This window comes from Furipterus horrens, unplaced genomic scaffold (assembly GCF_987537825.1).
Source record: "Furipterus horrens unplaced genomic scaffold, mFurHor1.1.pri manual_scaffold_10, whole genome shotgun sequence".
NCBI classification, from domain to species: domain Eukaryota; kingdom Metazoa; phylum Chordata; class Mammalia; order Chiroptera; family Furipteridae; genus Furipterus; species Furipterus horrens.
Window position 1 is genome coordinate 57,340,469 of NW_028327180.1, and position 72,089 is coordinate 57,412,557.

At 41.3% G+C, this 72,089-nt stretch overlaps 1 protein-coding gene across 1 annotated transcript; it reads left to right on the forward strand.

Moving 5' to 3' along the window:
- Positions 1–3,045: 3,045 nt before the first annotated feature.
- Positions 3,046–32,477, forward strand: PRSS38 (serine protease 38). The gene is made up of 5 exons (XM_090290221.1): positions 3,046–3,291; positions 3,521–3,714; positions 4,342–4,613; positions 31,408–31,550; positions 32,010–32,477. Exons 1-5 carry the CDS (start codon positions 3,046–3,048, stop codon positions 32,259–32,261), a joined length of 1,107 nt encoding a protein of 368 aa, XP_090146347.1. The 3' UTR covers positions 32,262–32,477.
- The last annotated feature ends 39,612 nt before the right edge of the window (positions 32,478–72,089 follow it).

The following is a 72,089-nucleotide window of genomic DNA, read 5'->3' on the forward strand; positions in this document are numbered from 1 at the left end:
TGTTATAGGACGTCAAGGAGAAAAGCACACCTCGCCCAAGGACTCTGAATCCTCTCTTGGAGAAATGGCTAGTGATTTTTGGTTGTTCAGGATGGCTGTACCACATTACACAGAAGAATGACTTAGTTATTGCTTTTATTTGGAGATGGAAAGGGAAGACTGTCATGGTTAACTTGATACATCAACTTGACTGGGTCACGGTACCCATTGTTTGGGTGTTGTTGTGAAGGTCTTTTGTAGAAGTGATTAACAATTACTTGCAGTGACTTTAAGTCAAGGAAATTCCCCTTGATCTGTGGGCATCATCCAGTCAGCTTCAGACCTCAGGAGCACAGACTGAGGTTTCCTGAAGAAAGAAGGCCTCACTCAAGACTAACACAGACACATTGCCTGAGTTGCCAGCAAGCCGAACTGTCCTACAGATTTCAGACGCAAGACTATAACTTCAACTCTTGCCAGAATTTCCAGGCTACTGCCTGCCCAATATATTTTGAATTTGTCAGACTCTACTCCTCTTACCAAAATCTGTCATAGTTTCCTAGGGATGTTATGGCAAATTACCACACACATGGTGGCTTAAGACACTGGAAATTAATTCTCTCACAGTTCAGGAGGCCAGACGTCTGAAATCAAGCTGTCCACGGGATTAGATTCTCCTGAGGGCTCTGAGGGTGTCCTATATGTCTCTTTCCTAGTTTCTGGTGATTTCTGACAGTCCTTGGAATTCCTCTGCTTGTGGATGCATTGCTCCAATTTCTATCTCCACCTTCACCTTATGCTCTCTCTGTGTCTCTGTGTCTTCACAAGGCCATCTTCTCCCTGTATGCCTCTCTCTCCTCTTCTTATAAAGACAGCAGTTATATTGGATTAAGAGCCCACCCTATTCCAGTTTGCCTTCATCTTAAATCTAATTATATCTGCAATGACCCTTTTGCAAATAAGGTCACATTCTGAGGTACCAGGATTAGGACTTCAACACATCCGTTGGGGGGACACAATCCAACCCATACAAATGGTAAGACTCTCCAAGTTAATCTACAGATTCATTGCAATCCTCATCAAAATTCCAGTTGGACTTCCTTCAGAAATTAACAAGCTGATAAAAAAAAAGTCATATGCAAAAGGACTCAGAATAGCCAAAACAATCTTCGGGGGGTTGGGGGGGGGTTGGAAGACTTACATTTCATGATTACACAGTTACTACAAAATGATGGTAATTAACACAGTGTGGAAGTGGCATGAGGATAGAGACACATCAATAGAACAGAAATAAGAGCTCAGAAATGAACCCTTACATTTATGGCCAACGGTTTTTTGTCAAAGGTTACAAGACAATTAAAGAGGAAAATTTTAGTCTTTTCAACAAATTGTGCTGGGACAACCAGATATCCACAAACAAAAGAAAGAAATTGGATCCCTAATTCAAATCACACACAAAATTTAATTCAAAATTGATCATAGACCTAAATGTAAAAGCTAAAATTATAAAAACACTTAGAAGAAAACAGAAAGTAATGTTGTGAGAGGCTGTGTCCAGCTTCAGTGAATTATTTTTGATGACTCTTGCAACGCGTCTGCCCTTTTTATGATGGGTGATTTATGAGCACACCTGCCCATACCTTGCTGAGCGTTCAGCACTTTTTGACCAAAAACAGCATGACCCCTGTGCCCCACCCTCCCTATTCACCCAACCTTGTACCAATGACTTTTTTTTTTGTTTCCTGGGATGAAAAATGTCCTCAAAGGGAAACATTTTGCCAATGGAGAAGAGTTGAAACAAAAAAACAGCAGAAACACTAAAAAGAATAAAAACCAATGAGTTAAAAAACGTTTTGAGCAGTAGGAAAATATCTCAATAGGTGTATTGCATCAAATGGAGAGTCCTTTCAAGGTTACTGAAGTTTAAACATGTTAGAATAAATACACACATTTTTTATGAATAAATTTTGTTTTTTGGGGGGGTCCCCACCTTGTATATATGAAACACCCAGAGGCTGCCAAACTGTTTCTGTACAACTTGTGAGCTAAGAATGTTTTTTCCTTTTTTTTTTAAATGCTTGGGGAAAAATAAAATAATATTTTGTGAGGTGCAAAAATCAAATTAAATTCAAATTTTGGTGTCTGTAAATAGGGTCTTATTGGGACACAATCCTGTTCATTTTTGTGTACATACTGTCTGTCGGGGAAGGCCTTGGCTGTATGTGGCCAAGGTTTCAGATTTCAAAATGGAGTTGGGCCAACTTCCGATTGTAACTTCCGGATAGCTGATTCAGCAGCTGAGTTCCGGTAGCTGACACAGCAGCTATTGTATAACCGCTGATGTAACGACTTCCGGTGACTGATGTAACTCTGGGCTGGAAGCCACCTTTGTTTCTAACTGTATATAAACCCATGGCACTGTAGAGTAGGCCTGAGAGTGTACCGCTAGCACTCTTGGCCACGCCATGCGAATAAAGCATGCAAAAGCTCCCCAAGGCTCCACCAAAGTTTTTCTTTGCCACTGGACCAGAGCCCACCTCGCTGTTCAGGGGTCTTGGACCTGACACTGTCACAACAGCAGAGCTCTGAAGTTTTCACGAGGTTCAGTGCTATCGGGTACTTTCCCTGACCTTTTTTCTCTGATGGATCACATAACTTAAGTTGTTCAATGTCACATTAGCACATATGATCAAGACGAGCAAACGCGCTTCCACATTTCCATTACACTGCGATACATGACCAAACCCAGACTTGTTGGCTGGATGTTGGAAGACACTGTGTGAAGTTACCCCATTGCATCAGCCAAGAAACCAGCCAGCTCACCCAGAGCAAAACCAGTGACCACAACCGTCAATGGAGCGGGGTCGCCAGAGACCACGGACCACAGCTGACCCTGAGCAAGACCACTGGAGACCACTGACCATAGCTGTCTGTGGAGCTATGTCACTAGAAACCACTGACCTCAGCTCCAGGGACTCCAGTGGGTGACCTAATGCCTCCATACATAAGGGCAGGGAGATACGTGATGGCGGGGGATTCCAGCGGGCGTGATCAGGCGTAGTGGGCATGCCCCGGCGCCCTCAGGTCTACCACGCTGGAGCTCAGGCGGTGTCCGGTGTCACGTGCCTCCGGCAGCCATTGCAAGAGCAGCAGCTCCCATCCTCGCTCCCAGTCTTCTGTGCATGGCTGGCCCGTCCTTCCGCCCCAGTGCTGGTCCTAGACCTTCACGCACAGCCTCGAGACTCCTACTATTTCTGTTCCTTCTGCCCCCCACCCAGGATGCAGCCAGAGCTCTGCGCAGCCATGACGTCGGTAGGACACCCCACACACACCCGACCTCGATGGGGTGGCAGTGGTTTGGGGGCAGTCCAGCGCTTCCCTCCTCCACCCTTCAACGTCAGAGACCCTTTCCCTCTCCTTGTCCTCCCTCCTTGGCCCCCTACTGCCCCCTCCTATGCTACTGCCCCCTCCCCTGCGCTCCCTGCCACACTCTGGCCCAGTGTCTGCCTCCTCTTTGCGGTGTCTCGGCCTGCGCCCTCAGAGCTGCTACTCATACCATCCCTGTCTGCCAGTCTGTGGCCAGCCTCACGTGCAGGGGAAGGTGCTCGGGGGCGTGGACGCCACAGAGAAGAAGTGGCCATGGCAAGTCAGCGTGCACTACAGGGGATTCCACATCTGCAGCGGGTCCATCATCGACGAGTACTGGGTCCTGTCAGCAGCCCACTGCTTTGGCAGGTGGGTGAGTGGTGCCAGAGGCTGTTCCTGGGGTGGCCCAGGGGCTGGGAGGCTCACCCCTTGAGAGGCATCGAGCAAGACTTACTGGCACTGCAGAGTGAGTGGGGCTGCATACAGCTCCACCCTCTGTAGCTCCTCCTGGCACTGGACTGAGGCATCCTCAGGGCCATCTGCTTTTTGAGACAGATATGGAGCCAAGGCATAGGGTAAGAGGTGAAGAGGGCAGACACATCCTAGGGTAGCTGGGACGACACATCACGGGATGAGAGGGGAGGCAAGGAGACCCCTTGTTACAGGATGTGAGGCTAGGAGACTTGTCCTCCTGGTCAGGGAGGAGGAGAGGCAGCCCACCGTACACCTGACGAGCTCACCATCCTGCGCTGCTGGTGGCCTGCAGGTTCTGCTGGTTTCCCAGATCCTCTATGGGCCAGGTCAAGACTTCTATGGGGCCTACTCTGCAGACAACCAAGTCCCCACTGTCCTGCAGGGCATTGCTTTTCCGCATTCAGCTGAGAGCCTGGACACCAGCCTGCTCTGCTCCAGGCCTGCCTGTGTCTGAGCTGATGGTGGCGCCTCACCAAGTTCAAGGTGCTTGCCCCACGGTGCCATGGTTCTTTCTCCCCACAGGGACAGGAACACAGAGGCATATGATATGTACGTGGGCCTTCTGGACCTCACGGTTGCAGGCAGTCACACCCAGTGGTTTGAGGTGAACAAGGTGATCCTGCATCACACATTTGGAGTTTACCACCCTGTGGGAGGCGACGTGGCTCTGGTGCAGCTGAAAACTCGCATTGTGTTTTCTGATGCTGTGCTTCCCATCTGCGTAGCAACCCCAGACGTGAACCTTCAGAACCTTACCTGCTGGGCTACAGGATGGGGACTCATATCCCAGAAAGGTAAAATAACAAAGTGCAGCGTTAGTCCCTTTCTTGGAGCTTGTGGAAGGGATGATGGCTCCACGGCACTACATGAGAGAAAGTGTTCTGTCAGTGACAGGGTTACAGGAACCTGGGGACTGGAATTCCAACTTATTAATCACTATTTTTTCTGTCAGTGTGGAGCTTTGTTTTATCTCTGGCTGGCTTTGTTGTATACAGAGTAGTTATTTCTACTTTGAGTGTGGAGATAATATTTAGTGTATCAAAACCACAAATTTCACAATAAAGTTTCTTAAGATTGTAAATTTAATTAGAAGTAATCTTTTTAGCCTATTAAAAACCTATTAGTTATCCTGATTTTCTGCATAAAAGCCTGTTTTTCCAGGTCTGTACCTGGATACTTCAGAATTGTTATGGCTAAGTAAAGGTTCTTTTAAAAAAAAAAAAAAATATATATATATATATATATATATATAAATTTTTCTAATTGTATTTTTCCATTACCATTTATCGCCCTTATACCCTCCTCCCCCCAACAATCACCACACTGTTTGTTGTCCATGTTCTCCTTTTTGCTCCATCCCTCCACCCCGTAACTTCAACCTCAGAGATGTCAGCCTGCTATCTATGAATCTGTCTCTATTTTCCTTTTCATCAATGAACAAATAAGTGCTGGTGAGGATGTGGAGAAAGGGGAACCACTTTACACTATTGGTGGGAATCCAGATTGGTATAGCCACTGTGGAAAGCAGTATGGAAATACCTCAAAATATTAAAAATGGAACTATTTTACAACCCAGTGATTCCACTTAGAGGAATTTATCTGAAGAAACCCAAAACACTAATTCGAAAGAACATAGCACCCCTGTGTTCATTGCAGCATTATTTACAGTCACCAAGATATGGAAGCAGCCCATGTCCATCAGTAGATGAGTAGATGAAACAACAATGGGACATGTACACAATGGAATACTCGTCGTCGTCGGCGGCGGCAGCCGTCCGTCTCGAGAGACGATGGTGTAGCTTCCCAAGAGTCTATCTGCACCGCCGAGAATGGCTGTGCAGTCCGACTCGGGAGTGACATCGTATCTGTCTCCTCCCGTGTTGAATCGACATCTTGCGATGACGCTGAAGCTACAGAGCCTGGGCAGGGTAATATGGAGGGTCTGCTGTTGCCCATGCAGCAGACCCCCCCTCTCTTCGCAGCTGAAGGGTCCAAGGGAAAGACGGAGTCAATACAGCTTGGGTTCAGGTGCGCCGCAGGAGTTGCCGGTGTTGACTACAACGTCAAACCGCCTTAGGGACTCCGGCTCCGGATTTTCTGTCAGGGTTTACTCCCTTAGCCTTTCCCCTGAAGAGGTATGCCGCAAGGCAGCGGAGGTTTTTTGGAGTCAGAGTTTTCCTTCTCTGATGTACCCTGACTGGAAGATCGAACCAGCGACACTTAGCTCGCAGGCCGACGCTCAATCCACTGAGCTAAACCAGCCAGGGCCTGGTAAGTAGTAGAGAGCTGGGATTCAAGCTCAAATCCGACCAATTCCAAAGACTGCTCAGACTGTGTTCTTTTCAATGCTTTGCTCTGTAAAGTGGATAGTTATAAGGCATGTGTGCACACACACACATATTTCCTACAGGAAAGTAATAACCATTCACAAAGCAACAAATTCAACAAGGTTTGTGTGTAAGCAACGAAAGGAAAAAAAACCCACTGAGACAGATATTTCTTAACATATATAAAATAAGAAGTAGAGATGAGGCAAGATTTAGATAGGAAGAATACATTTTAATATCTAAGATGTATATTCTAAATTAATTTTTATGTTAAATGCAATTTTGATCAAAACCCCAACTGGATAAAATATTTTACAGAGAGAAATATAACAAGATAATTCCCATATGTGTCTAAAACAAACAAACCGGTGAGAATAGTAAAGAAAATTTTGCAAAGAACTACAGGCAAAAGGGGCAGTATATATTAAAACAACTATAAGTCTATAATTAAAAGACCCTGGAACTATGCAAGAAAGACCCTGGGACTATGCAAGAAAAACAAACAAACAAATTAATAGAAAAGAATAGATAAACTAGAAACAGATCTATCTAGTACAGTATTCCCTCACTTAATGTGGGTATTACGTTCTAGACACCCCCGCGATAGGTGAAAATCCACGAAGTAGGAACCTTACATTTATTTTAGTATTTATATATATTTTAAGGCTTTATAAACCCTTCCCACACACTTATAAACTGTTCCTAATCCTTTATTAACCTTTCCCTCTCCCTTATTAACCTTTTCCACACTTTTATAAACACTACTTACGTTCTTAAACATATTCTACACTCTTAAACCTACATAACTTTAACAACATACTTATACAGTACCGCAGAATCCTGCGATATAGCAAAATATTCGCGATAATTAAATATAATATTTTTAAAAATCCTGCGATACAGTGAGGCCACGATAAGTGAACCACGATATAGAGAGGAACTACTGTATACTTATTAGAAGTCAGTTTATGATAAAGGAAGCACCAGTAATCATCAGAGGTGGAAAAATTATTTCATAATTAGTTATTGTTGGAATAATTGGCTACCAATTGGGGGGAAACAGCAAGGTAAATTCTTATTTTACACTTTACACCAAATAAATTCCTTAGGATCAACTAGTTAGAACTCTATTTTTAAAACAGAAAAATAAGATTAAAACAAAATTTGTCATACTGCTGGAGAGAGAAAAAAATGTATTATACCACTGGAGGGGAAAGAAATTTTAAAACTTGAATTCAAATAAGAAATAAGACTATATAAAATTAGAAATTAAAGGGATATATAAAAAAGAAAAAAACATAAATAGCTTAATCCAGCAATTTCCAACCAGCGTGTGTCAAGAATTCTTAAAACATGCAATTTACCTGACTATTTAGTCAGCGGTGCTGACCCCTTTTCCCTTAGATTGTCAAATAAAAAAATAAAAAAATGATAACAGTTAATACAACAATAGCTGTCTGATATGAATGAATAAAAATTAAACCATTTTTTTTGTCAGGTTGGCAAAAAAATATGTTTTGTTGTGTGCTGTAGAATTTTAGTAATGAGTTTATGTGAGCCATGAGAGGAAAAAGGTTGAAAATCAGTGGCTTAACCACACAGAAATATAAACCACCTCTGCGGCTCTCTGTGGGGCACGTCTGCGCCTTTCCCCACACCCTTCCCCAGATGCATTCTCCTTGCCTCTTTCTTTCTCCTAAGCTCCCAGGGAAGGATGGATGGAAGGAAGGAGGAAAGGGAGGAAGGGAAGGAGGAAAGGAAGGAGGAAGGGAGGGAGGGATAAATATGTCAAAAATATAAAAGCAAAACACAAACCAGAGAAAATATTTTGTAACAAAAATTACAAAAGAAATACATATTAAGCAAAGTAGCTTTTAATTTTTCTCTTTAAATTAGAAGAAGTGGCCAAAGTCCAGCAAGATATAATAAAGTGAGCAAATACTTTCATATGTTGTATTGTTAATGGCATTGTAAATGAGCATAACCCTTTAAGAAAGCTTTACTTACACTCTATATATACATATTATTACAGCTATGTTTTTAAAAAATTAAAAAGGATTGGAAATATATTTACCAAAATGATAAAAAGAAGTGAAAAGGGTTATATTATTTCTATTTCCCAAATTTTATCTAATAGCATTATTTTATTTTACTAATTTAAGTAGAGAGTCTTACACATATTAAATTTTATGTGTTATCTCCTTGTATTAAAGAATCTAAAATTGGAGAAGCAATTTTCAAAATCATCTAAAAAGCAATCATTCTACTTAAAAACATAAACCTGTGATAAACAGGTCTTGCATTTTTCCATTTACCCTAGAAATTGAATGCTTTTGCAGTAGGCGTCATTTTTAAAAGCAGTGGAAGGAGCAGAACATCTCTGTAAAACGAAACTATGTGTCCATGGTGAGAAAGCACACCCCTCAGCAGACGAGTCAAATTAAGTGCCTCGTTTCCTGTCTATGTGCTCAGGACACAGATCTTCAAGGAGTCCCAATCCATCCCAAGCTACTACAACCTCCTTTCTTCAGGGTGGAGCTAAGACCAGGCAAAAATCCTTATCACATGTTTCTTACGTGTAGTTGCCCAAAAGAGCCTCAGAGCTTAGCTAGGGCAGACAGAGCATGTGCTTACAGCTATGGACTCCAGGAAACAAAAAGGGCTTAAGGAGCCTTCTCTTTGGGCCTTGCTCCATCACAGAGAAACCCAGCAGGAGGGTTCAGCTGTGCATGCCACCAAACACCAACATTAAAGCAACCATTGTCCCAAACCGCCATGAGATACCACCTTATGCCTAGTATTAAATGGAATACTACTTAGCTGTAAAAAGGAATAAAATTTTACCCTTTGTGACAGCATGGATGGACCTGGAAAGATTCTTTTAAATTGCATTTGATAATGAGCTCTGGCTGTTGATTTTTACACATTAACCTTCTTTCCAAACACCTTAAAGAACTCACTTTTTAAAATTTTTATTTATTTTCTATTATAGTTGTCCCACTTTTTCCCCCATTGCTCCTCCCCACCCTGCCCATCCCTTCTCCCACAGTCAATCCCCACCCTGTTGTCCATGTTCATGGGTCATTTATACTAGTTCCTTGACTAGACGCTTCCCTTCTTTCCCCCTTTTTCTCCCCTTCCCCCAGTCACTGTCAGTCTGTTCCTTTTTACGTGTCTCTGGTTCTATTTTTCTTGTTTGCTTGCGTTCTAATACAGATTCCTTCATTAGGGGATATCATATGGTATTTGTCTTTTGCTGCCTGGTTTATTTCACTAAGCATAATACTCTCCAGTTCCATCCATGTTGTTGCAAATGGTAGGAGTTCTTTCTTTCCGCTGCATAGAATTCCATTGTGTAAATGTACCACAGTTTTTTATCCACTCATCTATAGATGGGCACTTAGGCTGTTTCCAGCACTTGGCTATTGTAAACAGTGCTGCTATGAACATAGGGGTGCATAGGTTCTTTTGAACTAGGGTGTCAAATTAAAATCACAATGAGGTATCACCTCATGCCAGTCATAATGGCCAACATAAACAAAAAAACAAACAACAAATGCTGGTGAGGATGTGAAGAAAAGAGAACCCTAGTGCACTGTTGGTGGGAATGCAGACTGGTGCAGCCACTATGGAAAACAGTATGGAATTTCCTAGAACTCATTTTTAATAGCTTGTCAATTGATTATTTGTTCTAAATATTTTAAAATTATGACTTTCTTGAAATAAGATTGGTTCATCATTTCCTTTCCTATATTTTATCTCATATCTTTTTCTTATTGCAATGGTTGGAAATTTTAGTAGAAATTATGCTCGGTCTTATTTTATTTTATGTTTTTATTGTTTTTCTATTACAGTTGTCCCATTTTTCCCCCATTGCTCCTCCCCACCCAGCCCCCCCTTCTCCTACAGTCATTCTCCATCCCGTTGTCCATGTCCATGAGTCATTTATACATGTTCTTTCACTAGACTCTTCCCCTACTTATCCCCCTTCTCTCTGTCCCCTCTCCCCCCTGATAACTGTTATTCTGTTCCTTGTTCAACTTTGTTCATTTGTTTGTGTTGTTCATTAGTCTTCTGTATCAGGTGATATCATATGGTATTTTTCTTTCTTTGTCTGGCTTATTTCACTAAGCATAATTCTCTCTAGGTCCATCTATGCTGTCGCAAATGGCAGTTCCTTCCTTCTTTCTGCTGCATAGTATTCCATTGTGTAAATGTACCACAGGTTTTTAATCCACTCAGCTACGGATGGGCACTTAAGCTGTTTCCAGCACTTGGCTATTGTAAACAGCGCTGTTACGAACATAGGGGTGCATAGGTTCTTTTGAATTGGGGTTTCAGGATTTTTTGGGTATAATCCTAGCAGTGAAATCGCTGGTTCAAAAGGTAGTTCCATTTTTAGTTTTTTGAGGTAATTCCATACTGTTTTCCATAGTGGCTGCACCAGTCTGCATTCCCACCAACAGTGCAGTAGGGTTGCTGTTTCTCCACATCATCGCCAGCACTTGTTGTTTGTTGACTTGTTGATGATGGCCATTCTGACTGGTGTAAAGTGGTATCTCATTGTGGTTTTTGTTTGCATCTCTGATGGCTAGTGATGTTGAGCATTCTTTCATGTTTCTATGGACCCTCTGTGTATCCTCCTTGGAGAAGTGTTTGTTCAGGTCCTTTGCCCATTTTTTAATTAGACTGTGTCCTTGATGTTGAGATGTGTAAGTTCTTTATATATTTTGGAGATCAATCCCTTGTCTGAGGTATCATTGGCAAATACATTTCCCCATATGGTTGGTTTTATTTTTTTTTTTTTCATCTTGCTGATGTTTTCTTTTGCTGAGCAGAAACTTTAGTTTGATGTAGTCCCATTTGTTTATTCTTTCCTTTATTTCCCTTGCCTTAGGAAATGTATCAGGGAAAATATTGCTACATGGGATATCTGAAATTTTCCTGCCTATGTTTTCCTCTAGTACTTTTACAGTGTCACGGCTTACATTTAAGTCTTTGATCTATCTTGAATTTATTCTCATGTGTGGTGTAAGTTAGTGATCTAGTTTCATTTTTTTGCATACCCTGTTCAGTTCTCCCAACACCATTTGTTGAAGAGGCTCTTTTCACTCCATTTTATGTTCCTTCCCCCTTTGTCGAATATTAGTTGACCATATAACCTGATTTTATTTCTGGGCTCTCCAGTCTGTTCCATTGACCTATATATGTGTTCTTATGCCAGTACCAGACTGTCTTGATCACAGTGGCTTTGTAGTATAGTTTGATGTCAGGTATTGTGATTCATCCTGTTGTGTTCCTCTCTCCCAAGATTGCTGTGGTTATTCAGGGTCTTTTTTGGTTCCATACAAATTTTTGAAGTATTTGTTCTAGGTCTGTGAACTATGTCATTGATATTTTATAGGATTTGTGTTGAATCTGTAAATTGCTTTGCGTAGTGTGGACATTTTAATCATGTTGATTCTTCCCATCCATGAACATGGCATTTGCTTCCATTTCTTTGTATCTTCTTTATTTCTTTCTTCAGTGTTATGTAGTTTTCCAAGTACAGGTTTTTTATCTCTTCGGTTAAGTTTATTCCTAGGTACTTTATTTTTCTTGTTGCTATAGTAACTGGAATTTTTTAAGTTTCTATCTCTGATATTTTATTGTTGGTGTACAGAGATGCCTTTGTTTTCTGAATATTGACTTTGTACCCTGCTGTTTTGCCAAATTCACTTATTATGTCAAGTGATTTTTTTAGTGGAGTCTATAGGGTTTTCTATGTACACTATCATGTCATCTGCAAATAATGACAGTTTTACTTCCTCTTTTCCAATTTGGATGCCTTTTATTTCTCTTTCTTTTCTGATTGCTGTGGCTAGAACTTCCAACACTATAGGAGTGGAGAGAGTGGACATCCTTGTCTTGTTCCTGATCTCAGGGGGAATCCTTTCAGTTTTTGTCCATTGAGTATGATGTAGGCTCTGGCTTTCTCATATATAGCCCTAATTATGTTGAGGTATGCTCCCTCTATTTCCATTTTACTGAGTGTTTTCATCATAAATGGGTGTTATACTTTACCAAATGTTTTTTCTGCATCTATTAATATGATTATGTGATTTTTGTCTTTCATTTTGTTTATGTGGTGTATTACATTTATTGATTTGTGAATATGAAACCATCCTTGCATCCTTGGGATGAATCCCACTTGATTGTGGTGTATGATCTTTTTCATGTGTTGCTGGATCCTGTTTGCCAATATTTTGTTGAGGATTTTAGCATCTAGATTCATCAGCGATATTTGCCTGTAGTTTTCTTAGTTTGTTGTGTCTTGGCCTGGTTTTGGAATTAGGGTAATACTGGCTTCATAGAAAGAGTTTGGGAGTTTTACCTGTTCTTGGATTCTTTGGATTGTTTGAGAAAGGTAGGTTTTAGTTCTTCCCTAAATGTTTTGTAAAATTCGCCTGTGAAGCCATCTGATCCAGGGCTTTTGTGTGTCAGGAGTTTTTTTAATTACCGTTTCAATTTCACTCTTTGTTATTGGTTTGTTCCGGTTTTCTACTGCTTCTTGTTTCAGTTATGGAAGATTATGTTTCTAGAAATTTGTCCATTTCATCTAGGTTGTCAAGTTTCTTGCCATACAATTGTTTGTAGTAATTTCTTACAATCCTTTGTATTTCTGTGATATCAGTTGTGAGTTCTCCTCTTTCATTTTTGATTTTGTTTATTTGGGTCCTCTCTTTTTTTTTCTTGATGAGCCTGGCTAAAGGCTTATCGACTTTGTTTATCTTTTCAAAGAACCAGCTCCTACTTTGTTGATGTTTTGAATTGTTTGTTTAGTCTCTATGTCATTTAATTCTGCTCTGATCTTGATGATTTCCTTCCTTCTACTCGCCCTGGGCTTTGTTTGTTGTTGTTCTAGTTCTTGTAGCTGTAGGGCTAGACTTTTTATTTGAGATTCTTCTATCCTTTTCAGGTAGGCCTGTATTGCTATGAACTTTCTTCTCAGGACTGCTTTTGCTGTGTCCCATAGGTTTTGGGCTATTGTGTACTGCTGATTATCATTTGTTTCCAGAAACTCCTTGATTTCTTTTTTAATGTCGTGTTAACCCATTCATTATTTAATATCATGTTATTCATTCTCCATGAGTTTAAATGTCTTTGAATTTTTTCCTTGAGGTTGTTTTCTAGTTTCAAGGCATTGTGGCCTGAGAAGATGCTTAATATATTTCAATTTTCTTGAATTTGTTGAGGCTTGTTTTGTTTGTTAACATGTGGTATATCTTTGAAAATATTTCATGAGCATTCAAAAAGAATGTATATTTTGCTTCTATGGGGTGAAAAGTTCTATATGTATCAATTAAATTCATTTGATCTAGTGTTTTGTTCAATGCTTCAATATCTTTGGTGTTTCTTTGCTTCTAAAATTTGTCTATTGTTGATAATGGGGTGTTACAGTCCCTACTATGAGTATGTTGTTGTTGATATCCTTCTTGTAGTCTTCTAGTATTTTTCTTATATATTTGGGTGCTCCTATGTTGGGTGCATGTATGTTTACCAGGGTTATATCTTCTTGGTGGATTGTTCCCTTAAGTCAGAGAAGGAAAACTCTGACTCCAAAAAACCTCCGCTGCCTTGCGGCATACCTCTTCAGGGGAAAGGCTAAGGGAGTAAACCCCGACAGAAAATCCGGAGCCGGAGTCCCTAAGGCGGTTTGACGTTGTAGTCAACACCGGCAACTCCTGCGGCGCACCTGAAGCCAAGCTGTATTGACTCCGTCTTTCCCTTGGATCCTTCAGCTGCGAAGAGAGGGGGGGTCTGCTGCATGGGCAACAGCAGACCCTCCATATCACCCTGCCCAGGCTCTGTAGCTTCATGCAAGATGTCGATTCAACACGGGAGGAGACAGATACCGTGTCACTCCCGAGTCGGACTGCACAGCCATTCTCGGTGGTGCAGATAGACTCTTAAGAAGCTACACCATCGTCTCTCGAGACGGACGGCTGCCAACGGTTCCCTTAAGTATTACGAAATGCCCTTCTTTGTCTCTTTGTACAGCCTTTGCTGTGAAATCTACTTTGTCTGATATAAGTATTGCTACCCCAGCTTTTATTTCATGTCCATTTGCTTGGAATACCTTTTTCCACCCCTTCATTTTCGGTCTGTGTATATCTTTTGTTTTGAGGTGTGTCTCTTATAGACAGCATATATGTGGGTCATGTTTTTGTATCCATTTTGCTACCCTATGTCTTTTGATTGGAGCATTTAATCCATTTACATTTAAGGTTATTATTGACAGGTATTCATTCATTTCCCTTTGTCCCTGTGTTCCTCTCCCTCTCTCTTTTTTTTCTTTTTCTTAAAGCATTCCCTTTAGCATCTCTTGCAATGCTGGTTTGGTGGAGATGTATTCTTTCAGTCTTCCTTTGTCTGGGAAACTCCTTATTTCACCTTCCATTTTGAATGAGAGCCTTACTGGGTAGAGTATTCGTGGTTGTAGGTGTTTGTTTTTCATTGCTTGAAATATTTTTTGCGATTCCCTTCTGGCTTGCAGTGTTTCTGTTGAGAAATCAGTTGATAGCCTTTTTGGAGCTCCTTTGTATGTTATTTGCTGTTTTGCTCTTGTTGCTTTTAGGATTCTCTCTTTTTCTTTGAATGTTGCCATTTTAATTATGATGTGCCTTGGAGTAGGCCTTTTTGGGTTCATCTTCATTGGGAGCCTCTGTGCTTCCTGGACTTGCATGACTTTTTCTCTCATCAAGTTAGGAAAATTTTCTGTCATTACTTTTTCGATCAAGTTTTCTATCCCATGCTCTTCTTCTCCTTCTTTTATCCCTATGATATAAATATTTTTTCATTTCATGTTGTTCAGCAGTTCTGTTACACCCTCTTCATTCTTTATCAGTCTTTTTTCATTTTGTTGTATTGTCTGGGAATATTTTTCTACATTGTCCTCTAACTCATTCATTCAATTCTCTACTTCGTTTAGCATGCTTTTGATTGAGTCTGCTGTGTTCTTCAGTTCAGAAACTGTATTCTTCATTTCTTTTTGGTTCTTATTGATAGTTTCTATGTCCTTTTTTATGCTGGTGTAATTCTCAGTAAGTTCCTTGTAGCTTCCCTGGAGTTCTTTGTAATTCACTTGGAGTTCGTTGTAGTTTTCTCTGAGTTTGTCAGGTTCCCTGAACTTCCTTATAACCATTCTTTGAGTTCCATGTCTGAGAGTTTGCTTACCTCTGTTTCATCTAGCTCTCTTTCTGGGGATTCCTCTTTTCCTTTCATTGGGAGGTTGTTTCTGTGTCTCCCCATGTTGGATGCTTCTTGTTTGTTTGTTTGTTTTTAGAGAGAGGGGAAAGGAGAAAAACATCACTGTGTGGTTGCCTCTCACTTGCGCCTCCAGATGGGGACCTGACATGCAACCTAGTTATGTGCCCTGACTGGGAATCAAACCAGCAACACTTGGTTTGCATGTCGACGCTCAATCCTTTGAGTCACACCAGCCAGGGTTCTTGTTTGTTTTTGTTTCTTAGATTTTTCTGCTTCGATTTCCTGCCTTCATGGTATGAGATTCTGTATAGGAGACCTGGAGATTCAGTGGTGCAGTCTCTTTGATCTCCTGACCTTGATGCTCTTGGGATTCCCTTTATGCCATTTGTTTAAGCTGTCTGGTTGTATTTCAGTTACTCTTTGGAGGATCTTTCCCTCTGGCTAGTTGATTGAGAGTCACTCTGCCCACCTTGTGTCGAGTTCTTTTGTGGAGATGCTGTTAAAACATAAATACACAACCCAGGCAAGAAACCCACACCCTCAAAAATATACCCCATCCACAATCACACTATCAGCAGCAAATGAGACAGTATTAACATAAATGTAAAGATGGCAGACTATTATACTATAGAAAAAACAGATAAGAGTTGTTTTAAATGAAAGAAAGATTATTTTATTATTACTTTTAAATTAATTAATTTATTTTATTGTTTTTAAATATAGTTGTCCTATTTTTCCCCATTGCTCCCCGCCACCCAGTCCATCCCTTCTCCCACAGTCATTCTCCATCCCGTTGTCCATGTCCATGTGTCATTTATACATGTTCTTTCACTAGACCCTTCCCCTACTTATCCCCCTTCTCTCTGTCTCCCCTCACCCCTCATAGCTGTTATTCTGTTCCTTGTTCAACTTTGTTCATTTGTTTGTATTGTTCATTAATCTCCTGCATCAGGTGATATCATATGGTATTTTTCTTCCATTGCCTGGCTTATTTCACTAAGCATAATTCTCTCTAGGTCCATCCATGTTGTCACAAATGGCAGTTCCTTCCTTCTTTCTTTCTGCTGCATAGTATTCCATTGTGTAAATGTACCACAGGTTTTTAATCCAGTCATCTACAGATGGGCACTTAGGCTGTTTCCAGCACTTGGCTATTATAAACAGCGCTGCTACAAATGTAGGGGTGCATAAGTTCTTTTGAATTGGGGTTTCAAGATTTTTTGGGCATAATCCTAGCAGTGAAATCGCTGGTTCAAAAGGTAGTTCCATTTTTAGTTTTTTGAGGTAATTCCATACTGTTTTCCATAGTGGCTGCACCAGTCTGCATTCCCACCAACAGTGCAGTAGGGTTGCTGTTTCTCCACATCCTCGCCAGCACTTGTTGTTTGTTGACTTGTTGATGGCCATTCTGACAGGTGTGAGGTGGTATCTCATTGTGGTTTTTATTTGCATCTCTGATGGCTAGTGATGTTGAGCATTCTTTCATGTTTCTATGGACCCTCTGTGTATCCTCCTTGGAGAAGTGTTTGTTCAGGTCCTTTGCCCATTTTTTAATTAGACTGTGTCCTTGATGTTGAGATGTGTAAGTTCTTTATATATTTTGGAGATCAATCCCTTGTCTGAGGTATCATTGACAAATGTTTTCCCATATGGTTGGTTTTCTTTTCATCTTGCTGATATTTTCTTTTGCTGAGCAGATACTCTTTAGTTTGATGTAGTCCCATTTGTTTATTCATTCCTTTATTTCCCTTGTCTTAGGAGATGTATAAGTAAAAATATTGCTACGTGGGATATCTAAAATTTTCCTATGTTTTCCTCTAGGACTTTTATGGTGTTACGGCTTACATTTAAGTCTTAGATCCATCTTGAGTTTATTCTCGTGTGTGGTGTAAGTTGGTGATCTAGTTTCATTTTTTTGCACATCCCTGTGCAATTCTCCCAGCACCAGTTGTTGAAGAGGCTCTTCTCCATTTTATGCTCCTTCCCTCTTTGTCAAATATTAGTTGACCATATAGACCTGGGTTTATTTCTGGGCTCTCTATTCTGTTCCATTGATCTATATGTTTTTATACTAGTACCAGACTGTCTTGATCACAGTGGCTTTGTAGTATAGTTTGATGTCAGGTATTATGATTCCACCTGCTGTGTTCTTCTGTCTCAAGATTGTTTTGGCTCTTCAGGGTCTTCTTTTTTTTTTTGTTGTTCCATACAATGAAGTATTTGTTCTAGGTCGGTGAACTATGTCATTGGTATTTTAATAGGAATTGCATTGAATCTGTAAATTACTTTGGGTAGTATGGACATTTTAATGATGTTGATTCTTCCCATCCATGAGCATGGTATATGCTTCCATTTATTTGTATCTTCCTTAATTTCTTTCTTCAGTGTTATGTAGTTTTTTGAGAACAGGTCTTTTATCTCTCTGCTTAAGTTTATTCTTAGGTACTTTATTTTTCTTGTTGCTATTGTAAACAAGATTTTTTTTTAGTTTCTATCTCTGATATTTTATTGTTGGCACACAGAAATGCCTTCCGTTACTGTATATTGACTTTGTACTCCACTCTTTTGCCATATTCACTTATTATGTTGAGTTTTTTAATGGAGTCTATGGGGTTTTCAATGTACACTATCATGTCATCTATAAATAATGACAGTTTTACTTCTTCTTTTCCAATTTGGATGCCTTTTATTTCTTTTATCTGAATGCTGCGGCTAGAACTTCAACAGTATGTTGAATAGGAGTGGAGAGAGCAGACATCCTTGTCTTTTTCCTGATCTCAGGGGGAATTCTTTCAGTTTTTGTCCATTGAGTATGATGTTGGTTTCAGGTTTCTCATATATCGCCTTTATTATGTTGAGGTATGCTCCCTCTATTCCCAGTTTTCTGAGTGTTTTCATCATAAATGGGTGTTGTACTTTATCAAATGCTTTTTTTGCATCTATTGATATGATCATGTGATTTTTGTCTTTTATTAGAAAGATGATTTTTGAGAGGGAAAATGGTAGAATAATACTAGTAGCAAATAGGGTCAAGGCTATGTGAGACAGTAGGTAATATTTATATTGAATGTTGAAAAAGGAGGAAAGAATGCAGAATGACATGAGAAAGTGGAAGTGTATAGTATTAGGTTTATATAGCAGTTGTATGCTATATATTTTGTGCGAGAGGGAGGATAAACAAAACAGACAAACAAAATATTAAAGAAGAATGGGAGGGAGAGAAGGTAGGAAACAGATTAAAGAAAGCTTTTCCCCAGTACAACCTTTAGGCGCTGTCTTCTTTTTCTGGATCCACCCCTGGTCAAAATTCCATGGGTTTCAAATCTTTTCTGGCTGGTTGGCTGTGAGATTTAGGTGGATTCTGAGGCTGCTACTCTCTCACTCGTGGGCCTGCCATAGCTCTCTTCTGTGAGCCACACTTAGTTGAGTCCCCTTCCCGCTGGTCCTGCGGCACCCTTCAGCACTCCTCAGGCTTGTCTAGCAATGCTGTTCTGCTGGTGAGCCAGTGCGCATACCCATAGTCCCCGCCCAGCCTCAGGTCCTGTCTTCGTTCCTCCTCCAAAAAAGTCTCTGTTGCCTCCAAGCTGCAGCACCAGCCTGCATCCCTGCCTGGTAGAGCCTTGTTGTATACCTGCATGTCCCTACCGAGTCTGCAGTTCTGCCTCAGCTTTCCCGTATGGGCCTCTCTCCCTGGCTCAGTTCTGCTTTTTTGTTTGGTGAAGCCTCAGTGCAAGCGCCCGGGTTCAGGGTTGCCAGCCCAGGGTTGCCTGCAAAGTGAGTCCCCACCTAGACTCAGTTCATATAGTTTCTCACAATCTGGGCTGTTCACTGTCTTCCCACACCTCTGGCTCTTTCAACCAAACCTTCTCACTGACTCCCTCCGAGACTTTGCTGGTCAGGGCGCTTGTCATGGCAGGGGGAAGTTTCCAAGCAGATCCCGGCTAATGAGCTGGTCAACAGCTGCCCTTTCGGTGTGGGTGCGGGTGCGGTGTCACAGTGGCACTGGGCTGGGAAGCCCAGCAACTCTGCTTGGAAAGCTTGGGCCAAACTTTCTGCCCTCTTTCATGCTGTTCCCACACTCCCGTCCCTGTTCGCCCTCTCTGAAATCTGCACTCACTCACTCCACTCTGTGTTTGTACTCCAAGTCCTTCTGTGATGGGAGCAAGCAGACAACTCCACCATCATCTTCCTGCCCCTCTATTTTATTTTAATGGAAATGCTTCTAATGGTTTACTATTAGGTTTGTGGTTTGGTCCAGAGATTTTAGATTCGTATCTCATACCAGATTAAGAAAGTTCAAAATCTGGTTGACTTAATTTTAGAAAATGTTATTGAAGACAAGATGCTATAAATTAAAATTAGGAAGTTAAATGTAATTCCCATGGTAACCACAAAAAATAGCTACAGAATATACACAAAAGGATAATTTAAGGGATTTTAAACACTTCACTACAAAAAAATCAACTAAACACAAATAAAATAGAATGCTGGAAATGAGGGACAGAAAAGCTATAGGGCACGTAGAAAAAAAATTGTACTGCTGCTGTGGATAATAATATGGATGTTCATCAAAAGTTAAAAATGGAATGACCGTTTAATGCAGAAGTTCTGGGCATACCCTCAAAATATTTGAAAGCAGGGTCTTGAAGCAGTATTCCCACAACCATGTTCTTAGTAGCATTATTCACAATAGCAAATCAGGTGTCTACTGACCAGTGATGGATTACTAAAATATGGCATACACATACAATGGAATATTATTTTGCCTACAAAAGGAAGGAAATTCTGACATGGATGAACCTTGAGGACACTGTGGTAAGCACAAGCCAGTCACAGAAAGTCAAATACTGTATGAGTCTACTTATATAATATACTTAGAGTATATCATTCTAAGTTTAAAATTTTTTAAAATAACAATTTAATTTGCACCTCTCTGATGGCTAGTGCTGTTGAGCATCCTTTCATATGCCTATGGGCCCTCTGTATGTCCTCCTTGGAGAAGTGTCTGTTCAGGTCCTTTGCCCATTATTTTAATTGGATTGTTTGTCTTTCTGGCATTTAGTCATATGTGTCCTTTATATATATTGGAGATCAAACCCTTGTCCAAGGTGTATCATTGGAAAATATGCTCTCCCATATGGTTGTTTCCCTTTTCATTTTGCTGATGTTTTCTTTTGCTGTGCAGAAGCTTTTTTTTAAAGTATATTTTATTGATCATACTGTTACAGTTGTTCCAATTTCTTTTCCCTTTGCTCTCCTCTTCCCTGCAGCAATCCCACTCCCAATAGTTCGTGTCCATTGGTCATGAATATTAAGTTCTTTGGCTTCAACCTTTGGCATTTTATTCTTAACTTCCCCCATCTATTTTGTACCTAGCAATTATGCTTCTTAATCTCTCAATCATTTCTCCCCCTTCCCCTCCCAGCTTCTCCCCATACCTATGATTCTGTTCCTATTCTGCTGGTTTGTTCATTTTTTTTGTTTGTTTGCTTTTATTTTTTAGGTTCTGTTGTTGATAGTAGTGAGTTTGTTGTCATTTCAACGTTCATAGTTTTGATCTTTTTCTTAAATAAGTCCCTTGAACATTTTATATAATAATGGCTTGGTGATGATGAACTCTTTTTTAGCTTTACCTTGTCTGGGAAGCACTTTATCTGCCCTTCCATTCTAAAGGATAGCTTTCCTGGATAGTGTAATCTTAGTTGTAGGTCCTTGCTTTTCATCACTTTGAATACCTCTTGCCAGTCCCTTCTTGCCTGCAAAGTTTCTTTTGAGAAATCAGCTGATAGTCTTATAGGGATGACTTTGTAGGTACCTCTCTCTTTTCTCTTGCTGCTTTTAAGATTCTCTCTTTATCTTGAACCTTTGGCATTTTAATGATGATGTGTCTTGGTGTGGTTCTCTTTGGGTCTAGCTTGTTTGGGACTCTACATGCTTCCTGGACATGTATGTCTATTTTCTTCAACAAATTTCAGAAGTTTTCCTTCATTATTTTTTTAAGTATATTTTATTGATTATGTTGTTACAGTAGTTACAATTCTTTTCCTCTTAGCTCCCCTCTGCCCAGTACGCCACTTCCCTCCAGCAATCCCACCCTCCTTAGTTCATGTCCATGGGTCGTGCATATAAGTTCTTTGGCTTCACCCTTTCCTATATTATTCTTAACATTCCCTTGTCTATTTTGTATCAACCTATTATGCTTCTTAATCCCTGCACCATTTCCCCATTTCCTTCCCTCCTCCCTCCCAGCTGAAACCTTCCAAATGATCCTCACACCTATGATTCTGTTCCTATTCTGGTTTGCTTAGTTCAATTTTGTTTTTATTTTTTAGATTCAGTTGTTGATAGTTGTGTTTGTTGTCATTTTAATGTTCATAGTTTTGATCTTCTTTTTCTTAAGTGAGTCCCTTTGACATTTCATATAATAATGACTTGGGGATGATGAACTCTTGTAACTTCACCTTGCCTTGGAAGTACTTCATCTGCCCTTCCATTCCAAATGATAGCTTTGTTGGATAGAGTAATCTTGGTTATAGGTTGCTTTTCATCACATTGATTACTTCTTGCCAGTTCCTTCCTGCCTGCAAAGTATTCTCTGAGAAATCAGCTGATAGTCCTATAGGCTCCCCGCTGTAGACAACTCTCCACCTCTCTCTTGCTGCCCCCGGGACTCTGTCTTTATCTTTCACCTTTGGCATCTCAGTCATGATGTGTCCTGGTGTGGTCCTCTCTGGGTCCAGCTCTCCTGGGACCCTCCGTACTTCCCATACCTGTATGTCCATCTCCTTCGCAAAATTTGGGAAGTTTTCCTCATTGTTTTCCTCATTCTGCACTGGTTGATTGTTTTTTCCTTCCTTATATTCCAAATCATAGATTTGAACCCTGGTTTCCTTCCCTTAACCATTGGTTTTGTGTGGATTTTCCTTCATTTCACTTAGCATAGCCTTCACATCTCTTATGCATTTGCCATACTCAAGCATATCTGTCAAGCCTGTGAGCATCTTTATCACAAGTGTTTTGATTCTGCATCTGTTAGGTTGTCTATCTCCTCATCTGTTAGGTTGGCTATCTCCTTGTCTCTTAGTTCTCCCACTGGAACCTTGATCCATTTCCCCTTTCGGGCCATTCCTCTCTGTGTCCTCATTCTGACAGGCTCCTGTGTTTGTTTGCCTCCGCATCCCAGGAGCTGTCACTCCTGTCTGGATGAGTATTTCTTCTTTATATCTTTGTTTGCTGGACTTCCATGTAGTTTGATTTTCTGGAACTTCTGATTGTTTCTAGTTTTGAGGTAGCTGTATTCCTGCTTAGTTGTGGAGGGAGATGCAGCATGTCTGTGTACACCTCAATCTTTGCCGGAAGTCCTCCTCTTTGGTTTCTGATTGTTTATTTGGGTCCTCTCTCTTTTTTTCTTGATGAGCCTGGCTAAAGGCTTGTCAATTTTCTTTATCTTTTCAAAGAACCAGCTCCTACTTTTGTTGATCTTTTGAATTATTTGTTTAGTTTCTGTGTCGTTTAATTCTGCTCTGATCTTTATGATTTCCTTCCTTCTACTCGCTCTCAGCTTTGTTGTTGTTCTAGTTCTTTTAGCTGTAGGGTTAGATTTTTATCTGGGATTCTTCTATCTTTTATTAGGAATGCCTATATTGCTCTGAATTTTACTGTCAGGACTGCTTTTGCTGTGTCCCATAGGTTTTGGGCTGTTGTGTGCTGATTGCCATTTGTTTCCAGAAACTTCTTGATTTCTCCTTTGATGTCATTGTTAACCCATTCATTATTTAATATCATGTTATTCATTCTCTGTGAGTTTGAATGTTTTTGAGTTTTTTCCTTGAGGCTGATTTCTAGTTTCAAGGTATTGTGATCTGAAAAGATGGCTGATATAATTTCAATTTTCTTGAATTTGCTGAGGCTTGTTTTGTGTCCTACCATGTGGTCTGTCTTTGAAAATGTCCCATGTGCACTTGAAAAGAATGTATATTTTGCTTCTTTGGGGTGAAGAGTTCTGTATAAATCAACTAAGTCCATTTGATCTAGAGTGTTGTTCAATGCCTCAATATCCTTGGTGTTTCTTTGCTTTGAAGATCTGTCCATTGTTGACAATGGGGTGTTAAAGTCCCCTACTATGAGTGTGTTGCTGTTGATGTCCTTTTTGTAGTCTTCCAATATTTTCCTTATATATTTGGGTGCTCCTATGTTGGGTGCATGTATGTTTACCAGGGTTATATCTTCTTGCTGAATTGTTTCCTTAAGTATTATGAAATGTCTTTCTTTGTCTTTTTGTATGGTCTTTGCTGTGAAATCTTTTATGTCTGATATAAGTATTGCTACCCTAGCTTTTTTCTTTTTTTTAATGTCCATTTGCTTGGAATACTTTTTTCCATCCTTTCACTATATCTTTTGTTTTCAGGTGTGTCTCTTGTAGACAGCAGATATGTGGGTCATGTTTTTGTATCCATTCCGCTACCCTATGTCTTTTGTTTGGAGCATTTAATCCATTTACATTTAAGGTTGTTATTGACAGGTATTCATTCTTTTCCCTTTGTACCTGTGTTCCTCTCCCTCTCTTTTTTTCTTCTTTTTCTTAAAGCATTCCCTTTAGCATCTCTTGCAATGCTGGTTTGGTGGAGATGTATTCTTCAGTCTTCCTTTGTCTGGGAAACTCCTTATTTCACCTTCCATTTATGAAAGCCTTGCTGGGTAGAGTATTCATGGTTGTAGGCCTTTGTTTTACATTGCTTGAAATATTTTTTGTGATTCCCTTCTGGCTTGCAGTGTTTCTGTTGAGAAATCAGTTGATAGCCTTATTGGAGCTCCCTTTTATGTTATTTGCTGTTTTTCTCTTGCTGCCTTTAGGATTCTCTCTTTGTCTTTGAATGTTAACATTTTTATTATGATGTGTCTTGGAGTGGGCCTTTTTGGGTTCATCTTCATTGGGACCTTCTGTGCTTCCTGGTCTTGCATGGTTTTTTCTTTCATCAAGTTACAAAAGTTTTCTGTCATTACTTTTTCAATCAGGTTTTCTATCCCATGCTCCTCCTCTACTCCTTCTTTTATCTCTATGATATGGATATTGTTTCATTTCATGTCTCCTTCAGTTCTTGTAAACCTTCTTCATTCTTTTTTAGTCTTTTTTCATTTTGTTGCATTGTCTGAGAATTTTTTTCTATGTTGTCTTCTAATTTACTGATCTGATCCTCTGCTTCATTTAGCCTGCTTTTGATTGACTCTGCTATGTTCTTCAGTTCAGAAATTGTATTCTTCATTTCTTCATGGTTCTTATTGGTAGTTTCTATGTCCTTTTTTATGCTGCTATAGTTCTCAGTAAGTTCCTTGTAGCTTCCCTGGAGTTCTTTGTAGTTCTCCTGGAGTTCGTTGTAGTTTTCTTTGAGTTTGTTGAGTTCATTGAGCTTCCTCATTACTATTGTTTTGAATTCCATGTCTGATAGGTTGCTTTTATTTTTTTCATCTACCTCTCCTTCTGGGCATTCCTCCTTTCCTTTTTGGTGGGTTGTTTTTTCTGTTTGGTGGGGTGTTATTCCACTTCCCCATTTTGGGTGGTTGGTCTTATTTGTTTCTGAGTCTTAGATTGATCTGATTTTATTTTCTGCCTTTGTGTTGTGACCTTCTAGTATACAGTTGTTGAGCTGTTGCTTCCAGCTGATGCCACTTGGAGGGGAGTAGTCTGCTTAAGTGATTTCTCCCATAGCACTGGGGGTGATTCTGTACTGATTTCTCCCATAGCACTGGGGATGATTCTGTACTGGGATCTCATCCGCTGCTGTCCTAGCTCTTTCTCTGGAGCCAGCACCCAAAACTTCTTACAAAGGGCCTCTAGTTCACTTCACCCTCCTTTGGCCTCAGCCAGGGGCGAGTGCACTCCCTCGCACAGGCCAGAGGCTGGTTGACCAGTTGCATACTTGGGTGGGCAGGTCCAAGACTCTCCTGCACACCAGCATGGGCCCATCAGTAGATGGCCTGCTTGCACGCCTGCTCCAGGGGACTGGAATGCCTCTCCACGCTGGCAGGCAGTTTGTTGCGTGCCTGTTGGGGCAGGCCGGGGGTCACCTTTGGCATTTTTATTATGATGTTTCTTGGTGTGGGCCTCTTTTGATTTATTTTGTTTGGGACTCTCTGTGCTTCCTGGATTTGTATGTCTATTTCCTTCCTTAGGTTAGGGGAGTTTTCAGTCATTATTTATTCAAATAGTTTCTTAATCCCTTCTTCTCGCTCTCCTTCTTCTAGTAAGTGCCTTTATGATGCAATGTTGTTACACTTGATGTTGTCTGGGTTCCCTTAAGATATAATTTTATTAATTTTTTTGTTTGTTTTTGCTGCTGTGATTGGGTGTTTTCTACTACCTTGTATTTTAAATTACTCATTCAATCTCTTATTTTATCTAATCTGCTGTTTATTTTATCTAATATAGTCTTCACTTCTATTATTGTATTCTTCATTCTGACTGGTTCTTTCTTATCTTTCTATGCCCTTTCTACGTTTACTATTGCTTTATTGAACTTCTCTTACTGAGTTAATCTCTTCTTCCCCTATGTTCACTGAGCATCCTTATAACCAGTATTTTGAACTCTGTATCTGGTAGATTGCTTGCCTTCATTTTGTTTAGCCTTTTTCTGGAGTTTTCTCCCATTCTGTCATTTGGGACATTTTTTGTCACCTCATTTTGGCTGCCTCTCTGTGTTTGCTTCTGTATATTAGGTAGATCTGCTATGTCTCCCAATCTTGGCAAAGTGGTTGTAATGTAGTAGATATCCTTTGAGGCCAGGTGGTGCAGTTCCCCTAGTCACCTAAGCCAGGTTTTCTAAAAGTGTACCCTGAGTGGATCGTGTGTACTTTCCTCTTGTATTTGAGACTTGATTGCTATTGGCCTATCAGTCAGTGGGGTTGACCCTCAGGCTGAGTTGCTGTGAGGACTGGCCATGACCACAGTGGACTAGCTGCTAAGCTGGAGATGACCCCATGAAGCAGAATTTACTCCAGTGGGACTTGAGTGCCTGCTCAGACTACCCTTTGGGTGTGCTGTTTATGAAGCTAATCACATGGTGCTTTGATGTCCTGTGTTGTGGGTGTGTTGGTTCTGAGGCCTCTTTAGGAGGGGTTCTAGAGCAGTCCAAGGTCAGCCACTGCCTGTGCCCAGCCCATGGGCACCTGGTAGGTGCTGCAAACTGATTTGCAGTTTTTAGCAGTCTGTGAAGGCCTAAACACATGGGAGAGAGGCTACGCTGTGAACAGAGGCTGGCTACCATCAGTGCAAGGCCTAAGGCTGCTCAGTAAGGGGCACAGGGAACTTGGAAGCCAGGCATCACCAGCCGAGGCCCTGAGGACCTTTGAGAATTTTTGGAAATGTCTGCAGCCTGGGATGAAGGTGATTGCCTGTGAGGAACAGCTGCTGAGAGAGGCTTGGGTGGTGCATGAGGTGGTGCTGGGGTGCAGTCTCAGGGAGTCTGAGGAGCAGGGGATCACTGTTCTCCAGGTTAATGCAGACTTAGGTTTGGTGCCTGCTTGTACCAGCAAGCTGTGTAGGAGGAAGACTCTTCACAGAACCAGCAGCAGCTTCACTGCAGTCCTTACCCAGAAGCCACACAATTCAGTTCAGTTCTTTCTCTGTTGTCTTTTGAGCTGCTGTCCCTTTGCTGGAGCCCAAGGTGAGTTTTTGTGAGCTGGTGAATCTGTTTTCAGGCCCTTGGAGAGGATGCCTGGGTTTCCAGCAACCCTCCATCTCACCTGGACAGGATTTCCACTGATTTTCATGGCATGGTTTTGTAGGCACTCCTCTTTCTGGCACTTATACTCTGGACTGGAGAGCCCGGTGTGGGGCTGGGATGCTTGGTCCTGAGGGGTGACCTCTGTTGCTGAGATACCCCTTCCGATTCTCAACTGCCACATGTGGGTGTGGGGCCAGCACATTTTACATATCCACTCCTCCTGCCACTCTCAACATGGCTTCTTGTTGATATCCTCAGTTGTGGGATTTCTGTTCAGCTTTTCTTCAGGTGGTTCTCAAAGGTGTTTGTCCTATAATTTAGTTTGTAATTTTGACGTGGTCATGGTAGGAATTAAGCACAACATTTACCTACTCCATCATCTTGACCAAAAGTCATGTGGCTTCACTGGTATTCCATATTGTACCAGACTGTAGACAGATAAATTAGGCAATAAAAAGAAATAAAAGGTTTCCAAATTGGCATGAAAAAGTAGAACTCTCTCTTCACAGCTGAGAGGATCCTGTATACAGAAAATCACAATGAATCATCAAAAAACTACAGACAGTAATAAATTTAGCAGTTACAAGATACAAAAATAAGTTGTGTTTCTATATACTTTAATGAACAATTGAAAAAGTAAATTAAGAAAACAATACCATATCACCCAAAAGAAAAATTACCTATGAATAAGTTTATCCACAGAGGTGAACAACTTCATACCTGTAACTACAAAATGTTGCTGAAAGGAATTTTAAAAGACCTAAATAAATATAAAGACAGCTCACATTCCTGGACTGAACAACTTAATATTGTTATGACATCAATACTATGCAAAGTAATTGAAATTCCATTTCATAGAGATTGCTTTAAGTGATTTTTAAGTCATTCTCTATCAAAACTCCAAAATTCTGGAAAAATGGGAAAGGTGATCCTCAAAATTTTTATGCAGTTAAAAGCTGCCATGAATAGCCAAAACAGTCTTGAAAAAGAACACCAAAATTAGAGTTCTCACGCTTCCTGATGTCAAATTTTACTACAAAGCTATAATAATAAAAACAATGTGGTGCTGGCATGAGGACAGACATATAGACTGATGGAATAGAATGGAAGTCAAGAAATAAACCAATACATCTATGGCCAGTTGTTTTTTAACCAGGGTTCCAAGTTCATTCAATAGGAAAAGAATAGCTTGTTTAGCAAACGGTGGTAGGACAACTGTATTTTCACATGCACAAGAATGACACTAACCTCACACATTATACAAAATTTTAAGTGGATCAGAAACCTAAATATGAGTTAAAACCATAAAACTCTTAAAAGACACATAGGGATAAATCTTCAGATCTGGCAGTAGATTCTTATATATGCCTCATCTTAAATTTCATGTTTATGAAACCCTACAGCATGGATTCCTTTGTGTTTGCTTTCCTGCCCTCACCTACAATTTTTGAGATTCATCTATGTTGCTCATATGGTAGTTTATCTGGTTTTTCTGTCACCTAGTGTTCCATTTTATGAACATAGCCAAATTTCTTCTCTCCATATTCCTGCAGATGGATATCTGGGTTGTCTCCAGTGTTTAGGTCATGTGAGTAAATCAGCAACAAATATCATGGTACAAGTCTTTCGGTGAACACACGCTTGTTTCTCTTGGGCATATACTTGGAAGTAGAATATGGTGGCTATAGGGTGGGAGTAAATTTAACTTTATTAGAAAATTCAAGCAGCCTTCTAAACTGGCTGTGTATTTACATTCCCATTTTCAGTGCCTGAGTCTATTAGTTGCCCACATCATTGCCCCAATTGACAGTGTCAGCCTTTCTCACTATAGCTGTGCTGATCATTGTGTAGCAATAGCTTCTCAAGGTTTTGTGACTTGTAGGAGTTCTTTATTTATTCTAGATATATGTACTTTGGTAGATATGCAGATATTCTCTGCTAGACTATGGCTTGCTTTCTAAATTTCTTAATATATCTTTTAATTGGAAAAAGTTTTTAACTTTCATAGTTCAATTTATTACATTTTTTCCCTTTATATGTAGGGCCTTTGTATCATGTTTATGTTGACTTGTCTCTTGTAAGGTCATTAAGATAAGTCTATTCATTTATTTTAGAAGCATTATGAATTAAATTTTTACATTTATTTATAGAATCTACCACAATTAATTTTTTGCATATGATGTGAGAAAAAGATTAAGAACTACTTTTTTTTTCCGCATTGACTCCACTTACCCCAGTGACATTCATGTAGAAGCCCTCCTTTACCCACTGAATTGTACTAGCACCTTTGTCAAACACTGTATGGCCATGTGTGGGGGACACTCTGGGCTTCCCTTTCTGCCATGGGGGCCTCTGCAGGACGCAGCCGTATGCTGAGTTTGGTGGGACACATCCTCTACATGCCTCTCTTCCTCAGGGTCACAAAGCACTTGGGGGCCTTTGCATTTCCATGTGAATTTTAGAATCAGCTCCCCTGTTTCTACAGTAAACCCGCCAAGATTTCAAATGACGGTTTTCCATGGCTCTTGGCTCTAAGACATCCTCCTTTGCTACTTAATGAGCCTTGAAAAATGCCTCATTGAACAACTTTCCTAGCCTCTCCTGGGGGCCCAGAAACCTTCTGACATTTTGAACGTCTCCTACCTTAGTCCAAACAGGCAGCATTGTTACAAGTCTTCAAAGACTTCCTGAGCTGCCCGAGCCACGCCCCCATTCTTTTTGAGATCTGCACCTCTGAGTTCAGTCATGGCCTCTTTGGGCATGTCAGAGTGCTGTGGGACAGCCTTCTTAGGATTTCTAGAGTTCCTTTAGTCCAGCATGGAACATCTACTAGGTAAAATCTTAATTCGTCAAGCTTTCAACAAAGGTCCTGACAGCCCAGCCCTTAACTGAGACCAAAGCAGTTTCATTTCCAACCCAGAGGATGCAGCCCACAGGCCCAATAGTGCCCACTGCTTTCTGGGCTGCTGGAGATCTTGGGATGGCTTTTACATTTTCACATAGTTGATATAAAACCAAAAGAAGAATATTTCATGGAACATGAAAATGTATAAACCTCGAAGTTCATGTCCATAAATACATTTGCATTTGAACACGAGCATGCTCATTCACGTGAGTATTGTCTGTGGCTGTGCCCTGCTCCAGTGGCAGAGTTGAACACCTGTCACAGAGATGGTCTGGTTTGCAAAGCCTCATGGTCCTTCCCAGGAGGTTTGCTTGACCACTTCTTTATTTTATACCCTCACCTCTGCTTGAGAATTGGTGTGTTCTATTCTGAATTCATCTTTTTTGTAGTACCTTATACTCAGCCAGATGCAACCTCTAGACTTTCATAATTCTGCCTGGAAGTCATCTTCTCAAGTTTCTTAAGTTCATTAAGTACATTTTCTATCTTCCAAATTACCATTGGCAACAGTTTTGACACTTTAGAGCATGGATCACCATTTTCCCAACCTTTTTGATCCATTTTCTTTTCATTTTTCTATACTATGGGAACCTTTTTTTATCTATCAGATCCCAAAATCAATACCACATTCTTGTTATTTTTATGGACACCTCCAATTTCTAGGTACCAATTTCTGTGGCACTTACACATTGCCACAAAAACACTGTATGACAGTGACCCAGAAAAGCCTGCTGTGCATTGTGTTGAGCCTGCATTCAGCTCCTGTGGTTGCAAGCAACCTGCAGTAGGCAAGCTGAAGCCCTGGATTCTGGTCATTGTCCACTGTCCAGCATGACGATTTGCACATGGAACACCACAAGAATGTTTAAAACATGCAATAGCTGACTGTTTAGTCAGGGGTACTGACCTCTTTTCTCTTAGATTGTCAAGTTAAAAAAATGACAACAGCCAACACAATAGCCATCCAGTGTGAATGAACAACATTATACCTACGTTTTTGTCATGTTGGCAAAAATATATATTTTTTTGTTGTATTGCAGAGTTTTAGTAATTAGTTTATGGGTGCACTGAGAAGCAGTGATTTCCTCATTTTGACATCAAAGGCAGAGGCAATAAAAGAACAAACAAATTGGACTTGATGAAAAATTTAAAATGTATATGAAAAGATATTATTTAGTAGAATAAAAAGGCAACCCCCTAAAATGGGAGAAAATATTTACAAATAATATCTGACATTTCTAGTGTCATTTCATTGACCAGAGCCTAGTCCCAGTGCAGGGGAGAGAGCCACTGGAGAGCAGGAATGAGAAAAACCGCTGGTTGAGTGCCCTGGGCCTGGGGCGGGGCTGGGAGGTCCTCTCCCTGAACCGCTGCTTCTTTCTGATAGGTGACTCCTCAAACTACCTGCAGGAGGTGCAGGTGCCCCTGATCCCGTTGGTCCTGTGCCAGCTGCTCTACGGACACCCATCAATCATTCAGCCAGACATGATGTGTGCTGGGGACTTCACAAACATGAAGACTGTGTGTGAGGTGCATCCCACCGCAGGGACAGGTGCCAAGCCTGTGGCTTTCAAGTGTTCATCTGCTTAGAGCCATTGGGAGCACTTGTACTGAGTGGGTGGATGGTCCCTGAAGGCCTGGCCCCTGTGGGGCTCAGAGAACATTATCATGTGGCCACAGGCTGGGCAGGACCGTAAGTGGCCTAGGTGCACATGGGACACAGGCCCAGTTAGTAGCCAGTGCCCTTGGAACCCCAGCGCTGGCCGAAGCAGCCCAGGGCCGTGCACCCACCTAGGGGCCTTGCCTGCTACCTGTCACCCTGAGTCACCTGCTCTGTTTCCCACAGCAGGGCTTGGCATTGGCAAGGTGTGGGTGCAGAGTGAAGGGGCTCTGACCCTGGCCCTGCATGGTTAGGCTCTGGGCCACCCTCCTGCAGGAGGTGGCAGGCTCTAGTCACTGGGTTCACAAGAAACTCCTCTTTTCTTCCAGGGTGACTCTGGAGGCCCACTTGTCTGTGAACTCAACCACACCTGGGTGCAAATTGGAATAGTGAGCTGGGGCCGTGGTTGCCTGTTCCCTGTGTATCCTGCAGTTTATGCTCGCGTCTCCCATTTCTCAACATGGATCCACCATCAGATAGCACACACACCCCCTCCTCCTCAGCTGCTCCTCACCCTTTCCTGCATGCTGAGGGCCTCTGTCAGTGTCCTTGTGACCATGATGGCCTTCTTGCTGATGTGAGTACAAGGCCCCCACCCTGGCTTCCTCTGCTGCAGGCTGCTGTCCTGCCCAGTTCAGCTTCTCAGGTCTCTGGACACCTGAGTGAGGTGAGGGCTGCCAGCCAGACCAATTCCGGGTCAGGGAGGGGCTGAGCAAGGGCCACACCTGAGAGGCAGACCCAGTCACTACAGCAGGCTGGGTGTCCAGGAAGATTGCAAGGCACCTTGCCTGAGTGCTCTGAGGTTTGGTAAGATATTAAATATTTACAAAGTGAGCATCTTGGAAGTCCTGTGTCTGTGTTTCCACCCATAGTGCAGCCTCCCTCATGAGGACAGGGTGGCCTTGTTGGGATGCCAGGCAGCAGGGGACAGGAGAAGCACAAAGCAGGTGCAGAGTCTCTAAAGAAAGGATGGGCACACTGACACATGCTTGGGTCTAGAGTCCAGTCTCCAGGGAAAGACACCATTTTAAATACAATTACTGGTGTCATGGTGTGTTAAATACTAAAAATTCAAGTTTGAAAATTGGGAAATGTGAGCTGAGAGCAAGCATATAGAAGGAACTGAAAGATAAGAGCAGAAATCAGTGAGCCAAACACTGGGAAACACTCTGACATTTTAAAAATCTGGTTTTCAGAAAAATCAAAAAGGAAAAGAAATCACTAACCTAATCAAGATATACAATGAGACCAAAAATACACAAAACAAGAAATAAAATGATGGAAATAGCCATTAAACACAGAAATTTTAAGAACTCAGATATTGTACAACTCTATAAACAAATTTGAAATGAAAAGTATCACTTTGTAGGAAAAATATAATTTACTCAAACTAACCCCAGTAGAGCTAGAAGGTTTAACTAGACCAAATTCCATGGAAGAAGAGGAGAAGGTAAAGAAAGAGCTTCCCTGTCCGAGAAGCCCTTGGTGAGCGTGGTTTCCTTGGGAATCACACCAAACCTCCCATTGCAAGGTCAAGCATTGCTGCCTCGTTGTTCCAGTGCTGGTGGGGAGGAGTGCAGGCATCCAGATGTGCACTGGCAGCACATTGATATAAGGACATAAATCTGATCACACAGAAAGAGAAGGTGGAGACAGTTCAACTTATGAATTCAAAAACCCTAATTAGAGGTTAGCAAACAGAATCCAACTTTACTTTTTCAATAGTATGTTGTAATCCAGTGATGCAAGGATCGTTAAATATTAAGAAACCCGCAGGTACAATTCACCATGCCTTTGCTTTGCTAAAGAGAATATTAATGAAAAGCCTTTTAACAAATTCAAAATTAATTTCCAATTTAAAGAAAACACAGAGTCCCAAACAAGCTAGACCCAATGAGGACCACACCAAGACACATCATAATTAAAATGCTAAAGGTTAAAGATAAGGAGAGAATCTTAGAAACTGCAAGAGAAAAGAAGAGAGTTGACTATAGAGGAGTTCCCATAAGACTGTCAGCTGATTTCTCAAAAGAAACTTCAGAGGCAAGAAAGGACTGGCAAAAAATATTCAAAGTGATGAAAAGCAAGGATCTACTGCCAAGATTAGCCACCCTTTTCGCCAGCTAGCCACCCCTCCACTATGACAGCTGAGTCTGTTACTATGTTGTTTGTTAGTATATTTTGTTCATTAGATTCCACATATAAGTGAAATCATATGGTATTTGTCTTTCTCTGACTGGCTTATCTCACTTAGCATAATACTTTCCAGGTCCATCCATGCTGTCACAAAAGGTAAGGTAAAGGGATTAAGAAAACAAACAAACCAACAATTAAAACCTCACAGACAACAGTATAGTCATTACCAGAGAAAAATGGAGGTGGGAGAGGCAGGAGAAGGTAACTGAGGTATCAGTGGTGGTGGAAAGAGACATGGGGTGGTGAACACAATACAATACACAGATGTATTATATAATGGTATACCTTAACCTATATAATTTTATTAACCAATGTAACTCCAATGATTCAATAAAAAAGATACCCAGCAAAGCTATCATTTAAAATCAACAGGGAGAAAAAGCTGCTCAGACAGTAAAAAGCTAAAGGAGTTCATCACCAGCAAAACAGTATGACAAGAAATGTTTAAAAGAATAATAAAAAAGATAGAAAGATAAATAATAAAGTGGCAATAAATATCTATCAACTACTTTAAATGTGAATATATTAAGTGCTCCAATTTGAAGACATAATGTGACTGAATGGGTAACAAAACAAGACTTTATATGTGCTGTCTACAAGAGACTCACAAACTGAAAGTGAAGAGACAGAAAAAGATATTTCATAAAAATGGAGACAAACAAAAAACCTGGGGTGGCAATACTTATACCAGACAGAATAGACCTTAAAAGAAAGGCCTTAACGAGAGACAAAGAAGGACCCAGAAATTCCACTTCTGGGTATATATCAAAAAACAAACAAACAAACAAACCCACTAATTTGAAGATACATATACATTCACTTGTTCATTGCAGCATTTATTTACAATAGCCAAAACATGGAAGTAATCTATATATACATTATTGATGAATGGATAAAGATGTGGTGCATATATACAATGGAATATGACTGAGCCATAAAAAAATTAACTTTTGTCATCAGCTACAGCATGGATGGACCTAGAAAGTATTGTGTTGACTGAAATAAGTCAAGACAAAGACAAATGCCAGATAATTTCACTTATATGTGGAGTCAAAAAAACAATATAAGCAGAACAGAATCAGACTCAGAGATACAGAGAACATTTTGACAGTTGCCAGGTGGGAGAAAGGCTTTGGAAATGGATAAAAAAAGGTGAAGGGATTGAGAAGTACAAATTGATAGTTTTAAGATAGTAATGAGGATGTAAAGTAAGGCATACGGAATATGGTCAATAATATTGTAATAACTGTATGATGTCAGATGTATACTAGATTTACCAAGTTGATCACTTCATGAGTTATATAAATATTTTATCACTGGTGTATATACCTGAAACTAATAAAATATTGTACACCAACTGCAATTGAAAAATAAAAATATTTAAAATAAATAAAATAGTGGGTCCACATACATAAACAAAGATAATTGTAAGTCAGTGAAGGAAGAAACTGAAGAAGGTACGGACAAATGGAAGCATATACTGTGCTCATAGATAGAAAGAATTAACATTGAAATAATGCCTGGCTGCTGTGGCTCAGTGGATCGAGTGTTGGCCTGCGAACCAAGTGTCGCTGGTTCGATTCCCAGTCAGGGCACATGACTAGGTTGCACGTCAGATCCCCAGTTGGGGGCACGAGTGAGAGGCAACCACACAGTGATGTTTCTCTCCCCCTCTTTCTCCTTTTCCCTCTCTCTAAAAATAAATAAATAAATAAACAAACAAACAAACAAACAAATAAATAAATAATATTTTAAAAAGAAATAATGTCCAAAGCAATTTACAGATTCAATGCAATCCTTATCAAAATAGTAATGATGAGACTTCTGGTCAAGGTGGCACAGCTTGCCTCTTCACACAACCACATCAAAATTACAACTAAAATACAGAGAAACCATCACTCAGAACCATCAGAAATCAAGTTAAATGGAAGTTTCACAACTCTGAAATTAAAGAAACCACATCCACTCAGACTGATAGGAGGGCAAAGATGCAGAATGGCCTGGTCCCACATCCACCAGAGGTGGATAAAAATTCAGAAGGACTATCCCAGGAGTAAGGAGTCCCAGTCCCACACCAGGCTCCCAGCACAGGGTTCCAGTGCCAGGAAGATAAGTCTCCATAACTTCTGGCTGCAAAAAACAATGGGGATTGAGTTGGTGGAAGAAACTTCTGGAGTCCCAAGCAGTTCCCCTTAAAGATCCCACACAAAGACTTACTCAGATTCACTCTCTCTGAGCTCCAGCACTGGGGTAGCAGCTTGAAAGGCATTAGTGGCATGTGGGGAGGAACTGAAGTGTCTGGCATCAGGGTGAGAGCTGGGGGACAATTTTCATTCAGACAGACAGGCAGAGGCCATTGTTCCTTTCTGAGCTCTCCCCCCACAGCCACAGAACCCGCAGGCTGGTGCCATATCTGAAATTCCATCAGTTTGTGTAAGGACTATTTGCCCTACATTGGAGAACCCCTAAGACTCCAGCCACACAACTTACGGGCCCACCCAAACAGTTAACGTATGAATGGTTGGTCTTGGCTCATGCTTCATAACTTCCTAAATCCTATCAAATAAGCAACAGACACCCTCAGTGAACCCCTGGCTCCTATACCTCTTGTTAACTGACCTCAGACCCAACACTAGCAGCAGCCAGCCTAGATTCACAGTTTGGCTTCACCTGGGAATCTCCAAGCCCAGCGCAAGTAGCAGCATCTCAGACTGCTTTATAGCTCACGCAGGATGGCCCCAAACAGAAGACAGATTGTGGCTGACCTTGGCCTACACCACCGGGGAAATTCCAGAGCCTGCGCACCCAGTGGACAAACACAGATTATGTCAGAGAACCACCACCATGCCCCTGCACAGCTGATCCTCCATGGAGGGTGGAGATTGGTGGTCAGTGGTCACAGCCAGGCCTTACAGCTGACTGGCTTGGTTAAATTCATCCCATTGACCTGCCAGTGGTAATCAGGGCTCAACCAGAAGAGGAGAGTGTAGTCAGCCCACATGAAGGGCACACCTCGAGTACCCATCTTAGGTGATAGGGGAGGCTGTGCCACTGAATCCTATAGGACACCTACTACATTAGGCCACACTTCCAAGACATTGAGTCAAAGCAGCTCTACCTAATACATAGGAACAAACACAGGCAGGCTGACAAAATAAGGAGACAAAGAAACACGGCCCAAATGAAAGAACTGATCAAAACTCCGGAAAAAGAACTAAACAAAATGAAGACAAGCAATCTATTACATCAGAGTTCAAAACACTGCTTATAATGATACCTAAGGAACTTAGTGAGGACCTCAACAGCATAAAAATGACCCAGTCAGAAATGAAAGATACACTCATTGATATATATTAAAAAAAAAAAAAAAAACAATTTACAGGGAAACAACAGTAGAGTGGTGAAGCTGAGATCAAATCAATGATTTGGAACATAAGGAAGCAAATAACTAATAGAAGAACTGGGGAAAAAAAGAATTCAAAGAAATGAGGATAGTGTAAGCAGACTCTGGGACAACTTCAAGTATTTCAACATTTGCATTATAGGAGGTTCCAGAAGGAGAAGCAGAAGAGCAAGCAATTGGAAACCTATTTGAAAAAAAATAATGAAAGAAAATTTCCCTAATTAGGTGAAGGAAATAGACATGCAAGGACAGGAGACACAGAGAATCCCAAACAAAATGGATGCAATGGGGCCCACTCCAAAACACATCATAATTAAAATGCCAAAGGTTAAAGATAAAGAATCTTAAAGGCAGAAAGAGACAAGGAGTTAGGTACCAACATGGGCATCCGCATTAGACTTGTCAGCTGATTTATTAAATGAAACTGCAGGCTTGAAGGGATTGACAAGAAATATTCAAAGTCATGAAAAGCAGGGATCTACAGCCTAGATTGCTGTACCTAGCAAGATATCATTTAGAATAAAAGGGCAGATAAAATGCTTCCCAGACAAAAAAAAAAAAAAAAACTTAAAAAGTTCATCATCACCAAGCCCTTATTATATGAAATGATGTTAAAGGGACTTATTTAAGAAAAAGAGTAACATCAAAATTATGAACTATAAAATGGCAAATAATATATATCTATTAAAAATTGAATCTGAAAAACAAACTAAGCAAACAAGAACAGACAGAATCATGGAGAGATGGAATATTTTGATGGTTGCCAGATGGGAGAAGCATGTTGGGGAATGTGTGAAGAAGTGAGGGGATTAAGAAGTACAGATAGGTAGTTACAGAATAGCCATGGGGATGTAAAGTATGGTATAGGAAGTGGAGTAGCCAAAGAACTTACACTCATGACCTATGGACATGAACAATTGTGTGGCAATGGCCTGTGGGAGTAGAGGGCGCTGCCTGGAGAGAGGCAAAGGGGCAAAAATTGGTGCAAATGTAATAGCATAACCAATAAAAAATAATTTTAAAAATATTAATGACACTTTCACAGAAATAGAACAAATAATCCTAAAATTTATATGAACCACAGAATACCTCAAATAGCCACAGCAATCTTCAGAAAAAGAACAATGTTGGATGTAGCATGCTACCTGATACCAGACTATACTACAAAGCTATAGTAACCAAAACATCATGGTATTGGCATAAAAATAGATACATAGATCAATATAACAGACTAGAGAACCCAGTGATAAATCCATACCTATATCATCAATTAAGATTTAACAAAGGAAGCAAGAATATATAATGGGATAAACAAAGTCCATTCAATAAATTAAGTTGGGAAAACTGGACAGGTACATGCAAAAAATGGAACTAGAATAACTTATTACATCTTATATAAGAGTAAACTTAAAATGGATTAAAGACTTAAATGTAAGACTCAAAACCACAAAACCCTTAAACGAAAACATAAGCAGTAAACTCTTTAACATTACTCTCAATATTTTTTTAGGGGTAAATCTCCTTGGGAAAGAGAACAAAAGAAGAAATAAAGAAATGGGACAACACCAAACTGAAAAGTTTTTGCACAGTAGAGGAGACCATGAACAAAACAAAAAAACAACCTACTGAATGGGAAAAGATATTTGCAAATGATACATCTAATAAGGGGTTAATATCTAAAATATATAATTAACTCATACAACTTAATACAAAAAAAACCCAAACAATCCAGTTGAAAAATGGTCAGGGTACCTGAATAGATATTTACCCAAAGAGGACACACAGATGGCCAGTTGATCTAAAAAGTTGTTCAACATCACTAATAATCAGAGAATTGCAAATTAAAACCACAATGAGATATCATCTTAGACCTGTCAGAATGCCTATCATCAATAAATTGACAAGTGCTGGGGAGAATGTGGGTAAAAGGGAACCCTTATGCACTGTTGGTGAGAATGCAGATTGGTGCATCCTCTGTGGAAAGCAGTGTGGAGTTTCCTCAAAAAATTAAAAAGATAATTACTGTATGACCCAGCAATTTCACTTCAGAATATTTATTCAAAAAAATCTAGAACACCAATTCCAAAAATATATATTTACCACTCCAGCGTCATCGTAAGATGTCGATTCAACACGGGAGGAGACAGATACCGTGTCACTCCCGAGTCGGACTGCACAGCCATTCTCGGCGGTGCAGATAGACTCTTAAGAAGCTACACCATCGTCTCTCGAGGCTCTGTAGCTTCAGCTTCACTGGAGAGGACACTCCAGCGTCATTGCAAGATGTCGATTCAACACGGGAGGAGACAGATACCGTGTCACTCCCGAGTCGGACTGCACAGCCATTCTCGGTGGTGCAGATAGACTCTTAAGAAGCTACACCATCGTCTCTCGAGACGGACGGCTGCCGATACGATACGATATTTACCACTATCTTCATTGCAGCTTTATTTACAATAGGCAAGATATGGAAGCAATCTAAGTGTCCATTGATAGATTTACAAATAAAGAAGTGGTATGTAGAGAGAATGGAATATTTCTTGGCCATAAAAAAATGAAATCTCATCATTTGTTATAACATGGGTGGACCTAGAGGATATACTAAATAAAATAAGTCAGAGAAAGACAAATACCATATTATTTTTCTTATTTATGGAATCTGAAAAACAAAATAAATAAAACAGGAACAAACTCATAGATACAGACAACAAACTAATGATTGCCAGATGGGAAGGGGGTTACAGGGCTGAGTGCAAAAGACATAGGGATTAAGAAGTACAGATTGGTGGTTAGAAAACAGTTCAGGGATGTATAGTACAACATAGGGAATACAGTCAATATTGCAATAACTATGTTTGGTGTCAGATGGGTACTAAACTTACCAGGGGGATCAGTTCATAAGTTATATAAATGTCTAACGACTGTGCTGTATACTTGAAAGGAATATAATATTGTAGTAAACTGTAATTGAAAAAAAATTTTTTTTAATTTTAAGTAGAAAATAACAAGTGTGGACAAGGACTAGGGAAATTGGAATCTTTATGCACTCTTGGCAACCATGTAAAATGGTGCAGCTGCTGTGAAAACTGTATAGTGACTTTTCAAATAACTAAAAATAGAGCTACCACATGAACTAGCAATCTGTGGCTATATACCTAAAAGACTTTAAAGCAGGATCTCAAAAAGATATTGGCATGCCCACATTCATAGCAGTAATATTTACAATCACCAAGGGTCAATGGAATCAACCCAAGTGTTCATCAATGGATGAATTAATATACAAAATGTGGTCTGTCCGTACAATGGAATATTACTCAGCCTTAAAAAGGAAGGAAATTCTGAAACATACTGCAACATGGATGAACCTTTAGGACATTATTCTTAGGGAAATAAGCCAGACACATAAGGGCAAATACTGAATGATGTCACCCTAATGAGCCTAGAGCAGTCAAATTATAGAGACAGTAGAATTTATACACATATAAATGTATATATGTATATGTATGTATACATACATATGTATATGTATGTCGCTGGTTCGATCTTCCAGTCAGGGCACATCAGAGAAGGAAAACTCTGACTCCAAAAAACCTCCGCTGCCTTGCAGCATACCTCTTCAGGGGAAAGGCTAAGGGAGTAAACCCCGACAGAAAATCCGGAGCCGGAGTCCCTAAGGCGGTTTGACGTTGTAGTCAACACCGGCAACTCCTGCGGCGCACCTGAAGCCAAGCTGTATTGACTCCGTCTTTCCCTTGGACCCTTCAGCTGCGAAGAGAGGGGGGGTCTGCTGCATGGGCAACAGCAGACCCTCCATATCACCCTGCCCAGGCTCTGTAGCTTCAGCTTCACTGGAGAGGACACTCCAGCGTCATCGCAAGATGTCGATTCAACACGGGAGGAGACAGATACCGTGTCCCTCCCGAGTCGGACTGCACAGCTATTCTCAGCGGTGCAGATAGACTCTTAAGAAGCTACACCATCGTCTCTCGAGACGGACGGCAGCCGACGAGAATGGAGATTGCTAGACTGGGGAAAAAGAGAATTGGGAGTTATTGTTTAATTGGTATTGATTTTCAGTTTTTCTAAATGAAAAGAGTTCTAGAGATGGGCAGTGGTGATGATTGCACAATGATATAAATATATTTAATGCCACTAAAATGCACTAAAACTGGTTATGAATGTGTTTTATGTTATGTGTATTTTACTGCAATAAAAATAATTAAAAATGAGTAAAAAGGCAAGCCACAAATTAGGAGAAACTATTTGCAAGTTACATATCTGATAATAGATTAATATCCAGAATATATAATGAGTCCCTAAAACTATGAAACAAAAAATCAAATAACCAAATAAAAAATTGACAAGGGATTTGAATAAATAGTTCTTTAAAAGAATTGTCAATAAGCATATGCAAAGGTGTTCAACATCACTAATCATTAGGAAAATTCAAATCAAAACACAAGATATTATTATACACACATATTAGAATGGCTTTCTTTTTTTTACAAAAGAAACCAGACAAATGTTGGTAATGATGTAGAGAAATTGGACCCCATGTACATTGCTATTGAGAATGTAAATAGGTGCAGCTGCACCAAAACAGACTGGTGGTTCCTTAAAAATTAAATACAGATTTCCCACTTATCCAGTAATTCTACTTCTGGATATAGATGCAAAAGAATTGAAAGGAGGTATGATATGAAGCATATACTCTACACAAATGTTCATAGCAGCATATCGACAGTCACCAAAATGTGGAAACAACCCACACATCCATTAATGGATAAATGAATAACAAAATGAGTGTGTGAATATGGTGAAACATTATTCACTCTGAAAAAAGAAGTACATTCTGATACATGTTCCAACACAGATAAGCTTTGAAAGCACCATGCAGAGTGAAATAAGCCAGTCACCAAAAGATGAATACTGTATTATCCCCCTTCTATGAGGTTTCTAGAGGAGTCAAATTCATAGAGACTGAATGTGGAATACAGGTGCCAGGACCTGAGGGAGGAGGGAATAAGATTGAGCATTTAGTAGGGACAGAGTTTCAGCTTGGGAAGTAGAAAAAGTTATGGAATAGCAGTGATGGCTGCATAGGAATATGAATGTACTTAATGCCACAGAATGAAGTGTACACTTCAAAATGATTGGAATGGCAAATTTCATTATGTATATTTACCACAGTAATATATTTTAAACAAAACAAGTGAAAAACTTTAATCTTGGAAAATGCAACCAAGGCATCTTAAAGTTTGACCACTTAAACATTTTTTGAACATCTGTTGGAGAAGCTTCTCAATGTGTGTTCTGTTTGATTCTCCAAATATTACTGGAATTGCGCCTGATAAACTTTCATAGGAACAGTCACAGTGAAAGAGCATGAACTCACCAAGGTGGCCAAGGCCATCAGGGTGACCTGCATGGATCCCTGGTGGCCCTTTGGCAACTTCTTGGAGTGTCCTAACCTCATACCTGCCTGAGTCCTTCTGCCATTCTTTGTACCTTGTGCATTGGTCCTACTGACAATTGCCCTGATTTTCCCCATGACTTTGACCATCAGAGGCCTAGTGTCCTTTGAGATGTAATGAGAGATTTTGTCTCTTCGAAGTCTTTTTTTCCCCCAGTTTGCATTTTTTGCTTCTGTGTTGTTTGGCAAGGTTACTCCCTGGCTGTTATCAATATTATTTGAATTTTAGTGTGATCAACAAAACTGAAAAAAATGTACAAATGAACCTGACATCAAGGAATCCACTGGAACAATGCACCCATGTTTGAAGTTGCTGCTTCTGTCTGAAATGCTGCTCTTGTCTCACTGCCGGGGTTGTTTAACCTGTCCAGTTCTCCCAACACCATTTACTGAAGAGACTATTTTACTCCATTTTATGCTCCTGCCCACTTTGTCAAATATTAATTGCCCATAGAGACATGGTCATTTTCTGTGCTCTTTATTCTGTTCCATTGATCAATATGTTTGTTTTTATGCCAGTACCAGACTGTTTTGATTACAGTGACCTTGTAATATAGTTTGATATCAGGTATTGTAATCCCTCCTACTTTGTTCTTTCTCAAAATTGCTGAGGCTATTTGGGGTCATTTTTGTTTCCATATAAATTTTTGAGAGCTTATTTGGAAGTTCTAGCAAGGGGTTGCAGGTACTTGTATACCCTTGACTGAACACTGGTCCATATAAATTTTTGAAATGTCCTAAATCTGTGAAATATGTCATTGGTATTTTAATAGGGATTGCGTTGAATCTCTAGATTGCTTTGGGTACTATGGACATTTTAATAATGTTAATTCTTCCAATCCATGAACACAGTATATGCTTCCATTTATTTGTATCTTCCTTAATTTTTCTCTTCAGTGTTCTAGTTTTCCTAGTATGGGTCTCTTACCTCCTTGGTTAAGATTACTGCTGGTATATACCTTATTTTTCTTGTAGCTGTAGTAAATGGGATTTTTTTTTCTAGTTTCTCTTTCTGACATTTCATTGTTGGTGTACAAAAATGCCTTCAATTTCTGAGTATTGACTTTGTATCTTGCTATTTTGCCAAATTCATTTAATAGACCAAGTAGTTTAAATATATTTTACTGATTTTGCTGTACAGTTGTCCCAATTTCTTTTCCCTTTGCCCCTCTCTGGCCAGTAACCCCCTTCCCTACACCAGTCCCACCCCACTTAGTTCATGTCCATGGGCCGTGCATGTAAGTTCTTTGGCTTCACTCTTTCCTATACTATTCTTATCACCCCCCTGTCTATTTTGTACCTACCAATTATGCTTCTTAACCCCTGCACCATTTCCCCATTTCTCCCCCTTCCTCCTCCCTGCTGATAACCCTCCAGATGATCCCCATACATATGATTCTGTTCTTATTCTGGTTTGCTTAGTTGGATTTTGTTTTTAGTTTTCAGATTCAATTGTTGATAGTTGTGAATTTGTTTTTATTTTAATGTTCATAGTGTTGATCTTCTTTTTCTTAAATAAGTCCCTTTAACATTTCATATAATAATGGCTTGGTGATAATGAACTCATTTAGCTTTACTTGTCTAGGAAGCACTTTATCTGCCCTTTCATTCTAAATGATAGCTTTGCTGGATAGAGTAATCTTGGTTATAGGTCCCTGCTCTTCATCACTTTGAATACTTCTTGTCAATCCCTTCTGGCCTGCAAAGTTTCTTTTGAGAAATCAGCTGCTAGTCTTACAGGGGACCTTTTATGGGTGCCTCTCATCTTTCCTCTTGCTGCTTTTAAGATTCTTATTTTCTTTAACCTTTGGCATTTTAATGATGATGTATCTTGGTGTGGTCCAAAGTTTTTCTTCATTATTTTTTCACATAAGTTTTCAGTTTCTTGTTCTTCCTTTTCTCCTTCTGGCACCCCTATGATTCAAATGTAGGCAGTTTTAAATTGTCCCAAAGGTTCCTAAGCCTCTCTTCACTTTTTTTTCAATTCTTGTTTATTCATTCTGTACTGGTTGACTATTTATTTCTTCCGTATGTTCTGAATCATTGATTTGAACCCCAGTTTCCTTCCCTTTATCATTGGTTTTGTGTGGATTTTCCTTCATTTCACTGAGCATAGCCTTCATTTCTTTTCTTATGTATTTGCCATACTTAAGCATATCTGTCAAGTCTGTGAGCATTATTATAACCAGTGTTTTGAACTCTGTACCTGTCAGGTTAGCTGTCTCCTTGTCGCTTAGTTCTGCCTCTATGACCTTGATTTGTTCTTTCTTTGGGCCATACTTCTATGCCCCCTCAACTTGACCACCTCCTGTGTTTGCCGGTGTCTTTGATAGAGCTGTTGCACCTGTTATGTTGTAAGGAGCAGAGCCTTAGGTAATTGTAAGTGTGGGGTGACCCGTTTCACCATGTTGTGGTCTGTATGTGGGGGAAGGGTCTGAGAGGGAGCAATGCTGCTTGCTCAGCCCTCACCCCTTTTCTAGGCACTTCCCCCACTTCCTGTAGGGATTGGCACCCCTCTAGTTGTTGCCCTGGTGTGGTTCCCGGAGTGAGAGGGTTTGCAGACATTATAGGACCATGGGGTCCCTCTACAAATAGACTCTGTTGAGAGACCGGCAGATTCTTCCACCGCCCCACCCCCCACTGGTTTTCACAGTCAGAGCAATGAGGCTTTATTTTTCCCAGTGCTGGAGCCGTGAGCTGCATGTCTGATCTGGGGCTGGAATCAAGCTCCAGGTATCCCTCCTGACTTTTATAATGTGTGGCTGCTCTTTCCATTAGCTGCCACAGCTACTGCCTTGCTGTCACCGCCACCACACCACATCCTCTATGCCCTTCTCCACCCCTCCTACCTGTCTGAATGAGTAATGCTTTTTTATATCTTTGTTTGTTCGACTCCCATGCAGTTCAGTTTTCTGGTAGTTCTGGGTTTTTTTAGTTTTGAGGTAGTTGTATTTCTTCTTATGGTTGTGGAAGGTGGTGAAACATAACTACATTGGCCAGAAGTCCTCTCAAGTAGTTTTTTTTGTTGGAGCCTATAAGGTTTTCTATATAATTATCATGTCATCTGAAAATAATGAGTTTTACTTCCTCTTTTCCAATTTGAATGCCTTTTATTTATTTTTCTTATTTGATCACTGTAGCTAGAAATTCCAATACTATGTTGAATAAAAGTGGTAAAAGCAGACACCCTTGTCTTGTTCCTGATCTTAGGGGGAAAGCTTTTAGTTTTTTGCCCATTGAGTATGATGTTGGCTGTAGCTTTCTCATACATGGCCTTTATTATGTTAAAGTATTCTCCCTCTATTCCCACTTTCCTGAGTATTTTTATTATAAATAGATGCTGTACATTATCAAATGCTTTTCAGCATCTATTGATATGATCATGTGATTATTTTCTTTCATTTAGTTTATGTGGTGTATTATGTTTATTGATCTGCTAATATTGTACCATTCTTGCATCCCTGGGGTGAAGCCCACTTGATGATGATGTATGATGTTTTTAATGTATTTGCTAGATTCAGTTTGCCAATATTTTATTGAGGATTTTTGCATCTATGTTCATCAACGATATTGGCCTGTAGTTTTCTTTCTTTGTTGTGTCTTGACCTGGTTTTGGAATTGGTATAATACTGGCCTCATAAAAACTGTTTGGGAGTCTTCTCTTTTCTTGAATATTTTGGAATATTTTGAGAAGGATAGGAGTTAGCTCTTTCCTAACCATTTGGTAAAATTCACATGTGAAGCTATCCAGTCCAGGGATTTTGTGTTCCAGGAGATTTTTTATTATGCTTCAATTTCACTAGCTGTTATTGGTCTATTCAGGATTTCTGCTTCTTCTTGATTCAGTTTTGGGAGATTGTGTGTTTCTAGATATGTGTCCATTTTGCCCAGGTGGTCAAATTTCTTGACATATAGTTGTTCATAGTAATTTCTTACATTCCTTTGTATTTCTGTGATATTGGTTGTAATATCTCCTTTTACAATTCTGATTTTATTCATTTTGATCCTCTCTCCTTTTTCTTGATCGGTCTGGTTAATGGCTTGTCGATTTTGTTTATCTTTTCAAAATACCAGCTCTTGGAGTTATTGATCCTTTGAACTGTTCTTTTAGTCTCTATGGCATTTAACTCTGCTCCAATCCTGGTTATTTCCTTCCTTCTACTTGCTCTGGGTTTTGTTTGTTGTTGTTCCTCTAGTTGTTGTAGCTGTAGGGTTGTATTGCTCATTTGAAATGTTTCTGTCTTTTTTAGGTAGGCCTGTATTACTGTGCACTTCCCTCTCAGGACTGCCTTTGCTATATCCCATAGGTTTGGGGCTGTTGTGCATTCATTTTCATTTGTTTCCAGAAACTTTTTGATTTCTTCCTTGGTCTCATTGTTAACCCATTCATTATAACCCACTCAGTGACTACAGGAACAACAACAAAAAATGCCCTGAGAGAGTAGAAGGAAGGACATCACCAAGATCAGAGCAGAATTGAATGACAGAGAGACAAAACAACCAACTCAAAAGATTAGTAAAACCAGGAGCTGATTCTTTGAAGATAAACGAAATAACAAACCTTTAGCCAGGCTCATCAAGAAAAAAAGAGAGGACCCAAAAAACAAAAACAGAAATGAAAGAGGAGAAATCACAACAGATACCACAGAAATACAAAGGACGGTAAGAAATTACTATGAAGAACTGTATCACAAGAAATTTGACAATCTAGATAAAATGGAAAAATTATTGGAAACATATAATCTTCCAAAACTGGATCAAAAACAAAGCAGAAAGCCTGAACAGACCAATTGAAGCAGTAATCAAAAAAATCCATCATCAACAAATCAACAAGCAACAAGTGCTGGCAAGGATGTGGAGAAACGGGAACCCTACTGCACTGTTGGTGGGAATGCAGACTGGTGCAGCCACTATGGAGAACAGTATTGAATTACCTCAAAAGATTAAAAATGGAACTGCCTTTTGAACCAGCGACTCCACTACTAGGATTATACCCGAAGAATCTTGAAACACCAATTCAAAAGAACTTATGCACTCCTATGTTCATTGCAGCACTGTTTACAATAACTAAGTGCTGGAAACAACCTAAGTGCCCATCTGTAGATGAGTGGATCAAAAAACTGTGGTACATTTACACAATGGAATACTATGTAGCAGAAAGAAAGAAGGAATCCTACCATTTGCGACAACATGGATGGAACTAGAGAGAATTATGCTTAATGAAATAAGCCAGGCAAAGAAAGAAAAATACCATATGATATCACCTAATACAGGAAACTAAAGAACAACACAAACAAAGGAACTAAATAGAACAAAGAGCAGAATAGCAGTCAATAGGGGGGAGGGGAGAGAAGGGGGATAAGTAAGGGAAGGGTTTAATTAAAGAGCCTGTATAAAAGACTCATGGACATGGAAAACGGGGAGGGATATGATTGCGGGAGAGGGGGTGGGTTGGGTGGGGGAGAGAAATTAGGGGAAAAGGGGACAACTGTAATTGAAAAACCAAAAAAAAAAAAAAAATATCCCAGCACACTAAAGACCTGGACCGGATGGCTTCATAGGTGAATTTTACAAAACATTTAGGAAAAATCTAACTACAATCCTGCTCACACTATTCTAAAATTCAAAGAAGAGGGAAGTCTCCCAAACGCTTCCTATGAGGCCGGTATTACCCTAATACCAAAACTAGGCCAAGACACAACAGAGAAAGAAAACCACAGGCCAATATTGTTGATGAACATAGATGCTAAAATCCTCAACAAAATATTCGCAAACAGTATCCAGCAACACACAGAAAGATCATACTCCACAATCAAGTGGGATTCACCCCAGGGATGCAAAGATAGTTTAATATTCACATTTCGAAAAACATAATATACCACAAATACAAAACGAAAGACAAGAATCTCATGATCATATCAATACATACTGAAAAAGCATTTTATAAAGTACAACACCCATTTATGATGAAAACACTCAGCAAAATGGGAATAGAGGGAGCATACCTTATGTAATAAAGACCATATACGAGAAGCCTGAAGCCAACACCATAGTTACTTGGCAAAAACTGAAAGCATTCCCCCTGAGATCAGGAACAAGACAAGGATGTCCACTCTCTCCACTCCTATTCAACATAGGCTTGGAAGTTCTAGCCACAGAAATAAAATCCAAATTGGAAAAGAGGAAGTAAAACTGTCATTATTTACAGATGACATGATAGTGTACATAGAAAACCCTTTAGATTCCATGGAAACTCTACTTAACCTAACAAGTGAATCTGGCAAAATAGTAGGATACAAAGACAATATTCAGAAATCAGGACTTTCAGCCAAGATGGAGGTGTAGACAGACACACTGTATCTCCCTCCACAACTAAAAAGGAATACAGCTACCTTAAAACTAGAAACAACCAGAAATTTCAGAAAGTCAAACTGCATGGAAGTCCAGCAAACAAAGATATAAAGAAGAAATAGTCATCCAGACAGGTAGGAGGGACAGAGCCGGGGCGGAGAGGACGTGGTATGGAGGTGGCAGCAGTAGCAGCAGCAGTGGTGGCGGTGGCAGCAGGCCATCAGAAATCACAGTCACATGTTTTAAAAAGTCAGGAGGGACACCTGGGGAGCATTCCCAGCTCCTCACAGGACATCACAGCTCACAGTCCCAGCACTGGGGAAAATCAAGCCTCATTGCTTCTGACTAATGCAGACCAGTGGGCGTTGGGGTGGAGGCAGAAACTGCTGATCTCTCAGCAGAGTCTGCTTGTTTAAAGGGTCCCAATGGTACTAGAACGTCCGCAGATCCACCCACTCTGGGAATGATGGCCAAAGCAGCAGTTAGAGGGGCGCCAGTTCAGTGTGGAAGTGGGATAGGTGCCTGGAAAAGGGGCGAGTGCAGATGGCATTGTTCCCTCTGGGACCCTTCCACCACATACAGCGCCACAACGTGGTGAAACAGGTCGCCCTGTACTGACAAATCCCTAAGGCTCCGCCCCTTACAATATAACAGGAGCAACAGCTTTACCTGGGATGCGGAGGCAAACAAACACAGGAGTCTGTCAGAATGAAGAGACAGAGAATTATGGCCTAAAAGGGGGAATGGATCAAGGTTCCAGTGGGAGAACTAAGCGACAAGGAGATAGCCAACCTAACAAATGAGAAGATAGACAACCTAACAGACACAGAATTCAAAACACTGGTGATAAAGATGCTCACAGGCTTGACAGATATGCTTGAGTACAGCAAACGCATAAGAGAAGTGAAGGCTACACTAAGTAAAAGAAAGGAAAATCCACACAAAACCAATGGTGAAGGGAAGGAAATCGGGGTTCAGATCAATGATCTGGAACACAAAGAAGGAAAAAACAGTCAACCATTGCAGAATGGGGAAGCAAGAATTGAAAAAAATGAGGGGAACTTCCCAAATTTTGTGAAGGAAATGGACATACAGGTCTGGGAAGCATAGAGGGTCCAGGGTGAGCTGGACCCAGAGGGGAACACACCAGGACACATCATGATTGAGATGCCAAAGGTGAAAGATAAAGAGAGAGTCCTGGGGGCAGCAAGAGAAAGGTGGAGAGTTGCCTACAGGGGGGTGCCTATAGGACTATCAGCTGATTTCTCAGAGGACACTTTGCAGGCAGGAAGGGACTGGCAAGCAGTATTCAATGTGATGAAAAGCAACCTATAACCAATATTACTCAATCCAGCAAAGCTATAATTTGGAGTGGAAGGGCAGATGAAGTGCTTCCCAGACAAGGTGAAGCTAAAGGAGTTCATCATCACCAAGCCATTATTATATGAAATGTCAAAGTGGATCGTTTGGAGGGTTATCAGCTGGGAGGGGGAGAAATGGGGAAATGGTGCAGGGATTAAGAAGCATAACCGATTGGTACAAAATAGATAGGGGGATGTTAGAAATACTATAGGAAAGGGTGAAGCCAAAGAACTTATATGCACAACCCATAAACATGAACTAAGAGGGGGTGGCATTGCTGGAGGGAAGGGGGATACTGCATAGGGGAAAAATTTGGAACTACTATTGTAGTGGCCAGCAGACCCCCTAGCCACCCCCTAATCAGCTTTGCCTTTAACCTGGATTTTTCTCTGAGCTCTCTTGTACAGTTTCCTGCAGTAAGCTGAACCTGGGATTGCACAACGAACAAGCTCAGGACAGGGGAAACCAACTTTCTGGAGAGTGCTGACTGCATCTCCTCTCTGCTGCAGACTTGCTGACTTGCTCAGACCCCCGCCTCAGACCTTCCCCTTTTCCCTTTTTAATCCATGAGTATAAAAACCCAATCTAGACCCCAGACCGTTGACGGTACATGTTAGGAGACTTATTGATAAGGCTCCGCCCAACCCCCGGCTCTCAATAGACCTCTTGCTTACCCTATCCACTGTCTCCAAGTGGTCCATTATCGCTATCTGCTGTAACATTTTTGGAGGCCCCAGCAAGATATCCCACTCCAGGGTACAGTGCCATCTTTGGCGGACCCCCTGGGGACTCAGTGGACCCCGTGCGGTCCTCCGAGTGGCGACGATACTGTGGGCACACGCTCTAACTTTGTTGAGCATCCCTCGTGTCTTCGTGGGTTGTATGGGGCCATGGTTTCCTCTGGCGGCCCTGTATAGGGCACAGCAATAGTAGATGTCCGGTCTCGATGGACAGGTGAGTAAGGGCACAGGGATAGGTGTCTTTTGAGGACGCCTATCATCAGTGGGCATGGCGACCCTTGGCACCTGGATGTAGGGTCAAGTTTAGTTCCTCCGTAGTGGAACTCTGATTGGTCTGACATTGGCTATACCATTACTGAGCTCTTTGGAATCTGGATTTGCCTGATCACCTGTCAGATGACACGGGACATCATAGGGTATAGGTCCAGACCAGGGAGGGAACCAAGGAGGAAATGTGTTAACCTCTGTGTGTGTGTGAGTGAAAGTGAGACGCTGGTTGGCTTGCCTCTGGTGCTCCAGTCTGTGGCTCCACGGGCCTGTGCCTACAGAGTCCAAGTGGGCCCCAACCTACAAGTCCTCAGTCTGTCATACGGCATAACGAATGGATCTAACCTGAAATTTGCTCAGGCAGCCTTAGCTAAGACAGACTCAAGTCCTCGCAAGAGGAGAGGCTAGGCGGGCATCAGTGTGGCTTCCTCTGTGAAACACCCTTCCTTTGTCTGTCTGCACTGTGAGGAGGTTCTGCGCCATCCCTGTTAGAAACCATACCTTTGGTCAGAATGGGAGGCAGTCAGAGTAAGACAAAAGCTACAGTCTTGGACTGCATGTTAAAGGATTTCTCTAAGGGTTTCAATCATCGGGGAGAGGGTGATGCCCCAATAAACCCAGGCACCGTAAGAACCCTATGTGAATTGGACTGGCCAACTTTTAGGGTCGGATGGCCCTCAGAGGGAACTCTGGATATACCCACCATTAGCCGAGTCTGGCGGGTAATTTTTGGAAACACTGGGCACCCAGATCAGAGTGATTATATCCTTAGGTGGCTCGAACTTGCAGAGGTGCCTCCCTCTTGGCTCCAGCAGTGTGCCGGGTCCAAGACCCGTCGCATTCTCCTAACCCGCCAAACTCCCAGTAAGAATCAGTCTCCTCAACCGGCTCCCCTGCCCTCAGCCCCTGATGATGATGAGCATCTCCTTCAGCCTCCCCCTGACGCCACCAATGCGGGTGAGGAGGAGGAATGACCTTCCCAGCCTTCCCCTTCTGTCCCAGATTCAACTGAGGAGGTTCCCTCCCATCTCAGACCCAGGAAGTGCATTTGGGACCCAGCCGGGGGTCCAGGTGAAGCCCAACCAACAGTCCCCACCCTCCCATTGTGGGAGGTTGTTAACCCTGGCCCAGGTGTTCTGAGAGCCACCTTTGTGTATGTTCCCTTCACTACTAGTGACCTTTATAATTGGAGAGCTCAAAATCTCCCTTTCTCGGAGCAACCCCGTGCTCTCACTGGTCTCCTTGAATCTATCTGTTGGTCCCATGGCCGGACTTGGAATGACTGTCAGCAACTTTTTCTGACCCTTTTTTCAATGGAGGAAAGGGAGCTGATTCTGAAGGCTGCTAGGGAGGGTGTGAGAGCCCAAGCTGTAGGATCTGAACAGGAAAAGGAAGCAGCAGTTAGGGAAGTTCTGCCTGATCTGCCCCCTGATTGGGATCCAAATACTCAGGCTGGGATAGATGCCCTCCAGGCTCATCACCAGGCCCTTCTCCAGGGCATGATCAAGGCAGCCAAAAAGCCTACCAATATGAATAGGGTGTCGGAGGTCCTCCAGGGCCCAATGGAGAGTCCCACTGCATTCCTTGAACGCCTCAGAGAGGCATATTGCATGTATTTGCCTTTTGACCCTGAGGCCCCTGAGAATGCCTGCCTCATCAATATCACCCAGGCTGCTGCTGATATCCGCAGGAAATTACAGAAGTTAGAGGGATGGGGGGCATGAATATGGCCCAGCTCCTTGAAGTCACAACTAAAGTCTACCTCACTCTAGATGAGGCTGATAAAAAGAGAGATTGCAAAGGAGAAGAGACAGGCTCAGGTGCTTGCTGTGGCTTTCCGAGAAGCCTCAGACTCGCAGTCGCCCCATGCCCAGAAGAAGAACAAAGGCAAGGAAAAGGGACGTAGAGACAGCCTAGCTTCTGACCAGTGTGCATATTGTAAGGAAAAAGGACATTGGAAAAATGAGTGCCCAAAGTGAAAGAAAAAGCTGCAGCAGATATAGACTCAGACTGAAGGGGCCGGGGCTCCCTCTTTCTAGGCCCCCAGGAGCCCATGATAACTCTACATATTGGGGGCCACCCTATGACTTTCCTAGTTGATACAGGGGTAGAACTTTCGGTGGTTACCCCTCCAGTTGGACCTATCACTACAGCACATACCAAGGTACAAGGGGCCACTGGGAGCGTAGCTGAGTACTCTTACTGTGCCTCCCGCAAGGTGCAGTTAGGGGAAGCCACCACCACTCACTCATTCCTGCTGGTCCCTGATTGCCTCTTTCCCTTGCTCAGATGAGACCTCCTCCGAAAGCTCAGAGCTCACATTGCCTTCTCTCCAGAGGGCATCGAGTTGCAAGTATGCCCTTGGATGGTTTTAGCAGTCACCCTCCCCATCGAGGAAGAGTATTGTCTCCTCGAGTCACTCAAGTCCCTGCAACAATCTATTCCAGAAGACTTAGTACAAGCCTTTCCTAGGGTATGGGCAGAAAACAATCCGCCTGGTCTTGCTCCCCATATACCACCTGTTATGGTCCAGTTACAGAGCAGTGCCATGCCTGCTCATCTCCTGCAATATCCAATCTCCCAGGAAGCTCAGCTAAGGATTAAGCCCCATATAGACTGACTGCTCCGAGAAAGAATCCTCAGAGAGTGTCAGTTGTCTTGTAACACTCCCTTTTTCCCGGTTCAGAAGCCAGGGACTAATGATTACAGGCCAGTGCAGGACCTGAGGGGGGTGAATGCCGTGGTCGAGACTATCTACCAGACAGTGCCAAACCCCTACACCCTCTTAAGCCTGCTGCCACCTGACAGAACGTGGTATACTACTCTGAATTTAAAGGATGCCTTCTTCTGCATCCCTTTGCATCCCCAGTCTCAAGATATCTTTGCCTTCAAATGGGAAAATCCAGGGACAAATCGTAAGCAACAGCTTATGTGGACTCAGCTGCCCTAGGGGTTCAAGAACTCCCCTACACTGTTCGGGGAGACTCTGGGGCAAGACCTCAGACCCTTTTCAAAGGCTAATCCACATATAATCCTCCTCCAATACGTAGATGATTTATAACTGGCTGCACAGACTGAGAAAAACTGTAGAGGAGGAACAGCCAGTTTATTAGTCTTACTCCAAGAAAAGGGCTATCGGGTCGCTCAGCGCAAGGCCCAAATATGTCAGCAAAAAGTAAAGTTCCTTGGATTTATACTCTCTGAGGGTACCAGAAGACTGTCGGCAGAAAGGAAGGGGGTCATTATGCAGATCCCAACTTCTACAACAAAGAAGGAAGTCATGAATTTTTAGGAACGGCTGCCTTTTGCCGTCTATGGATCCCCAACTTTGCAGCTATTGCTAAGCCCCTACACGAGGCAACTTGAAATCCCAGCTCCCCGTTGGCATGGGGAGAAAAGGAGGAGACAGCTTTCCAGAAATTAAAGGAAGAATTGACCCAGGCCCAGGCCTTAGCTCCACCAGACATAACAAAGCCCTTTAATCTGTATGTCCATGAAAAGAAAGGAGTGGCAAGAGGGGTCCTCACCCAGACGTTAGGCCCTTGGAGGAGGCCGCTTGCATACCTTTCTAAAAGGCTGGATGCCATTTCCCAGGGATGGCCTGCATGTCTCCGGGCAATAGTGGTGACTGCTCTGTTTGTGAAGGAGGCTGACAAGCTCACCTTAGGGCAGGACCTTATGGTGAGCGTCCCACATGCAGTAGAAACTCTGCTTCGGGGAATGGGGGGCAAGTGGTTTACAGGCAGTTGCTTCACACGCTATCAAGCCACCCCTGCTTGAAGACCCTCGGCTGTGCCTGCAGGCTGTACAAGCCCTAAACCCGGCCTTTCTGCTCCCGGTCAGGGACTCCAGAACATGACTGTGAGGAAACAATAGACCAGGTATGTGCCTCTCGGCCTGGCCTACAAGATGTCCCACTGCAGGACCCCAATGAGGTCCTGTTTACTGATGGAAGCAGTTTTGTCAAGGATGATGTTCGCTATGCAGGAGCAGTGGTAGTCACCAAGGACAAAATAGTTCGAGCAGACCTTTTGCCCCAAGGATGGTCGGCCCAGTGTGCTGAATTAGTCGCCCTCACCTGGGCTCTAGAAGAGGCAGCAAACAAAAGTCACAATCTGTATAGATTCCCACTATGCCTTTGCAACGCTGCAAGTCCACGGAGCCATTTACAGAGAAAGAGGGTTACTGACCTCAGAGGGAAAAGCTATTAAAAATGCTGAAGAAATTCTAGTCCTCTTGCATGCTGTGTGGAAACCAGCACAGGTAGCAGTAGTCCACTGCAAGAGCCACCAGAAGGGAAACAGTGACACAGAGGTCTGAAACCAATGGCAGATCAGGCAGCCAAGGAGGCAGCCTTAAAGGGGAAATGACAGGTTCCTGTGGGCCCCATCTCCCCTGTACTAGTAATTGCCTCCGAGCCACCACACTACTCCCAAGCACAGAGGGTCTGGGCCCAAACTGAGGGGGCTCATGAGAAGGATGGTTGGCTAATCCTCCTGGATGGAAAGATTTTTGTTTCGAATCCTGTCAGCCTTCAGCTTGCTGTTGAACTGCACCAAAACCTCCCATTTTGGGAAAGGGGCCCTAGCTGCTTCTCTGGGGAAGGAATATTATATCCCAAACCTGTGGGCTATTCTGTGCCTCCGCTGCTAAGTGCTGTAAGTTATGCCTGAAAAACAACCCCAAGGCAGGCAAGTCCCAGCCGCTAGCAATCCGCCAGCAAGGCACATCCCCGTTTGAAGACATAGAAGTGGATTTTACAGAAGTCAGTCCAGCACCAGGAGGCTACAAGTATCTCTTGGTCTTGGTCTGCACTTACTCAGGTTGGACGGAAGCGGTCCCGACCCACACGGAGAAGGCCCAAGAAGTAGCAAAGACTCTTAAACTCGGTCATTCCTCGCTATGGCATGCCCCTTAGCATCGGCTCTGACAACGGCCCCGCTTTCCTAGCGGAGATTGTTCAGGCAGTGGCTCAGGTGCTCCACATTAAATGAAACCTCCACGCAGCCTGTCAACCTCAGAGTGCTGGCCAAGTGGAGCGCATGAATCGGACTCTCAAACAAACTCTTCATAAATTTCATCAAGAGACTGGGGCTCCATGGACAGAACTTTTTCCCCTCGCATTGTTCTGGGCCAGATGTACTCCTTATTCAGATGGGCTGACTTCATTTGAAATTATATACAGAAGACTACCCCCGCTCACACCTCGAATTGGGAACTTACAAGTTAAAGGGGAATTATCCTTAGTCAGACAATTGTGGGCACTCCGGGAAACCCTGGCAGCCATTCAGAAACAGGTCCTAGAATGCCACCCTATCTTCGTAGCCAGGGGATCAAGTGTTAGTCAAAGTGTGGAAAAGACAGCCCTTAGGGCCTATGTGGGAGGGATCATTTACTCTTATCCTTACTACCCCCACAGCTTTAAAGGTGTCAGTTGTGACTGCCTGGGTACATCATTCTCAAGTAAAAACTTATTCCCTTTCAGGCCCAGGATGCTCACCAGGGGGCCCTGACTCAGACCCTGCAGAGAAACCCAGCCTGGAGCAGCCTCACGACTTAAATCTCAATGACTCAGAAGTGCCCTCACAGAATTCCTAATTATAGCAAATATTGCTATTGCTCTTTTTGCTTTATTGCTAGATGCTGTAGCCCCCAATGACTGGAATCTCTGGGGGAAGAATAGCCATTGGCTTTCTATACATTTGTGTATATACACTCCTTGAATTAATTCATTGTCTTCTGTAAAGAGCCAGGTAGCTGTCATGGATCCCAAGCAGAAGTTTTCCAGCTTCCTCCTCTCCTTCATCCTTCCCACTGTCATTGAGGCCCCACCACTACTATTTAGTCTGTATCAAACTGATTCGGCCCAGCAGCTCAATTCGGCATGGTGGAATTCCACTGCAGCAAAGGTCCGTCTCTAGCTAGATATGGGAAAGTTCTTCCCTCCTTCTGCAACTAAATACCTAGATTATGCAGAAGGACTGTATCTTTGCTCCCTCAAGGCACCCAGTGAACATTGCTCGGGTGTTGCTCAGTATTACGGCGCCTATTGGGGCTGTGAAGATATTGGCTTTTATGCCAGAAATCAATTCTAGAAAAATAAAAGATTCCTCCAACTAACCCAGATATCTGAGGTCAGCTATTATCTGACTATTACAAATCCATCCGATCCTCGGTGGAGGGGCACTGGACATATCTGGGGTCTCCACATTTTCCGTGCTAGGTATGGTGCCGGTCCTGATCCAGGCACTTTCATTACCATTTGGGCTCAAGCCCCACTCATGCGGTATTGCCTCCCCCAGTTTCTCAGACTACAAAACAAATATGAGGCTCCAGAAGCAAGGTCCGGGACACGACTATGGGGAACAGCTCCAAGACCATTCCCCCTGTCACTAACCCAGACCTCCCACCAGAGAAGCCAGCCCCTATCCAAGAAGGAGTCCCTCGGACTTTTCGGGATAGTAGCAGCAACCCACAAAACCCTTAATGTGAGTTAATCAGCTGGTTGCTGGTTATGTTTCCACCCAAGACCAACCTTCTACATGGCAATAGGATCACCAGTTGTCCCAACCATCACCCAGTGTAAAGAAGTTGACACTATCCCACTCATCCTAATTGAGGACATCTTTGGAAATGGGACTTGTTTTGAGGGCCCAACCACAAATAATGCCCGAGGGACTTTTGCTGTTTCAGCTTGCTCTCAAACAATCTGATTCCCTAGTGGCTATCTCCAGGCCCCAAGTGGGACTAGGTTTGTCTGTCCTGCCAGCATCACTCCCTGCCTGTTCGAGAGAGACTTCATTGATGTACCCTGCATATTAGCCCAAATTGTTCCCCGAGATACAGTTTATAAGGGCAAGAAGGCAGCCTGCTTCTTCACCCCCTCAAGTTGTCACCAGTACGGAGGGCTGTACCTATCCCCCCCATCCTGGCTGGCTCTGCCTTAGCTGGATCCCTTGCTACAGGGACAGCAAGCCTTGTGACTAGCCAAATGGGACTTGCAGCCCTCTCCTCCACGGTTGATCAGGACCTATCAGCTTTACATGAAACTCTTGAGGAGCTAACAGATCAACTAGAGTCCCCTGCAGAAGTAGTCCTCCAGAGCAGGAGAGGGTTAGAGCTCCTTCTCATGAAGCAAGGGGGGTTATGTACAGCCTTAGGGGAAGATTGCTGTTTCTATGCTAACTGCACAGGTGTCATTAAAAGTACCTTACAGACTGTCAAGAATCGTATAGAACAAAGGGGGTATGACCATCAGAAGACATCTTCTTGGTATCAGAATATATTCAATTGGAGCCCCTGGTTAACTACCCTAGTAACAGGTCTCATAAGACCCCTGGTCCTTCTCATGCTTGCAGTCACCATTCTTCCCTGCACCCTGTGTGCCATTGTCAGGCGCTTGAGAGCTGCCATAACAGATACCCAGCTCCTTGTTCTGACCACAAGGGACGGGGGTGAGGGGGATTATGTTACTTTAGTCCCTTAGTCTGCCCAATAAGTTAGACTAGGGCCTAGAGGGGAGAATATGTAGTGGCCAGCAGACCCCCTAGCCACCCCCTAATCAGCTTTGCCTTTAACCTGGATTTTTCTCTGAGCTCTCTTGTACAGTTTCCTGCAGTAAGCTGAACCTGGGATTGCACAACGAACAAGCTCAGGACAGGGGAAACCAACTTTCTGGAGAGTGCTTACTGCATCTCCTGGCTGCTTCAGACTTACTGACTCGCTCAGACCCACGCCTCAGACCTTCTCCTTTTCCCTTTTTAATCCATGAGTATAAAAACCCAATCTAGACCCCAGACTGTTGTCGGTACATGTCAGGAGACTTATTGATAAGGCTCCGCCCGACCGCCGGCTCTCAATAGACCTCTTGCTTACCCTATCCACTGTCTCCAAGTGGTCCATTCTCGCTATCTGCCATAACACTATAACAACATAATCAATAAAATATACTTTAAAAAAAAGAAATCAAAGGCATTTCTGTACACCAACAAAATATCAGAGATAGAAACTAGAAAAAAATCTCATTTACTATAGGAACAAGAAAAATAAAGTACCTAGGAATAAACTTAACCAAGGATGTAAAATACCTGTACTTGGAAAACTATATAACACTGAAGAAAGAAATGCAGGAAGACACAAACAAATGGAAGCACATACCATGTTCATGGATGGGAGGAATCAACATCATTAAAATGTCCATACTACCCAAAGCAATTTATAGATTCAACACAATTCCTATTAAAATACCAATGACATATTTCACAGACCTAGAACAAATACTTCAAAAACATACATGGAACCAAAAAAGACCCCAAAGAGCCACAGCAATCTTGAGGAAGAAGAAGACAGTAAGAGGAATCAGAATACCTGATGTCAAACTATTCTACCAGTCCACTGTAATCAAAACAGTCTGTTACTGGCATGAGGACAGACATATAGATCAATGGAACAGAATAGAGAGCCTAGAAATAAACCCTGGTTTATATGGTCAATTAATATTTGACAAAGGGGGAAGGAACACAAAATAGAATGAAAAAAGACTCTTTAACAAATGGTGATGGGAAAACTGGACAGGGACATGCAAGAAAATGAAACTAAACCACCAAATTACACCCTACACCAGAAAAAACTCAAGATGGATCAAAGACTTAAATGTAAGCTGTGACACCATTAAAGTCCTAGAAGAAAACATAGGCAGAAAAATTTCAGACATCCCATGTAGCAATATTTTTGCCAATATATCTCCTAAGGCAAGGGAAACAAAGGAAGAATAAACAAATGGGACTACATCAAACTAAAGAGTTTCTGCTTAGCAAAAGAAAACAACAGCAAGATGAAAAGGAAACCAATCATATGGGAGAACACATTTGCCAATGATACTTCAGACAAGGGACTGATCTCCAGAATATATAAGGAACTTATACAACTCAGCAACAAGAAGGCAGACAACCCAATTGAAAAGTGGGCAAAGGACCTGAAAAAACACTTCTCCAAGGAGGATATACAGAGGGTCCATAGGCATATGAAAGAATGTTCAACATCACTAGCCATCAGAGAAATGCAAATAAAAACCACAATGAAATACCACCTCACACCAGTCAGAATGGCCATCATCAAAAAATGAACAAACAACAAGTGCTGGTGAGGATGCGGAGAAAAGGGGACCCTAGTGCACTGGTGGTGGGAATGCAGACTGGTGCAGCCATCATGGAAAAAAATATGAAATTTCCTCAAAAAACTAAAAATGGAACTGCCTTTTGAACCAGCAAGTCCATTGCTAGAATTATCCCTGCAGAATCCCAAAACAGCAATTTAAAATAACCTATGCTCCCCTACGTTCATAGCAGTGCTATCTACAATAGCCAAGTGCTGGAAACAGCCTAAGTGCCCATCTGCAGATGAGTGGATTATAAAACTGTGGTACGTTTATACAGTGGAATACTATGCAGCAGAAAGAAAGAAGGAATTCCTACAATTTGCGACAACATGGGTGGAACTAGAGAGAATTATGCTTAGCGAAATAAGCCAGGCAATGAAAGACAAATACCATATAATATCACCTAATACAGGAAACTAATGAACAAGACAAATGAGCAAAATTCAACCAGAGGTATGTAAACAAGGAGGAGACTAACAGTGACAAGGGCAGAGGGGGGAGGGAAAGAAGGAGGTAAGAAGGGGAAGGGTCTAGTCAAAGAATGTGTATAAATGACCCATGGACATGGACAATGAGGTGGGGATTGACTGTGAAAGAAGGGGTGAGCAGGGTGGGGGAAGCAATGGAGAAAAAAGTTGGATAACTGTACTAGAAAAAGAAATTTTAGTGGAAAAACATAATAAAAAATAAAAGCAAATAAGTAAATAAATAAATAAATGAGTCAGCACCGCCCCCCACCAAAAAAACAAAACTTCACATATAGGAAAGTGAAAAAAAGATAGTGTAAAGCATGGAAATGCAATTTTAGTAAATATTAGGAGGACAAGGATTTTCCTTCACACTATATTTTTCTCCCTACCTGATCCCTCCAGAATTTGGCATTCTGAAGAAGTAAGTAATGACATAAGGTTCTTTGCATAAATGTAATGAGACCAGTTCTTAATACAGGTTGTGTTAGCCCAGACTTTGACTGGAATGTCATGCCTAAAGGAGGCATGCCTGAGCTTTGGTTGTTACCAAAAAGCCCTGAGGAACTGGGATTGACTTTCAAAGGTAATAAAAGCCTGCAAGAAAAAAAGGCCTGGTACCTTGGTTGGTTGTGTGGTTCATGGCAATCTTTCCAGGGAAGAAACAAAGGTTGCTTTCCTGAAAGATGGCTAGAAGGAACCTCAAGGCACAATGGAAAACCTGAAGGACTTGGAAAAGGCAGGTGTTTGCAGGCAAGGCCAGATGGCAAGTGTGTGGCTCAGCTTCTGTGCCCTGAAGGGCAGACTGAAAGTCAGCCTAAAGGTTCCTTGTGTAAGTTCCAGCAAAGCAGACTTAAAGGTCATATGTGATCAATTGCTGCTCTTGTTTTATTTATGCAAATGAACAGGATAAATTAAAACTGGATGTAATGCAGTCCCTTTAATGACAGAGGGTAATCTTAAGGAGAAAAATCAACTCAAGGAAAATCACAATGCTCAGTAGTCAACTATAAACCAGTGCAGCTAACTATCTTTAAAGTTTATTTTCATTTAAAGTTCGTTTTCATTTGAAAGTTAAACTAAGTCTGTGACATCATCAAAGCTGCTTAATTTACAGGCAAGAAGAATGTCAAATGCTTTGCATGGATATCTTCCGAATAAGACATTCATAGATTTAGAGACAGGTTTGTGGGTTATGTTGTGTAAATAAACATGTGTGTTCTAATTTTATAGGGCATAAGCCTAATGATCTCACTACCCGAGTGATTATATATATAGGCCTCACTTAATCCTGTCTGCATTGCCACCTCCTGGGACCCAACAGTTTAGCTGAATTAAGTGGTTGGGTTGGTGAAGTATGGGGTAGTCTGTGGACTTCACTTTAAAAATGGTTTCTCTTTTCTATCCTAATGGCTTGGACAGAAAGGGCCCAAAGGTCTAAGAGGGAGGGAACCTAAAATATTCCCCTCAGCCCAAACTAAGTATAGTGCGCAAAAGGGCTTTGGACAGGTGTGACATGCCTTGCACACCTTCCTCCGAAGAAGACTTTTTTTTTCTTACTGTGGAACATTGAAAAATTAATCCCTGCCTTTTGTCACCTATTCATTATGGTTTTAATGATGACTTTAACCATTGTCAAATCTGTTGCCCCCAGAATACGACAAGGATGCCAGCTTGTTTAACTGAGCACGCCATTGTCCGGGGACAGCCAACTGACATGGACTCTGCAAGATCCTTCCATATGTGAGAAGGCCACCCTACCCTTCATACCCCCACTCTTATTAGGGATTTCTGGACCAAAGGGTAGGTAGGACGATGACCATGTCCAGCTTGAAGCAGCTAGAGGAGCATGAGACCTTCACCCATTGTACTTTATAAGATTATAAAGGGTCTTAAGTCTGAGAGGGAGGAATTGTTACAGAGCGGGGGTCCCTCCAGAAAAAAAAAAAAAACAGAAGAAAAGGAAAAGAAAAATATATAACCCTTCATGAATTTGCATGTCAGACTTTAGTATATGAGCTGCTGAAGTGCGCACTTCTTTATCTTTTCAAAGACCAGGTCTTGGTTTCAATGTGCAGGCATCACTTTTCCTGAAGGCCCCACATTTGGGTGCCAGATGAGGTGAGCTGCTTCCAACACCCTGGCTCGGTGGAAACTCCCTGTCCAGCAGAGGTTTTAGGATCACAGACACTGTCTTTTGTCTGGGAGGAGAGATGGCAAATCTCTCTAGAGGAGAAGAGCCCCGAAACATCCCCTTCTAGTCCCTTTTGTTGAGGAGGAGATTTGGGAGATACAAGGTCAAGACTTATGAATCATCAATAAGCTTTAGACACTTGGGTTACAGTTGACAGTTACTGATTACAGACATCAATGTAAAGAACACAGTGACTACTCTGCGTCAGGGTTTGTTAAACATCCTGGTGCCATACTGACATTGAGTGCAAGGCTGCGCACATTTTTTTGCTACACACTGTTTATAGTTAACTAAGAGATAAGAAAAGCAGAGCAAGCTTTAAAGCATACTATGCATTCTTTAAATCCAATTCCCATGGGAACCTTCTGAGTGGCCTTGGAGTCATGCTTGCCTTTGGCTTTCCTGGTGTTTCAGTTGAGTCTTACCAGGCTCTCAGGGGCCTGGCTTGTGGCTTGGGCTACAATTCTTATAGACTAGTTTTCTACTTATACAATCATGTCATTTGCAGAGATAATTTTACATCTCATTCTTGTTTGGATACCTTTGATTTCTTTTTCTTGTCCAATTGCCCTGGCTAGGACTTCTAGTACTATGTTGAATAGAAGTAGCAAATGCAGGCATCCTTGCCTGTTCCTGATCTTAGGAGAACAGTTTTCAGTCTTTCACCATTGAGTACTATGTTTGCTGTGAGTTTTTTATATATGGCCTTTTTTGAGGTAATTTCTTTCTATTCATAGCTTGTTGACTGTTTTTATCAGGAAAGGATATTAAATTTTGTCAAATGCTTTTTCTGTGTCAACTGAGATGATCATGTGGTTTTTGTCCCACATTCTGTTGTTATTATTATATTTATTGACTTTTGTACATGGAACTATCTGCAACCCAGGAATAAATCCCACTCGGTCCTTGAGCATAATCCTTGTGATGGACTACCAAATTCAGTTTCCTGGTATTTTGTTGATGATTTTTGCACCAATATTCACCAGGGATATTTGGTCTATAGCTTTTTAGAAAAGAAAACTTGTCTTGATATGGTTCAGGGTCATGCTGGCCTCAAAAATGAGTTTGGGAGTGTTCCCTCCTCTTCAATTTTTTGGAAGAATATGAGGAGGCTTGTTGGTGTTGATTCTTCTTTAAATGTTTGGTAGAATTTTCCTGGGGGTTTCTGCATTGGGAGGTTTTTGATCTCTGATTTAATCTCATTACTAGTAATTGGTTTGTTTCATCCCTTCACTTTTAATCCCTTTGTGAACTGTGTTTCTTGTAGACAGCCCAAAGTCAGGTCTTGCTTTCTTATCCAATGACAATCTTTATCTTTTCAGTGGTGTATTTAGACCATTCACATTTAAAGTGATTATTGATGTAGTTTCATTACTATCTACTGTATTATATTTGCTTTATATTCATTGCCCTATTCTTTGTATCTTGTTTATTTGTTTTAAATTTTTTCTCTATTCTTCTGCTTCTCTAGTTTTAAATGAGTATTTCATATGACTCATTTTTTCCTCTTACTGTAACAAGTACACTTATTTGTCCATTTGTTAAAAATAATTGCACTAGAGTTTGCAATATACATTTAGGTTAATCTAAGTCCACTTTTAAATAATACTATACCTCTTCACAGTAACCCCCTTTCTCCCCCTACCCCGATAACTGTTATTCTGTTCCTTGTTAAATTTTGTTCATTTGTTTGTGTTGTTCATTACTCTCCTGTATCAGGTGATATCATATGGTATTTTTCCTTCATGCCTGGCTTATTTCGCTAAGCATAATTCTCTCTAGTTCCAGTCATGTTGTCACAAATGGCAGAAGTTCCTTCTTCCTTTCTGCTGCATAGTACTCCATTGTGTAAAGTACCACAGTATTTTAATACACTCATCTACAGATGGGCACTTAGGTTGCTCACAGCACTTGGCTATTGTAAATAGTGCTGCTATGATCGTTTGGATGCATAAGTTCTTTTGAATTGGGGTTTCAGAATTCTTTGGGTATAATACTAGCAGTAGACTTGCTGGTTCAAAAGGCAGTTCCATTTTTAATTTTTTTGAGGAAATTTCATATTGTTTTCCATGGTGGCTGCACCAGTCTGCATTCCCACCAACAGTGCAGTAGGGTTCCCATTTCTCCACATCCTCGCCAGCACTTGTTGTTTGTTGACTTGTTGATGATGGCCATTCTGACTGGTGTAAAGTGGTATCTCATTGTGGTTTTTATTTGCATCTCTGATGGCTAGTGATGTTGAGCATTCTTTCATATGCCTATGGACCCTCTGTATATCCTCCTCGGAGAAGTATTTGTTCAGGTCCTTTGCCCATTTTTTAATTGGACTGTCTGTCTTCTTGGTGTTGAGATATGTAAGTTCTTTATATATTTTGGAGATCAATCCCTTGTCTGAGGCAAATATGGTTTCCCATATGGTTGGTTCCCTTTTCATCTTGCAGATGTTTTCTTCTACTGAGCAGAAACTCTTTAGTTTGATTTAGTCCCATTTGTTTATTCTTTCCTTTATTTCCCTTGCCTTAGGAGCTATATTGATGAAAATATTGCTACATGGGATATCTGAAGTTTTCCTGCCTATGTTTTCCTCTAGACTTTTACAGTGTCATAACTTACATTTAAGTCTTTGATCCATCTTGAGTTTATTCTGGTGTGTGGTGTAGGTTGGTAGTCTAGATTTATTTTTTTGCATGTCCCTGTCCAGTTCTCCCATCACCATTTGTTGAAGAGGCTCTTTTCACTCCATTTATGTTTCTTCCCCCTTTGTCGAATATTAGTTGACCATATAGACCTGGGTTTATTTTTTGGTCTCTCTATTCTGTTCCATTGATCTATATGTCTGTTCTCATGCCAGTACCAGACTGTCTCGGTCACAGTGGCTTTGTAGTATAGTTTGATGTCAAGTATTGTGAATCCTTCTACTGTGTCCTTCTGTCTCAAGATTGCTGTGGCTACTCGAGGACTTTTTGATTCCATGTAAAATTTTGAAGTATTCGTTCTAGATCTGTGAAATATGTCACTGGTATTTTAATAGGGATTGTGTTGAATTTGTAAATTGCTTTGGGTAGTATGGACATTTTAATGATGTTAATTCTTCCTATCCATGAACATGGTATATACTTCCATTTGTTTGTATCTTCCTTAATTTCTTTCTACAGTGTTATGTACTTTCCCAAATACAGCTCTTTAACCTCTTTGGTTAAGTTTATTCCTATGTACTTACTTTATTTTTCTTGTTGCTTTAGTAAATGTTTTTTTTCCCTAGTTTCTATCTCTGATATTTTGTTGTTGGTGTACAGAAATGCCTTCTATTTCTGAATTTTGGCTTTGTACCCTATTTTTCCAATGTCACTTATTAGGTTAAGTAGTTTTTTCATAGAGTCTACAGGGTTTTCTATGTACACTATCATGTCATCTGAAAATAATGACAGTTTTACTTCCACATTTCCAGTTTGGATTTTTTTTCTTGTCTGATTGCTGTGGCTAGGACTTCCAACACTATGTTGAATAAGAGTGGAGAGAGTAGACATCTTTGTCTTGTTTCTGATCTCAGGGGTAATGCTTTCAGTTTTTGCCCATTGAGTATGATGTTGGCTTTGGGTTTCTCATATATAGCCTTTATTTGAGGTATGATCTCTCTATTCCCATTTTGCTGAGTGTTTTCATCATAAATGGGTGTTGTACTTTATCAAATGTTTTTTCTGCATCTATTGATATGATCATGTGATTTTTGTCTTTCATTTTGTTTATGTGATGTATTATGTTTATTGATTTGAGAATATTAAACCATCCTTGCATCCCAGGGATGAAATCCACTTGATTGTGGTGTATGATTTTTCTAATGTGTTGCTGGATACGGTTTGCCAATATTTTGTTGAGGATTTTAGCATCTATGTTCATCATCGATATTGGCCTGCAGTTTTCTTACTTTGTTGTGCCTTGACCTGGTTTTAGAATTAGGGTAATACTGGCTTCATAGAAAGAGTTTGGGATTTTTCCCTCTTCTTGGGTTTTTTGGAATAGTTTGAGAAGTGTAGGCATTAGTTCTTCTCTAAATGTTTTGTAAAATTCACCTGTGAAGCCATTCGATCCAGGGCTTTTGTGTGCCAGGAGTTTTTTCATTACTGCTTCAATTTCTCTAGTTGTTATAGGTCTGTTCAGGTTTTCTGCTTGTTCTTGATTCAGTTTTGGAAAATTATATGTTTCTAGAAATTTGTCCATTTCATCTAGATTGTCAAGCTTCTTCCCATACAGTTCTTTGTAGTAATTTCTTACAATTTTTTGTATTTCTGTGATATCGGTTGTGATTTCTCCTCTTCAGCTTCTGATTTTGTTTACTTGGGTCCTCTCTCTTTTTTTCTTGGTGAGCCTGGCTAAAGGCTTATCAATTTTGTTTATCGTTTCAAAGAACCAGCTCCTACTTTTGTTGATCTTTTGAATTCTTTGTTCAGTCTCTATGTCATTTAATTCTGCTCTGATCTTGGTAATGTCCTTTCTTCTACTTCCTCTGGGCTTTGTTTGTTGTTGTTTTAGTTCTTGTAGCTATAGGGTTAGATTTTTTTATTTGAGATTCTTCTATCCTTTTCAGGTCGGCCTGTATTGCTATGAAATATCCTCTCATGACTGCTTTTGCTGTGTCCCATGGTTTTGAGCTGTTTTGTGTTCATTATCCTTTGTTTCCAGAAACGTCTTGATTTCTTTCTTGATGTCATTGTTAACTCATTCATTAGTTAACATCATGTCATTCATTCTCCATGAGCTTGAATGTCTTTGAGTTTTTTCCTTAAGGTTGTTTTCTAGTTTTAAGGTATTGTGATCTGAGAAGATGCTTGATATAATTTCAGTTTTCTTGAATTTGTTCAGGCTTATTTTGTTTCCTACCATGTGGTCTATCTTTAAAATGTTCCGTGTATACCTGAAAAGAATGTATATTTTGCTTTTTGGGGGTGAAAAGTTCTATATATAACAACTAAGTGCATTTGATCTAGAGTGTTGTTCAATGCCTCAATATTTTTGTTCTTTCTTTGCTTTGAAGACAATGTTTCTTTCCATTGTTGACAATGAGGTGTTAAAGTCCCCTACTATGAGTGTGTTGCTGTTGATATCCTTCTTGTAGTCTTCCAATATTTTTCTTATATATTTGGGTGCTCCTATGTTGGGTGCATATATGTTTACAAGGGTTATATCTTCTTGATGGATTGTTCCCTTAAGTATTATGAAATGTCCTTTCTTTTCTCTTTGTATGACCTTTTCTGTGAAATCTGTTATGTCTGATATAAATATTGCTACCCTAGCTTTTTTTCATGTCCATTTGCTTGGAATACTTTTTTCCATCCCTTTACTTTCAGTCTGTGTAAATCTTTTGTTTTGAGATGTGTCTCTTGTAGACAGCGTATATGTGGGTCATGTTTTCATGTCCATTCCACTACCCTATATCTTTTGATTGGAGCATTTAATCCATTTACATTTAAGGTTATTATTGACAGGTATTTATTAATTTTTTTTGTACCTGTGTTTCTCTTCCTCTCCCTTTGTTAAAGCATGCCCTTTAGCATCTCTTGCAATGCTGGTTTGGTGGAAATGTATTCTCTTAATCTCCCTTTGTCTGGGAAACTCCTTATTTCACCTTTTATTTTGAAAGAGAGCCTTGCTGGGTGGAGTATTCTTGGTTTAGGCCTTTGTTTTTTATTGCTTAAAGGATTTTTGCCATTCACTTCTGGTTTGTAGTGCTTCTGTTGAGAAATCAGTGGCAGTCTTATCAAAGCTTCCTTATATGTTATTTGCTGTTTTTCTCTTGCTGCCTTTAGGATTTTCTCTTTGTCTTTGAATGTTGCCATTTTAATTATGATGTGCCTTGGGGTGGGCCTTTTGGAATTCATCTTTGTTGGGACCCTATGTGCTTCCTGGACTTGCATGACTTTTCCTCTCATCAAATTAGGAATATTTTCTGTCATTACATTTTTAATTCAGGTTTTCTGTCCCATGCTCCTCTTCTTCTCCTTCTTGTATCCCTATGATTGGATATTGTTTCACTTCATGTTGTCCTGCAGTTCTCTTAGATTCTATTCATTCTTTTTCAATCTTTTGTCATTTTGTTACAATGTTTGGGAAATTTTTTAAAGTATATTTTATTGATTATGTTGTTCCATTTTTTTCCCTTTGCTCCCCTCCACCCAGTCTCCCCTTCCCTTCAGCAATCTTACCCTGCTTAGTACATGTCCATGTGTTGTGCATATGAGTTCTTTGGCTTCACCCTTTCCTATATTATTCTTAACTTCCAACTATTTTGTAGCTACCAAGTACGCTTCTTTTTTTTTTTTTTTGTATGTTTTATTGGTTATGGTGTTACATTTGTCCCAATTTCTTTTCCCTTTGCTCCCCTCCACCCAGCAATCGCCCTCCCTCCAGCAGTCTCCCACCCTTTGCCCATGTCCATGGGTTGTGCATAAAGTTCTCCTCAACATCCCTCTGTCTATTGCTCACCCTCCTACCTTGCTTCTTAATTCCTGCACCATTTCCCTCCCTTTCCCCCTTCCCTCTCCCAGCTACCCTCCCCCCACACGGTCCCCATACCTATGATTCTGTTCCCATCTAGTTGTCTGCTTAGTTTACCTTTGTCCATTCCCTAGCTTCTGTTGTTGATAGTTGTGATACTGTTTTCATTTTAGTGTTCATATTTTTTATATCCTTTTTCTTAAATAGACCCCATTAATATTTTATATAATAATGGCTTGGTGATGATGAACTCCTTCACCTTTACTTTGTCTGGGAAGCACTTACTCTGTCCTTCCATTCTGAATGATATCTTTGCTGGATAGAGTAATCTTGGTTGTAGGGCCTTACTTTTCATCACTTTGAATATTTCCTGCCAGTCCCTCCTTGCCTGCAAAGTTTCTTTTGAGAAATCGGCTGACAGTCTTATAGGTACTCCTTTGTAAGTAATTCTCCTCTTCTCTCTTGCTGCTCTTAAGATTCTCTCTTTATCCTTAACCTTTGGCATTTTTATTATGATGTGTCTTGGTGTGGTCCTCCATGGATCTAGTTTGTTTTGGGACTCTCTGTGCTTCCTGGACCTGTATGTCCATTTTGTTTGGGAATTTTTTTCTACATTGTCCTCTAACTCACTGATTTGATCCTCTGCTTCGCTTAGCCTGCTTTTGATCATTTCTGCTGTGTTCTTCAGTTCAGAAATTGTATTCTTCATTTCTCCTGCTTCTTATTGATAGTTTCTATGTCCTTTTTTGTGCTGGTGTAGTTCTCCGTAAGTTCCTTGTAGAATCTCTGGAGTTCTTTGTAGTTTCCCTGGAGTCCGTTGTAGTTTTCTTTGAGTTTGTTGAATTCATTGAGCTTCCTCGTTACTATTGTTTTGAATTCCATGTCTGGTAATTTCCTTCCCTCTATTTCATCTATCCCTCCTTCCTGGAATTCATTCTTTCCTTTTTGGTGGGGTGTTATTCCTGTTTGGTGGGGCGTTATTCCACCTCCTCATTTTCGGTAGCTAGTCTTGTTTGTTTCTGCTTCTTAGATTGATCTGATTTTATTTTCTGCCTCTGTGGTGTGACCTTCTGTGGTAGGAATCTGCGTGATTCAGTGGTGCAGAGTCATCGACCTCCTTAACTTGATGCTCTTGGGATGCCCTTTATGCCTTTTTTTGGACTCTAGTAGTATTTTGGTTTGGGTTGTTGTGTTGCTCTTTGGTGGGTCCTTCCCTTAAGTTAGCTGACTGAGAGTCTCTCTGCCCACTTCTGACAGCTGTTGAGCTGCCTCTGGCTAATGTCTCTTGGAGGGGAGTAGTCTGCTTATGAGATTTCTCCCATAGCACTGAGGTTGAGTCTGCCCTGGGATCTGGTCTGTTGCCCCTCCAGTTTTTTCTCCAGAACCAGCGTCCAAAGTTTTCCAAAGATCCTCTAGTTCATTTCACTTTCTTTTAGCTGGAACCCAGGTTGAGCACGGCAAGTGCACTTTCTTCTGCCAGCCAGCAGGTGGGCAAAGGCAGCAGGTGGGTGCTAGGGTGCAGGGGGTGGAGCATTCCCTTGTGCTCATGGGCATGCCAGGAGCATTCTTCCACGCTGGTGGGCAGACAAGGGTGTTCCCTCGCACTGGCTGGCATGCACATGGGCTGGTAGCTTTCCCCTGTTCTGGCGGGTGTGGAGGCCAAGCATGTCCCTGTAAGTGGGCTCCTGTGTGCGTGCTCCTCAAGGATCTCTCCCCGCCCCTAGGCTTTTCTCCCCATCTGCAGGAAAAAATCAATAAATTTTACAAAATAAAAAAAGAGAAAAAGAAAAAAACAAACCACAAAAAATAACCGCTGCTCCCAGCTTCCCAGAGCCAGACGTTACCTGGCCAACTCCTGGCTTTGCTGGTGGGCACAGCCTGGATCTCCACCTCCGACCGCTCTCAGGGGAGACTCAGGGGCCTTGAGAAAACTCTGTGCTCCTCCTGCCACTGCCCAGGGAGCCAAGCCAGCCAGAACTTGCGCTTCTCCTATGTCTCTTCCCCGTACCTCACCAGATGGCCTCCTCCGCTGCCAGCAGCGCCAAGGCTCAACTCCTGCTAGTATTCAGATGTTAACAGATGTTATGTCCACATGCAGTTGAAACTATAGACCAGTCTCAGGAGCAAACAAGGGCAGCCTCTCCTCACTCATCCACTATCTTTACTGAACCCACTCTTCCTTTCTTTTTGACTTTTCAACTTTATAATTTTTGTTGTCTCTAAAGAACTTTTAAAATTTGTTGCAAGGCAGGTTTTATGGTAACAAATTTCTTTAATTATTTTTTTGTATGAGAAAGTCCTTATTTA

Coding starts and splice junctions, on each gene's coding strand:
- PRSS38 (XM_090290221.1), top strand. CDS start 3,046: ATGCCCCGGCGCCCTCAGGTCTACCACGCTGGAGCTCAGGCGGTGTCC. Junction 4,614..31,407: donor GGGACTCATATCCCAGAAAG/GTAAAATAACAA, acceptor TCTTTCTGATAG/GTGACTCCTCAAACTACCTG. Junction 31,551..32,009: donor ACATGAAGACTGTGTGTGAG/GTGCATCCCACC, acceptor CTTTTCTTCCAG/GGTGACTCTGGAGGCCCACT.